The 72089-nt window shown below is 38.4% G+C and overlaps 2 protein-coding genes and 1 non-coding gene across 3 annotated transcripts; 2 read left to right on the top strand and 1 right to left on the bottom strand.

Moving 5' to 3' along the window:
- Nucleotides 1-23961: 23961 nt before the first annotated feature.
- On the bottom strand, nt 23962-36642 carry NHLRC3 (NHL repeat containing 3). Its single transcript, XM_044249635.1, has 7 exons — nt 36299-36642; nt 35700-35852; nt 35246-35393; nt 32899-33099; nt 30584-30675; nt 27033-27145; nt 23962-26320 (listed from the first exon to the last, which is right to left on the bottom strand). Exons 1-7 carry the CDS (start codon nt 36380-36382, stop codon nt 26068-26070), a joined length of 1044 nt encoding a protein of 347 aa, XP_044105570.1. The 5' UTR covers nt 36383-36642; the 3' UTR covers nt 23962-26067.
- A 280-nt stretch (nt 36643-36922) lies between these two features.
- Nucleotides 36923-63645, top strand: PROSER1 (proline and serine rich 1). The gene is made up of 13 exons (XM_044249634.1): nt 36923-37785; nt 40480-40545; nt 42669-42737; nt 44730-44824; nt 46200-46293; nt 48227-48337; nt 49837-49920; nt 51276-51354; nt 51951-52046; nt 56069-56113; nt 60250-62032; nt 62488-62638; nt 63435-63645. Exons 1-13 carry the CDS (start codon nt 37741-37743, stop codon nt 63555-63557), a joined length of 2841 nt encoding a protein of 946 aa, XP_044105569.1. The 5' UTR covers nt 36923-37740; the 3' UTR covers nt 63558-63645.
- Nucleotides 63646-66054: 2409 nt separating this feature from the next.
- On the top strand, nt 66055-66175 carry LOC122908129. Its single transcript, XR_006384908.1, has one exon. It is a non-coding gene; the product is annotated as a small nucleolar RNA SNORA1 (small nucleolar RNA).
- Nucleotides 66176-72089: the final 5914 nt, after the last annotated feature.

The following is a 72089-nucleotide window of genomic DNA, read 5'->3' as shown; positions in this document are numbered from 1 at the left end:
AAAAGCAGTGGAGCTCAGTGTTCCACAGATGCCAACTGTGTTGTAGGAGATCGTATGCCTTGAACAGAAAAGGAGAAGCTGAGCAACATGATTAATGAGTCGTAGGTGCAGAAAACATATGTCCGGGATTTTCTGTGCTTGTCTCAATTTTATGTACTTTTATTCTTTCCAATATATGATTCAAAGTTTGACTAAACAGAACATAATTGATTTTTACACAGTTTGTAGTCGATCTCTTCACATAAAAAAAAAATCACAATCAAGAAAAGTTTTTTTTTTTGGAATAGGAATCTCTAGTTTGGACTCAGAAAAATAGAGGCACCATAAGATGGCCTTCAGAATATGGATGTATGGAGTTGTCAATGTATGCAGGTGGGTGGAAGCAACAATCATTTTCAGCAACATGTTATCCCAGTTAACCTGAAAAAACAGGCTTTCTTTACAAAACACCATGAAATGCTAGATGAAATATAACAGGCATTCTTTTAAGTGTATTCAATGAGATTGTAAGACAGCTCAATTCCTGCAGGACCAAATGAAAAGGAAATTGCAAACCTGTGAGGTAAGCCTATAAATTGACTCAGGAAGACCTCTATTTCGAGGAAGGTGGGCGTTTCAGTGACCTAAGGGGCTTCAGCCTCATGCCCATTGAAGATAAGGTCATGGGTAGCCTGGTACAAAATTTCAAGTCAAAATAGGATATTTGCCATTTCAGAGTGTCTATCCCCAAATATGTAATAATTACAAAGGGAAAATACTAAATTTACAGTGGAACTTCCTGGTAACCATGATCATGGCTAACATCGGGAGTGGTACTTCTATATTGACATCATGTACCCACTAGTAGGCTGCATTTGGGAAGTCACACCACTTCTGTGGTATCCTTCCCAGTGATTCAGGACTTCAGCATAATAATGAAAAAATGGCAAACAAACCCAAGTTGAGGAACATTCTACAAAATAACAGAACACCACTCTTGGAAAGTATCAAGGTCATGAGAGACAAGAAAGAACAGGGGCACTGTTGTAGATTGAAGAGATGAGGGAGTCAGGTCTATGTAGTGTGAGGTCCTGAATTAAACCCTGGAATAGAAAAAAGATGCTAATTGGAAACCTGGCGAAAGACAAGAAATGTTCTACTTTCTACTTTTACTAACTTTAGTCAATAGTATTGTAACAAGGTTAATTTCTTCATTTTGATCAATATCCTGTGGTTTGGGAAGATGCTAATATAGGGGTGACAGGTATATGGGAACTCTATACTGTTTTTGCAATTCTTTAAAGCTAAAATTATATCCAAAATGTTAACTGCTAAAACAGGTACCAGTGACCTCATTGTGGTGATAAAGGGGATCAAGAAAGAAGGTGAAACAAGAAAGGCAAAAGGACTAGTAGGTCATGACTAGAAGAATTTTAAATTCAACTCTTATGGGCTGGCAGGGACTCTCTCTCTTTCTTTCTTTCTTTCTTTCTTTTTTTTTTTTTTTTTTTTTGACTAGTATAAACTGTGTAAGAGGTGTGTGGATAGAGCTGAAGTCACCCGTTAAATGGAAATGCAAACCTCAAAAGGAAACTGTCAGACAAACAGGCACCGTCAACATTCGAAGTAGCTTGAAATTTCCAGGAAGCAGCTCCTTCCTCCTTCAATAAAACTTTGCCCTGGGCACTGTAGTTTTAATGGAACCATAAAAGTAACAAGGCATTAAACAAATCTCAGGCTTAAGAGGCTGGAAAAGTGAGAGAGGGCGAAGATATTCAAGTTAATCAAATCCACCAAATGATACATCCAATGAATGTAAATCAATTACTCCCAAGTCTTATGCTCTTCAATGACCCTGAAGTTTTGTTGTGGCATTCGAAAAAGGATATAAGAAAATATCAAGAAAAAACTGATAAAGCTTCCAGGAAAACTCACCAATTCATTTGTGTCAATTAAGAGCTCAAGGAGATTAAAAAAAGTCTACTACAGATAATACAAATAGCAAGTTTTATCTAATGACAACAGTTAGAGAATGCTCATTTCTTTTTAAGGATAAATGGAGCTTTTACAAGGTCAACTATACACTTAGCTACAATTCAAGTCTCAATGTTCCGATCGTCTATATCACACATACTGCTTTCTCTGTCAATTATGCAATTAAGTTTGAAATCAGTAGCACAAAGATGAATAAAATTCCCCATAATGGTAAACTTAAAAGCAGACTTCAAAGAAGAATCATTGTGGAAATAAGAAAGTACTTGGAACGGAATTATAATGAAGATCCTACACATGAGAACTTAAATGGCCCAACAAAAGTGGCATTTAAAGGGAAAACTGTAGCATTATGCAAGAGAAGAAGGATTTAAAATAATGAGCCAAGCATACACTTGAGAAGTTAGAAGAACAGAATAAGCCCAAAGAGAACAGAAAGAATAAGGAACAAAAGAGAAAATCAAGGTACTGCAGACAAAAAATCAACAAAGGCAAACACGGGTTCTTTGGAACGAAAAATGGATAAATCCAGTGACATGGATTTTTTTCAAAAAAAGAAGGAAAGTGCAGATAAACGAGATAGGGAATGAGAAAAATGAGTAGGGTATAGCAGATATGAAAGAATGCATGTTTAGGGTCAAGAGGGTATTAAGGAGGGCCAATTTTAGTCCCTGTGGGTTTCAGCTTTTGGTTCACTGCAATATTTTGGTCTTCAAAGTTGAATATTCCATTTCTCGGGCAAAAGCTCATCTTCTGGTCAATACAGGTTTTTGCTTGTGGAATCTGTCTGTCTCTTCCATCAACAGGGTTGTAGAAAAAGACAGACTAAAGTATTCAATCACAGCAGCTGGGTGGTGAGAAAACTCTCCCCCAGCATGCCACCCTCTTGAATCGTCAGCCTGGTGGTGTTCCTTTTCCCAGCAGCACTCCCAGTCCTTGGTGTCTGGCTAGCTAGTACTCTTATAGCCAGTAAGGAGTTGCTTTTCCCTAAGTCTATCTCTGTACTAATCTCGAGGGTATAAAGTGACAGACAATTCTGGCAGTTTGGGAGATCTGAGAAAAGCAGATTTTTCTTTCACTCCGTGTTTCTCATGAGAATCCAGGAGCTGGCTATAAAACCGACATAATATAGTTTCTGTAGAAATTCCTGTCCTATGAAAGGGGCCTTGCATCATTTAACAGGGGAGGTTTACAGAGCTAAGGGGCACCGTTAGCAGATATCACAGTTACAATCTCAAACTAGATCTGTTGGGGCCAAATACCCTCTTTGGGGTACTTTTTTACTTCCTGTGATTCATGGTTTCTGTTTTTATGCACTGTTTATGTTTTCCATGCTTTGTGTGACTGCCTTTACGCCCTCCAAAATGATTCCAGCAGAGGTGTTTCTGAATAATTTTACACAAAGGAAGGGTGTTATTTAATAGTTTATGAAACCCTAAATGTGTAGTACCCTCATCAGGCTCTGCAGGCACATAAAATAAAACTTCCACGCAGCAAGAGCACATTTTTTTTTTCCATAGTAATCTGTCACTTCACTAAAAAAATGAGAGAAAGATGAAGAATTGGACCAAATATTAATCTTTCCAGTCCCACTTGATTAATAAACTGGCAGTACAAGGATAGACTCCACCCCCTTTTCTGAAGTACCTAATTTAATACTCACAGGGATCACAAGAAGAGCTACAATATCTTGGGAACTGAGCATCGCCAATTCTGTAATACAACAAAATCCTAAGGATTCACTTTAATATAACTGAGTTAATAACTTCAATTCTACCCTGTGTTTGAAATCAAGTCAATGCAGCTTTGTGTGGTGTGAATGAGAGATTTATACTAATCATCACTATACCTTTTTTTTTTTAAAGATTTCCTGTTTATTTATTTGAGAGAGAGAGAAAGGGCAGGGAGAGGGAGAAGCAGACTCTTCGCAGACCTGGGAACCTGTTGCTGTGCTCAACTCCAGGACCCTAAGATCATGACCAGAGCCAAAAGCAGATGCTTAACCAACTGAGCCACCCAGGGGCCCCTATACTTTTTATTTAGAACATTTTTCTGCCACAAAATCTCTGTGCCTATAAATGTATATTTCCTCAAAATCTTAAGGTAGTGCAAGGGGATGGGCTCATTGTAGAGAACGAGGTAGGAAGTTATGGGTAGAGAAGCAGGGGAGAAATTAATGTTTTCCCCTTCCTTTATGGTATGCTCTCTCTTTCCCAGTTTGGTAGAAGGAGCTTAAAGGATAAGAACTAGGACAAATCCCACTGCCCATTCTGTGGTCCCCATCCCTTCCTGTGTCAAATATCCCTTCTTTCCAATTTTTAAATTCTAGTCTCCGCTAGCAAATATTTACAGTTCTCTCCAATCTTAAAACCAGACACACAAATGCATTAAATCCTGGATCCTTCCTAGTTAGCTACCACTCTATTTCTCCCCTTCTCTTCTCAGGTAAGGTTCTTGAAAAATTGTACTACTCATCTCTCCTTCTTCATCTCCATTTGATTTCTCAGCCCACAGTAAATTGGCTCCGATTTTTCCTACTTGCTTAACTGAAATTGCTGTTAGCAGTTACTGGGAACCTCCTCTTGGCTCAACCATGTGGTCATGTCATTGTTTGACCTGTCTCTAACAAGTTTTAAGTACTGACCACATATTTTTCTTAAAATTATTCTTCTGCTGCTATAACTTCTGATGCATTAGTCTCCTCTGGATTTCCTCCCATTCTTCTGGTTGCTCTTTCTCAGTGTCCTTAACCAACTCTTCTCTCTTACTCTCCTCTTAAAACTTGTTGGCTTGTGACTTTCTCAATCTTCTATTGGTCTTTCCACTCTGTGTGATCTCACCTGTTGGCTTAGTTTCCTCTAAGCAAAGATCTTTGCCTAAGCAAAGATGTCTCCCAAATCCCCATCTCAGCCCAGACCTTTTTGCCGAGCTCCAGGCTGGGATATCCAACTGCCTGTAAGAAATCTAATGTTAAATATACCACAAGCATCTCAACTTCGAACCATGTCCCAAATTAAGTTCTTTGCTTTTTCCTCAGAATCAGTTGAGATTCTTTAGCTTCCTTTTCCAAAAATCTCAAGCTAGAAATCTGGAGTCATTCTTAACTCTTTAGTGTCCCTTGTTCTCCTCATCTAGTTCTAGGGAATCCCAGTACCATGGACTCTAAGGTCATATGATTCCTCATTTCCATTTCCTCCTTTATACCAGATTGCTGGAGGAGGTCATTGAAATGATGTGTCCACCTGCTGGACCCTTGAGCTGAACCTGGGCAATTGGAGGCTCCTCACTTCCTCTCCTGTCTCTGAAACGTACATTCTGCCCACCATTTTCATACAGGAAATTGCCACAGGGATGCAGTCTTGAGAGAGTACAGTGTTATTGAGACTACCTGGACTATACACAGGACTGAACCCCATTAATACCTCTATATAAATTCTTTAAGGTTCTTGAGGGCAGTTATGGAGATCTATTCATTTTGTGGCCACCCAAGACAAGCCTCATATGTCATTTCCCTTGCTTATTAAAACTGTTACATACCAATCTAGAATGGTTTCTTTCTTTGGTCTCTCCTTGGCTTCCATGTACAGGGGCCAGATTCAGATTATACCTGGAACTTCTAAGGTTGTGAACCAATACCGATTGCCATAGATCCTCTTCATACCTGTCCTCTATTACTTCAAGGACTTGGAGAATCCTTGCCATTGGTCATCTGTGCCCTTTATCTTCCTTCCCAAATATCCTCCCCAAGGTAACCACTGTGACTTTCCCAAACAGTAAATTTTACCTTGATGTTATACTTCTGTTGGATACCTATCAATGTCTTCCCACATCAACAGTCCCTAAACATGCATTCAGGGATCAGTGCTGGGCTGTATTCATTAACTAATTTGAGGGAGAGCACAGAGGAGAAAGAGAAACATGTTTGTTTGTCTTTTTAAATTTTATTTATTTATTTATTTGAGAAAGAGAGGGAGAGAGAGAGAATGTGAGCAGGGGGAGGTGCAGAGGGAGAGAATCTCAAGCAAACTCCTCACTGAGCACAGGGCCTGATGTGGGTCTTGTCCTTTAGGACCCTGAGATCATGACCTAAGCCAAATCAAGAGCCAAACGCTCAAACAACTGAGCCACCCAGGTGGCCCGAGAAAATGTATTTTTTAAAAGCTGTCCCCAGAATATTCTAATGCACAAACAAGTTTAAAATTCTCAGAGGAAGAAGCTGACCCAGAATCACATGGGCAAAAGGAGATTAACCATTTTGGATGAGCCACTCACACTAACGGGATCGTGAGCCGAGCGGTACCCTAGATACTCAGGACTGTTGAGGTAGAATCAAATCAAAACTCACCTGGTATAGAGTGTGCCCTATAACCTGGCCCCTGTCTTAATTCTGTGTGCAATCACCCACCCTCCCCAAGAATCCTTTGTTCCAACAACATCAAGCTATTTGTAGCTTCCTGAGGCTTTCAAGCTATTTTGTATCTCTATGTATTTGCAGATGCTTTCCCTGGTTCTGGAACATATTTATTCTCTTCTTTTACCCAGAAAACTCCTACTCATCCTTTAGACTGTTTTTAAGCTTCATTGTTAAATCTTTCTACACTCAGAAAATCAGAGCAAATCACTTCCCATTGATGTCCATATTCTTCCTTGGACATATTTCCATCATTGCATTTACATTGCATTTAACTTTTTGCTTATATGCCCATGCTACTTATTAGCCTGTGATATCCTTAAAGATAGAGATAATATCTTAGACATGTTTAAGGCATTGGACCTGAAACAATACCTAATCTACATATATTTGTTGAATGAATGAATTCCTTCAAAGGAGGTCTTTCTAAAGTATCAATTGCCCAAATATTAGAAAATGAGGCTAAACAGCAATAATTAGCCTTTGATCTAAATTAGTTCCAGTAACTGAAGAGCTTGATGATATCAATCACCAGGATCTTTTAGTTCCTAATCTTTTCCATCTGATGCTCTGATCCATGGGTCATTTTCTAAGGGGTATAGCAGACCCTGAAGAGCTTAGTGTTAGAGTACTTATTTATCCAGGGTTGAAACAGACAAAAAATTTATTTGTGATTCCCATCAAGGATCAACTCTTCTCTCTTGAGAACCCTAATCCAAGCCAGGGATTGTACCTGCCATTGAGCATACAAAGATTAAATACAGTGGAGTTATGCCCAAAATCTAATGGGGCACAAAAATGTATTTGATTAATTTCTGCCTAAAAGACTACACTCAGTGTATGATTTCACAGAACATTAGTTTATAGAAACTAAAAGGTGATTTTTATTTTTTTATTCATTTTTAATATATATATATTTATTTATTTATTTGACACAGAGAGAGATCACAAGTAGGCAGAGAAGCAGGCAGGAAGCAGGCTCCTTGTTGAGCAGAGAGCCCAATGTGGGGCTCAATCCCAGGACCCTGAGACCATGACCTAAGCTGAAGGCAGAGGCTTTATCCCACTGAGCCACCCAGGCGCCCAGAAACTAAAAGGTGATTTTTAAAGATAAATGGTTATTGTTCACAACAGAACTTGTACAAACAAGATGAAAATAATGCATTTGTAATAGCTGCCTGGACGGGATGGGACGGGATGGGAGCCCAAGCTGTGTTAGATACCCAAAGTGGCTACAGCAGACTGTAATGGTGAAGTATCCAGTGGAGACATACCTACATGTAGTTGTTTATTAATAGTCTTAATTATTTTTTAGATCAAGGAGAGCCCTATGCCTTAATTATATTTGGCAACGGGTAAAACTATTGACTGACCCTGCATTCCAGTTATGTAAGTAGAAATCACAATGTAGGCTCTTCATCCCTGGGTCATGCCAACTTTAAGGAAGGCAGGATTTCATATAATCTTGTTTTCTTGGAAAAAAGAAAACCTATTATTTTATACAAAAGGAAACTGAAACCCCAGAGAGATTTCAATAAATGATTCAAAGGAACATACTGGCAGTTGATTTCATTTTAGACTCCAAGCCCACTCTCTTTCCACTGCACCCAAAATTGGATTACCATAAATAATGGGCTGGATTTACAACACAAGTGTAAACTGTCACTGAATTCACTTAACTGATCGTTTCTGTTCCAAATATTCTGTGGCCCAGAAAACGGTGCACCAAATATGAAAAGGGTACATTCCATCAACACTCTTATGTCTGAAGCCTCTTATTAGACGTAATACATGAGTAACTCAGGAGAAACTGTAATTTTTTCAAGAGTACCAGGGGACGAAAGTTAGGGTTTAAAATTTCAGGCAGCTTCAAGAGGAATCAAGTCAGTGAAATTTCTCATTCTGATTTCTGTCTTCATGTAGTAGAGCTCATGACCTAAAAGATGAAAAACATGTCAAGAATTCTGCTTATTAGGCACATACTGGCCAGTAGTGGGAATAGCCAGGCTATAGAGGCAGTTAGATGTGAAACCTGGCTTGGTCACTTTCTATCCTTATAACCTCAGCATTTGGCTTTGCTCTATAAGTGCTAGCTGCCTTGAAAGGTAGTTGTCAGGAGTAGAGGAAAGAAAGTAAGAAAAGGAAATTGGTATGGGATGTTCTTAGTGAGTCTTAGTGTCCTTTTTCGTGTGTGACCCCAGCATTATTTCTCAGGCTCCAATTGGTTCCCCCAGCCGTTCCCTTCCTCCCAAAATTGGGAGTAGGATGAGGTAAATGAGGCACTCAGCTCAAGCATAAAATTTAAGGGGTTTCCAAAAGTGCAGTAATGAAGATAAAGAAATACATAAATGCAGTATTTCTAACACTCATCTTGCATGACTGGGCCTCAATTGCTTCCCCTGATACCATCCTTGTCAGATCCTGTCTTTACTTAAAAGTTTGATATTTTCTTCTTCATGGGTTTCTTTCTCTGCTTTTTTTTTAATTTTCAAAAGTATTTTATTAAAATATTATTTATTTTGATTACTGAGTATTTTGGTGAACCTTCAATTGTATATCCAATCCAAATGGCTCTCTTGCCTCCTCCAAATCCTAAACCCAGTTCTTCTTTCTCTCCAGCCTCAGGTCCCAGTGCCTTCCCATTCTCAAATGCCAACATTCTAGCCTTAGGACTCCTTAATTCTAGACTGGTGGTACAGTGGGAGGCAGGCTTTTCCATGCTCCCCTTCTCTTGACTCCCAAAGGCAAGGAAAGAGATTTTTGGTATCATGTTAATAACAATTCCATTTACTTGAGAATTGTTTAAGATGATGTGTCTTGGGGCACCCGGGTGGCTCATTTGGTTAAGCATCTATCTTCGGCTCAGGTCATGATCTTGGGGGTCCTGGGATCAAGCCCCCAGCAGGCTCCCTGCTCAACAGGGACTCTGTTTCTCCCTCTCCTTCTGCTCCACCCCCAGCTTGTTCCCCCTCTCTCTCTCTCTCTCAAACTCTTGCTCTCTCTCAAATAAATAATATCTTAAAAAAACAAAAAAGATGGTATGTGTTGGGGGTCTTCCAAATAAGAGGCATGTAGTTCTTTCAACTGACTTGAATTCGAGGAAGTTACAAAGTTTGTTTCAAGTTCTTCAAGTGCGGTATTTCAATGAATCCTGTGAAGCAGGAACCATTGTCATGATCACATTTAGAGGAGGAGATGGGTCCAGAGAGCTTGAGTGACTTGCCTGAGATCACACTGCAAGAGGAGGGTGGAAAGAGGGCCACCTTGCTTTGCTTTTGCAAATTCCTTCATTTTAACGTGAAGGACTCTGAGACCATGTTGCTGATTCCTACGCAGAGGTAATTTGACTATTTTGTGGATGCACATTGTTAAAAAGAAAATGTTTACTTCAGTGTATCCCCAAATATGGAGATATCCATTTTCAAAAGATTCTTCTCATTTTGGAGAAGTGCCTTTGGGGAATTTCCTTTTCTTTCCTTTATTATTATTTTTTTTTTAGATTTATTTATTTAAGAGAGAGAGTGCACACACCTGTGCATGAGCAGGAGGAGGAGAAGAGGGAGAATTGGGAGAGAATCTCCTGCAGACTCCCTGCCGAGTGTAGAGCCCATCATAGGGCTCAATCCCATGATCCTGAGACCATGATCTGAGCTGAAACCAAGAGTCAGTCACTTAGCCAACGAAACCACCCAGGCACACACCCCCCCCCACTTTGGGCATTTCCTGCTCTATATCTGTGTTCCTGGAATATATCTGTGTGACTAGAAATTTATTCAATATGCACAGATATTATGCAATTCAAAGGTATAGAGGAGTGACTTGGAAGAAGGCAGATGACATAGCCAGTAGGACATTACATCTGGGAATTCCTCACTTCACCACTGCATCCCCATAAGTCACTGTATCAGATGGCAGCATTCCAGGTTCTGGAGGTCCACTGATAGATAAGAGAATATAGGTGAGCAGCTCATGCTATTGCCAATTTTCAATTTTCTCCTGATGAGAAAGGTTAAGATTTTTTTACCCTTGTATATTCACATGGGGAAAAAATGTTAACCTGTTTAAGGTTTTGTTTCTGACTTGACAACAGAGGGCTCCTTTAGCCTAACAAGTGGCTCCTTAGGTTTTGGAGGAAGAGACCTTCCTCCTTCCTGTGCTTGCACCAGCCACTGTGAGAGACTCTCCATTGATATGCCATTGCTGTTCTTGACTCAGCTCTGATACTAGAAATCCTGCCCTACAGCTCACCTATTCTCCACATTGAAGGATCTTGGAATACAGGTGTGATTGTATTAATTGAGCATATATTGTGTGCATTATGGGGGAGGCATTACAGAAGATATCAAAATTCTATTCTTCATTATTTTGCAAGCTTGATGGAGGTCAAGACATATAGAAGCAACTGAAAATAAGACATATTTAAGTACAAAACTGATAAATAAACAATAAATACTTTAAGAATTGAAAGGGAGAGGCCAGTCCAAGAGGGGAGTCTTCAAGAAAGATTTCAAAAGCTATTAAAAAATTACGGTCATGATCTTGATAGCTGATGTCATGTCAAATGTTCCTTTTGACAACTCTTTTGTTTCAAACGTGCCTTTTCTATGCTCTTAGCCAGGAAAAGTAGTGGTTATTATTATTATTATTATTATTATTAATTATAAGCTGTTGTTTCTACATAGATACTTAGAGGTCTTACTTACCCTTTGTGTAATAATCTTTGTGTGCATTTTTCAAATTAATTTACGATTGACTTTAAATTTAATCTCTAGCCATTTCTTGAGGAGTCAGATGCTTTATTGATGAGCTGAAATCTCTTTTCCTCTTTTTCTTGGTAGAAATCATCCATCATCAGCCCTATTAAGGCCCTAGGAGGCTAAAGACATTTTAGTCCATTTTTTTGTCTACAGTGAACTTGTCTTCTGCTTTTAGGAGTTATAACTTAGAGCACGCCCTACATTACAGACTATAAAGCCCACAACACACTGAGAGACTGGGCTTAGAGTAATTCTTGAAAAAAATATGTCCTGGAGAGCCATACATTAAGGAGAATGTGAAATACTTTACTGTCAAAGCTACAAGTTGGTAAGTTTGATGTCCACTAAAATTATTCTCTATAGAAAGGAGAGGGACTTTTTATAAGTCAGTCTGGTAGGAGTGTTTTTATATTTTCAAAAGCCTCAGCTTATACAATTTGGAAAGCTCATGCTGCATTACGTATCAACTAATCATAGAAAGTAATTTTTCTTAGTCCAAATCATTCTTACCTTTCACCTTTCTTATCTTTCATACATGCTCAACCTCTTCTTCACTAACTTACTCCTCCTACTCCTTAAACTATGTAGCCCCATCTACGTTGCTTTTCCTAACACTGTGTGCTTATTGGCCATATGTGCTCTGCAATTCCTAATCCTCAGTAATGCCTACTCACTGCTCTCTGGAGGCTACAAATCATGCCTAAAGAAACTAAAGGAAATGAGAATACCTGACATTCAATATTCTTGCTCTCTGGTTTCAGCTGGCAATGAATTCGCTCATTTTGTGTTTCCTGGCATCTGCTATTCAACAGCTGTTCACATTCTTTTTAACCTCCTCTTACACTTAATCACTTTCCCTCACTCACCAAATGTACTGGGGCGTCAAGGTTATCGAATAGGTATTCTCTCACATACCATTCTTCCATCTGAAAGTCTCTTTCCTGTTGCTTTCATTCTCCACTTTCCCATCTTCTGTTTTGCATTTCTTTGCATTCTCCAATCTTCTGTTTTGTTTTTTTTAATCAAATCTATCGAGGTTTAATTTACATTCATACAACACACCCATTTAAGCGTACAGTTTGAAGAATTTTTGACAGATATATAATACCTATGAAACTACCGCCAAAATGCAGATATAGTTTTTCCATTATAAGAAAACAGTTGCCTCATACCACTCATAGTTAATCACCAACACCCATCATGGCTTCAGACAAACACTGACCTGTTTCCTGTCACTATAGGTTACTTTTGCCTTTTCTAGAATTTCAGATAAATGAAACCATACAGTATGTATTCTTTTATTTCTTGCTTTTTGTGCTCAACATGATCTTTTTCAAATTCATCCACATCCATGATTGTGTAATTTTTATAAATAAAGTTTTGTTTAAATACATCAACACCCATTTATTTACACATTGTTCATGAGTGTGTGAAAAGACCGCATGGACCATGAAGCCTAAAATATTTATTGTCTGGCTTTTCATAGGAAAAGTTTGCCAACTCTTGATCTACGTGGTAAAATTTCATGGTAGGGAGTTTTTTGAATTTCTTTATTATTCTTTTAATGTCTAAAGGATCTGTAGTAATAAAACTACTTTCATTCCTGATATTGGTAATTTGGGTTTTTTCTTGATCAGTATAGCTAGAAGTTCATAAATTTCGTTGATCATTTCTAGTGTCTACTTTTATTTTATTGTTTTCTGCTCAGTTGATTTCTATTTGTTTTCTTCACTAATCTTTGGTTTAATTTGCTTTTCTATTTCTTTTCAAGGTGGAATCATAGACCAGTAATTTTAGATTTTCTTCTTTCCTCACATACATATTTAAAATTTCAAGTGTATTTCTAAGCACTGCTTTAAATACATTTCATATATTCTGACCTGTATTTTTACTTAGTATTTTTTTATTCTTTGTGATTTTTCTGTGAGGTTACTTATAAAAATAACATTTAATTTTCAAATATTTGATGATTTTTCAGATTATTTTTTTATTTCTAATTAAATTCTAATAAGGAGAAAATATGTTATGATTCTAAACTGATTAAATATATTAAGACTTGGTTTATTGCCTAGCATGTGGTTTATCTTAGTGTCTGTCCCCTGTGCATTTAAAAAGAATGTGTATCCTGCAATTGTTGTACATAGTATTCTATAAATATCCATTTGGTAAACTTGATAGTATTATTCAGATCATCTATATCGTTCGTTTTTTGTGTGTGTTTTTTGTGTGTGTGTTTGGGTTTTTTGTGTCTAGTTTTTCTATCAGTCGCTGATAGATAGGTTTTAAAATTTTTAACTTTGAAAAAAAAATTTTCAACTTTGATGGTGGAGTTCTCTATTTCTGTTTTATTGTTAATTTTCCCTTTAATCTATTTCCAAAATGATACTATTAATCATATATACATTTTGACTTTTAGCTCATCCTGACAAAAACAGATCCTTTTGTCATTATAAGCTTTCTTATCTGTGTTGATATTTCTTATTCTGAAGACTACTTTGGCAGTAATATAGCTACTTCAGCTTTCATATAATACTGTTTATAATGGAATCATCGTTTCACTTTTAATTATCTTGTCTTCATATATAAAGCTTATCTCTTGTATATTTTTATTTAGTCTGACAATCAATGAATATTAACTGGAGTATTTAAGCCATTTACACTTAATGTAGTATCTAATTATGACAGGGTTTAAATCTACTATCATGCTGCTTTCTAATTTGTCCCATTTGTTTTGTTCCATTTCCTTCTTTTTCAGGCTTCTTTTAGAATTGACTATTTGTATAGCCTTTTACTGGCTATTACATATGCATTTGTTTCATTTTTGGTTACACTAGAAGTTACAATACTACTCTCTACATTGTCAGACTCTACTTTCAAATGACATTGCATCATTTCTCATATTCTTACAATAGTATGTTTTCATTTCCTCATCTCATCCTTTATATTTTTATCATCTTTTTACTTCTACATGTCATATAAATTCATCAATGCACATTATTAGCTTTGCTTTAAACAGTTTTCTTTAAAATAATTTTTTTAAGAAAAAAATGTCCTTTATATTTAGCCACAAATTCTCCAATTCAGGCTCTTTTTCTTCCTTTGTTGATACAAGTTTTCAAATGGTATCATTTTCTTTCAGACTAAAGATCTTCATTTAATATTTCTTATAGTATAGATTTGATGGCAATGAATATTCCAGCTTTTGTTTGCTTGAAATATCTTTATTTTTCTTCAATTTTCAAAGAAACACTTGTTGGATACAGAATTCTAGATTGACCTTTTTTTTCAGCAATGTAAAGATATTCCATTGTTTTATGATTTGTAGCCATTCTTACATTTGTTCCCACTATATAATACATATCCCCTCTCCTCTAGTTTCTAAAAACATGTTCCTCATTTTCTTCTGAGGCTTTAAAATTCAAATTTCTACTAACAATATGTTTACAATATACTCATTCTCTAAGATGATATAGACTTTCACTCAGTTTCTTCCAAGCCTTCAGCAGTTAACTTCGTCATACTTCTACCAGCAGTCTAAAACAATTTAATCTTTTTTTTAAATCATATTCTCCAAAAATTTTTCAGCCTCTACCTATTATCCATTTCTATGTTATACTTCTATATTTTTAAAGTATACTTTACAGCATGACCTCCTTCCAGATAGCAAATCTGTATTAGTATCCTGTAACTGCTGTAAAAAATTATCACCAACTTAGTGGCTTTAAACAACAGAAATCACATTTTTCACAATATTAAAGGATAAAATCAGTATCACTAGGCTAAAATCAAGATCCAGGCAGGGCCATGTCCCCTCTGGAAGTAGTAGAGAAAAATCTGCTCCCTGCCTCTTCCAGCTTCCGGTGGCTGCTGGCAATCCTTGACTTGTGGCTGCATCACCAAGTTCTGCCTTCATGGTCACACTGACTTCACTTCTATATGTCAAATCTCCCTTTACCTCCCTCTTACAAGGAAACATATAATTATATGAGGGTCTACCCAGATAATCTAGGATAACCACATCTCAAAATCCTAGTGTAGTTACATCTGCAATGTCTTTGTGTTTTGCATGTAAGATAACATTTGCAAATTCTAGAGATCAGGACCTGGATATACTGGGGATAATGTGGGGTTGGGGGCATTTTTCAAACCACCTGTTTTTTCACAGGAAATGTCATCCCAGCTTCACTGAATGTCAGTTGGATATATAAAATTTAGCAGTTGTGATGAAATAACTTTAAAAAGTAGATTTATGGGGAGAAACAATAGAAGAGCAGGTTAGAGATATCTGTGTAAAATGTAATATAGAATACAGAATATTTCTGAAGTTTCTTTGAAAAGTCACAGTGTTAAAATATAGTATTTCAATACCTAGGAAAAGACAAAAACTTCTTGTATGTAACTGGATGATGAAGAAGAGGGAGATAGCATAACAGTCATACCTTTGCAGAGAAAAATAACTAATAAAGATGGCAATAATAGTTTATGATTATAAGGTAATGAGAGCCATTCATTTAGTCAACACTTGACATATATTTGACCACCTACTATGTGCCAGGCACATAGAACACAGCAAAGTCATCCCAGCCTTGTATTAAAGCTTATATTCCAGTGAGGGAAACAGTGAAAAATTAAATGAGCAGTATCAGAGAATTACAAAAGCTATAAAGAAAATAAACAGTGTAAGAGAATAGAGAATGACAGGAGTAGATGCTTATTTAGAACAAACAATCAGGATACACCTCTTTAAAGATGTGGTATTTGAGTAGAACCTCAAAGAATATAAAGATTGAGCCAAATAAAGATCTGGAGTAGCTCCATAAATAAATAATGGTATTAGTTCATCTGAGAGTGGGAGAAAGAGAACAAGTATCCATTTTTGATCTGTTAAGTCTGAAATAGCTGCTACATGTCCAAGTAGAAAAGTCAAGGAAGCAGCTGGGAATGCAAGTCTCTAGCACAGAAGAGTACTTTGAACCAGAGGTGTTAATTTGGGCATGACAAAGGTACATACCACTACCTAGGGAAATGTGGCCACAAAAATAACCACATTTTTTTTTAAAATATATTTATTTATTTATTTATTTGACAGAGAGAGATCACAAATAGGCAGAGAGGCAGGCAGAGAGAGAGAGGAGGAAGCAGGGCCCCCGCTGAGCAGGGAGCCCGATGCGGGACTCGATCCCAGGACCCCGAGATCATGACCTGAGCCGAAGGCAGCGGCCCAACCCACTGAGCCACCCAGGCGCCCAAAAATAACCACATTTTTATCTGCTGAAGTCTCTGGAACTAACTACCAATTTACAGGAACTACAGAAGACAGAGTAACATGTTTAATGAATCTACAAGGAGGAAATCAACAAAATCCAAACTCTGGGAAACTGGAACTGATGACTGCTTTCTTCAAAAAATACCTTGTAAGGAAAGAGAAAGCAAGACCCAGAGCTGGAGCCAGAGAGCAAGAAAAAGAGGAAGAGAAAGAAACTCCAGATTAAATTTAAGAAACAAATAAAAAACCAGAATTTATTTCAACCCTGGAAATTTAAAAAATATGTGAGATACTAAAGTAAAATCAGAACAAGGACAATATTTAATGGTATTAAGGGACCACTAATGATAAAGGTGGTAGCGTTATGTTCAAAAAATTATCATTACAAGAAACATGCTGAGTTAGTCAAAGAAATAATATGATGTTGGAGATAATACAAAATAATCAAAGGTGACAGGGTAAATATACAAGGATATCAATAAGATGACATTGTCTACAAGTTGATAAATGTTGAAATATTTCACTAAAGTTAAAAAAAATGGTAACAGAATTATTTAGAATTTTATTATCTAAGCTTTAAAGTACAAATAAAGATGGAAACTAATGCAGTCATTAGTAAAGATGTAATAATTCAACTTAACCAGTAATGAAGCTATGATTGCATTTTATTACCTTTCAACTTGTTTTTTAGGATGTCTGAAACAATTACGGGTGAATACTTCTGTGAGACACATAAAAAATCTACATGAGAAGTTTCCATTGAAACATTAGCTGCAGCATGTGAAAATGGTTTCAAGTAAAAAAAAAAAAATGATAGAAAAACAGGTATGTTGCCAGAGATGAACTGATAAAATAAATAAATACACACATACATAAATACTTAATAGCTTTGTAACAAACATTTTCCTTCATTCTTCACAGACTAACTTTGCTATCATTTGGAAAATATTTAACAGAAGATTCAACAATTTAATATTTTGATGTGCATGAAAATGTTTAATCTCTGAGTTAGGTGGAATTATTAGAAACACTGCCAAAAGGTCACACTACAAAGAAATCAAATTATATAAGTGAACAATGAAATGGAGTAAAAACAAATTGTTGGTCATTCTTATGAAAACCTAGTCACCTGCTATGTTGTCTAATACAGCAGCCAATAGCTACCTGTAACAATTTAAATTTAATTAATTAAAAATAAAGCTGAAGGGGGCGCCTGGGTGACTGAGTCATTAAGTGCCTGCATTTAACTCAGGTCATGATCCCAGAATCCTGGGATTGAGCCCTGCATTGGGCTCCCTGCTTGGCAGGAGGCCTGCTTCTCCCTCTCCTACTCTCCCTGTTTGCGTTCCCTCTCTGTGTGTCTTTCTGTCAAATAGGTAAATAAATAATCTCAAAAAAAAAAACAAAACCCTGAAAATACAACCTAGATTTCAAGTGCTCAATGGCCCAGGTGCTCGGGGCTACCATGTTGGACAGCAGAAATTCAGAACATTACCACCATCATTTCTATCAAACCCTGACAAAGACTGTGCATTCATTCAGTGGTGTATACACAAAATGTTAAGTATTCTTAACATTTAATTGAGCTACTGGCTTAAAGACCCTATCCCTTTCTCACACCTTCCTTGATTACATTTTGAAAAGTTTCTTCGTATTACTTTTTTGGTTGAAAATATATTGTTTCATTTCACCTATAAAGATCCATGCAATGAAGAAGGGATCTATTTTATCAAATGAAAATTAAATATGCACATTTCCTTCTTTGCAATGGCTTCCAGAAAACTCAGAAGTTAAGTTAATACTTAATTGCCATAACTATTAATCCAGGTTTTGAATAAATGTATTTTCACACCCCTCTATACAATTTTTGACATTACTCTATTTTAATGTATTTTAAAAATTTCATTGTAAAGAGACTCAAATTCCTTTTGGAGATGGGTAGAACATATTCAATAAATTCTACATAATGGCACTCTACTGCCCTCTTTCTTTTAAGAATAAAAGTTCCAAGCAAGAAATTATTAGCAAGTCAAGTTTTTCCAACAATAACCATAAGGAAAAAACCTTTAATTAATCAACACATTGTACACATCGATGCTAAAAGCCATTATAAAATTAAGTAGTAATTATTAATAATAAAATTCTGAGATTAAAAAAACTACTTAGGGCGCCTGGGTGGCTCAGTGGGTTGGGCCGCTGCCTTCGGCTCGGGTCATGATCTCAGGGTCCTGGGATCGAGTCCCGCATCGGGCTCTCTGCTCAGCAGGGAGACTGCTTCCTCCTCTCTCTCTCTCTCTGCCTGCCTCTCTGCCTACTTGTGATCTCTCTCTGTCAAATAAATAAATAAAATCTTTAAAAAAAAACCTACTTAAATATGAAAATTACCAAAATTCAGTAGCAAACATCTTATTAATTGGTAAATTACCACTATTTCCATTAAAATCAGAAGTAAGATAAAGATACTTGATATATTATCATTTAACATTGTTTTGAACAATGTAGCTAATGGATTAAAATTTTAAAAAAGCAAACAAGCAGTAAATAATTGAAAGATGTATAGTTACCTTTATTTTTACAATGGTATACCTAGAAAATATGAAATCTATAACAGCTAATAAAAGTTTTTTAAAAAATTAGTAAGAGTTTGGGCACCTGGGTGGCTCAGTGTGTTAAAGCCTCTGCCTGTGGCTTAAGTCATGATCTCAGAGGCCTGAGATCAAGCGGGCAGGCATCAGGCTCTCTGCTCAGCAGGGAGCCTGCTCCCCACCCCCACCTCTCTCCCTGCCTCTCTGTGATCTCTCTCTCTCTGTCAAATAAATAAATAAAATCTTTTAAAAAAATAAATAAAAGTAAAATAAAATTAGTAAAGAGTTTATTAAGGTGAATAGAAATGACATACATAAAAGGACTGATAACCTTTTCTCTATGCCACCAATAACTAATTTGAAGTGGGGAAAAAGGGGAACCTGGGTGGCTCAGTTGGTTAAGCATACAACTCTTGATTTCGGCTCACACCATGATCCCAGGGTCATGATGATGAAGTTCTAGAACCTAGGTGAGGTTCGGTGGGCTGAGGTCCGGAGCTGATGACCAAGAAAGAATTCTTGAGACATCTTTGGTGCAAAATGGTGGTTTATTAAAGCACAGGGACAGGACCCGTGGGCAGGAAGAGCTGCTGCCCCGGGTTGTGAGGGTAGGCGTGTTATATACCTTGCTGTTGGGGGGAGGTGGTGAAGGGATGGGAGATTTCGACAGAGCTCTCACGTGCTAAGGTGGGCCTACAAGGTGCCAGGGGGAGTCCTTGCCCTTATGGCTTGATCAATGTCATTTTTAGGTCAGGCATTAACATCAAGATAGTTGGGAGATTCTTAGTGGGGTATTATGACCCTGCTATCATTCACATTCCCTTCTACCTCAGTCTCCTCCAGTTTATAGTGGGGAGGGGGACATTAGGGCTTCAGGAACTGAGAGTTATTTGCCTCTGGAAATTTGTGCTATTGATAAGGTAACCTCCCTGTTTAGATCTCTAGGACATCTGTAGAGCAAGGGAGATTCCTGTTCTGCAGGATTGCAATCCCTGCAAGTTAACTATTTATCGTTTTATGGCGGTCAGGGGTGCCTGAGGAATGCTACATGCTATATGGAGGGGAGCGGGTGAAGAGGGGGTGCAAGGTGCCAGCTAGATTCTACTCTGTCCCTCAGCCAGCCTCCCGCTCCCTCATCAATGAGACCCCCAAGTTATGCTCTGAGCTAAATGTACAATGTCTCTCCCTCTCCCCAACCCCCACCCCATTCCATGCTCTCTCTTTCACAAAAAGGGGGCAGGGGAATCCTACCCTAATAGCTACAATGAATAAAGGCAAAGGATACATTTGACATAAGAACCTAAATGCGTCTCAAAAGAAAGGTACTGAATCTAAATTGAAATAAATAAATAAATAAATGAAATCTTATCAGAGGACAGAAAATAAGACATAAAAGCAGAGTAACTTATTTTCCTAGTTATAGAATCTTAAAACTATTAAAAAAAAATCCATCCCAAACTAATGCAGGTTAATTTAATATTGAATTTCTTAAGAATGCTTTTTATCTGTAAGAAGACACCTAACTAAAACATTCAACTATCTCACATAAAATATCTGGAGAAAGTCATTACCAAGCCAGTACAGTGGTTCCCCAATCTTAAAAATCCAGCCTCCTTCTCTGCCTGCCTTCTCTAAGAATGTTAGGTTTGTTGCTTTATAGTACCACAATGGCTGCTGCAACTCCAGGCATCACACTCAAGTCAAGTCAGGCAAGAAAGGAGAAGGCAATGGTGCTAAGTATACCTACTTTTTTTTTTTTTTAATTAAAAAAAAAAAAAAAAAAGCAAGTGCTTCTCCAGAAATCTCTCAGTAGACTTCCATTTATGGTTCTTGCATTGGCCAGAACCACATCATGGGACTACCCCTAAAGCTAGCTAAGCTGAGAAAGCAAGCACCTCACTCTTCCAGTCTTCAAGGTGGTGTAAGGTAAGTAGGTTGGGAATGGGTGTTGATTTAGCCAACCAAGTGTTAATATTTACCACAAATTCTAGTCAGAATCTCACTTTTTTCTTTCAAGCCATTATTTTCTGAAGTAGAATGTATACTACAGAAGAGGAGTCTGCCTTGCTCACCACTATATTCCTGGTATCTAATTTATCTGTTGGATGACTAAATAGCTTTAGTGCCAACTGAAAATTTGGTTTTTAAAAGTAGCCATTTCTAAATGATAGATGACTTAGTGTATCACAACTATATCTTTAGTTTCCGATAGTGGGACTAAACACAGAATCATACAATAGGGAAGGTCAATCTGGTCTCACCATCTTCCCAGAGTTAAGAATTTGAGCCCAGGGGCGCCTGGGTGGCTCAGTGGATTAAAGCCTCTGCCTTTGGCTTGGGTCATGATCTCAGGGTCCTGGGATCGAGTCCTACATCAGGCTCTCTGCTCAGCAGGGAGCCTGCTTTCCTTCCTCTCTCTCTGCCTACTTGTGATCTCTCTGTTAAATAAATAAATAAAATATTTTAAAAAAAAGAATTTGAGCCCAAAGGTGTCACCATTGCCCATCTCTGGCTTACATACCACAAAAAAGGCTTGCTGAGTATCTACTATGTCAGGACCTAGGTGTAATGTTCTACATGCATGATTTCATTTCTATTCACAATAATCCCATGAGGAACCTAATATAATTTCCATTTCACAAAAGAGAAAAATGAGGCAGTCTCAAAACAACACAGCAAATAAGTGGCAGGGCCTGGATCAGAACCCTGACCAACCTAACTCTAGATTTCAAGTTCTGACTCACTGAACTTTACCACTTTCAATATGAACACAGTCTGTTCCACTGTTACACAGCTCTTTGCTAGAATGTTCTTTCACTAAGCTGGACCAACTGGCCATACTGTTATTTCTACTTTGTCTTCATTCTGGAGGAAAGCTCAGTAAGTCTGTTCATGCTACTACTATATGACCACCCTTTGAAGGTCTCAGAATTCGTTTCAAACACCATGTTATTTTGGTCAATTGGATTGAGTCAATTGGATTAGAGTCTATTTGTAGGATTCTCTCTTAAATGTAGTGTCCAAAAGGAAACTCAACACCACAAATCTGTTTACCAAGGTCATAGACTACTGTAGGGGCTAAAAACAAGCTGCTCCAAGATGGGCCACTTTGGCCTAAATTACATACAAGCAGAATTAAATCATAACAATACCGTGGGGCGACTGGGTGGCTCAGTTGGTTAAGCAGCTGCCTTTGGCTCAGCTACTAATCCCAGGGGCCTTGGATGGAGCCCTCCATCAGGCTCCCTCCTCAGCAGAGAGCCTGCTTCTCCCTCTCCCTCTGCCTGGCATCTGCCTACTTGTGCTCTCTCTCCATCTAATACAGAACTAAAACCTTTAAAATAAATCAATGAATGAATGAATGTATCTTAACAATATCCTTTCATTGTTTACAATGGAAGAAATGAAAGTTTCAAAAAGTGCTATTTTCCACTGCTCAAATTCCACCCAGTTCTTACATACAAAGGGAGTATCTATATGTCATTAAATGTCTAAAGGATTAATTTACCCTATGAACTTATGGATTCTATGGGTGAAGTGTCTGATGGAGAAATTACTGGGCCTCTCTGTAAATAATCAATTTTTCTTATTTATAAAAAAGAGTCAGCAACCACAAGGAAAAACTGTTTAAAACAAACCAAAAAAATCTAGTAAGGACAAAAGGAATAATTTTCTGTTAATGTGAATGCACTTTCTATTGTACTAAACTCATATTCAAGTTATAGCTTAAGATGAGTTATTCACTTCTGGCTGTTAGGCTTTTATTGAAAAAAAAATTTTTTTTTTTTTAAACATGGAAATGTCCAATTAAACAGCAAGTTTCCAATAACCCTTGGAAAATATGTCACCTATAAGCTAACTTCCTCAAGATATACAAGCTAAAGAAAAAAGAAAAATTAAAAGTATGGTTAACCTCAATTCTTTTTGAAAAATCAAAGTATAAAGAAGGCCATAGCTGGTTTCAAGAAATGCTCATAAGCAGGACTCTACTGCCCTCTTTTGTATCAAGAATATAACACAATGCAAGTGCCCAATAGGGCACCTCCCAGGATGAAGTGTTCTGTGGGGCTTGTTTTTCCAGATGGATGGTCAACTACCAGGGCAGAAACCATTTCCCTAAGTGCCTTCACACGATTGTTGTTTCATATGTTTTTGCTGACTAAATGAGTTTGAGTTGTTCTGACTTTTCTAAAAAGTTTTTTTGTGTGATTATTGCTGAAATTTTAGACTCAAGAGTAAAATAAAGTCATACATACATTCAAGATTTTTTTTTTTAAATAATTTTAATGGATTTGGTGAGTCATAGGAGCAAAAAAATCTGACAGTTTCTAGTTGTCCTGTGGGGTCTCCCAATCTATCCTGCTTTCAAATCCAGTGTTTAAAAGCCAACAAAACCGGAACAGAAGTTGGGACTTGAGTGCCTTTATTTAGCCCGACAGCCACATTGCTTAAAGCAGTCTTTGAATCTGTTAAGCGACCTAAGCACAAATTATATGGGTTTTCTAAGCTGACATCAGACTGCACATAGGTTTTCTCTGAAGACACAAACATTCCACCGTAGAGACCCGATGTCACAGTGGAGGCTGGGAAGATACCTCCAGCCTTCCTTTGGTTTTCCAATTTAGAAGCTACCCCACCCCCACCCACCCCAGCCCACCACACACACCCCTCAATAGATTTTGAAAGTGGAGGCACAAAGCGGTTCCACTTCCAGTGCAAAAATATGTGGAGTTAGCTAGCAACACTATCATTTGCACCCACCCCCCACGTCAGCCAGGCTGTTTTTGCTAAGACTTCCGAGGGACCTCTAACAAAATGCGCATCAGCCTACACTTTACATGCGAAAGAAGGAGGATATTCTCTCAGCGCCAGACTGTGACTCAGGGTTGCTGAAACTCTTCAGCCGGGTAAGAAGTTATAAACTGCTTTTATAACAATAAAATTCAACATTAAATAGAGAGCCAGAGAATATTGTCTTTTCTTTCCAAAAATTTAATTTGTTATCTTTTAAATGATAAGGGAAGACATTTTCTCATTTAGTCAATTAATCCAAAGGAAAAAAGTGAAATACTATGATTACAGGAATACTGATAGACAGTTCTAGCAAGACATATGGCAACAAAATTTTCAGCAAGTTTTATAGGACACCAGTATAAAACATGGTTAAATATAACATTTTTAAAAGGATAAGATCAGCTTACCTAACCTGCATTCCTAAGAGACATTTGGACTTCTTGTCCTCGCTTAAAGACAAAACAAAACAAAACCCTCAAATCACTTTATTTTATACAAATAAATTTACTATATTGGTTAAGCTGCATAAAGTTCAGGAGAATAAATTCTGGATAAAACCAATAAACACAAAATTCAGGCAGACTTGATAGTTGGTATCAGGTAAATGGCACATTTAGAAGGAACTTTGTTAAGAATTTCGAAGCTATATTTTGGAGTATATAAATAATCTGTATTTCAGAGTACTCAAAGTACTCTGAAGTACTCAAAGCTATATATTTCAGAGGGCACATTTGTCTCTGTTGTACATCTGATCCTAACAGCATTATTGGAGGAGGAATTTTTACTAAAGAGAAAAACTAAGATGACTCATTTAAGATCATACAGCTTGATCAGTGGCACAAACATACTTATCAAAGGCCTTGGAACATGGAAAAGTTTCCTGTTGGCTGATTTACCTTCCTAATTGCATCAAGATATGATCCAAGCATCTAAACAGTCTGAATTTCCTGTAGTCTGCAAAACAGACAGCAGCCATAATGAGTGATGGAAAGGCAGCTCAGGATTTCTCACATGCTTTATGGCTCGCAGTGCAAGAACAGGATAAAAAGGGAGATGGATATAAGACACGGGGAGGAATGACCCAAAAGAATATCATATGGCTAGGTTCAACCAAAACCGAGAACAAATGAGAAAAAAACTGAAAAGATGGTCTTCGCTGGGAAGCAAATATTAAAACCAAAGGGGCAGAAAGGTAAGATATTATTCACCTTAATAGTGCGAAGTATTCAGTGCACATCCCCATATAAATAATTCCAAAACTTCTTTGAGGTAGACAGATGTCAGGAAAGAACTGAGTACATGTTTAACAAAAAGAAGAAAGAAAAGAAGAAAAAAAAAGAGAAAGAAAAAGAGAAATAGAAAGAAGCACTGAAGACAGACCCTATTTTTAATGCTACTTTTAATTAAAAAAAAAAAAAATTGCAGTAAATACTTGTAAAGATCCCTTTCAGTAAAGTGCTTAAACGCCTGTTGTTTTATTCCGACATTAAGAGGTTGAGATTAAGTATCTCACAGCTAAAGGACCCAAGCCAAGATGGGCTTTTAAAAGAAAGCCTATCAAAGCTTCCAGCAAGTCTGTAACTTTTTACAGCTCCTCCATTTGGCCCACGTTGTTTTCCCCTCTTCAGTTTTTGAAGTTGGAGCTCAAATGGACTTTCCTGGCAAAATCTCCATGATTTCCTCAGTCAGAAGTAATGTTCCTACTCCCAAAAGTCCTGCTACACTTAATAAGCCTTGCTGTCACTGTTACAGCAGTTTGCACACTTGTCTCCCCACCGGACTACAAGCTCCAGAAAAGGCACACAAAGCTAACCCTGCAGCTTTATCTCTGAATCTGTAGGAGCTAGCATCCTGTGGGTCCTCGTTAATCAAGAACCCATCTGACTCGATCTCTCAAAACGTACATTTTGTATAAGGTGAACAAATTTGAGGTCTGCAGTTCTTCACATGAAATTCAATGTATCCTACAAAACCCATTTTTATTCCTTTCCCTCTTCCCCTCAGGGAAAATTAGTCTCCCAGGGCAAATACCCAGGTTACAACCTTAGTCCTTCTTTTCTACCTCATTTTTTTAGTGTTACGTTTCCTTCGTTAAAACATCCTTATGCACTTACAAGTAAAACCAAGTCACAAAAAGAGCAACAAAACGTGTCTTCATGATATAAAAACAGATTTTTCTCGCCAGGTCACAGAAAAATAAAGAAACACATTCTTATGCTTGAACATTATTTGTAAGGATTTAACAGTGAATTTGAGAATGTGAACTCTCCACGAAAGGAAACATTATGAACCGAATGAAGGAAAGTAGCTATTCATAGGGACGTATTTTTGTACTTGCTTTGCTCCAATTTCTGCTACATAGATCGCTCCTGTCTTTCCACTGACATCTAAGAGATGCGGTAGAACCTGATCTGCTAGTTGGATTGTGCTGATCACAGAACAGTTGCCAATGCTTCCCACTGGAGGCGCCGCTGCCAGTAAGAGCCTGCTAAGGTTCAGCTGGGCTACAATCGCGTACTTTCCATCAGGAGTAAATCTAAGGAAAAAGACATTTTACAGAATAAATGTATGCAGAATCAATTAAAATGTTGACTTTCTCAACATTTTTATCCCCTGTGGCGCTAGACAACACTAGACTCCTCTACTTGCTGAAAGATGCTTTCAAGAACTTACAGATTTGTGATAGTAAACACAGCCAAAGAGCAGTTTCAACAAACAAAAACAATACACGAGAACCACACAAAATGAAATCAACGGACAGTCTGTGCTGGGCTGACACTACAGACTCAAGATTTCTATGTTCATTCTACGTTTAAAAAATCATCACACGTATCTCAAGGGTGAAGGCTGTAGGAGGTCCAGCATATGTTATCTCTGAGACCTGGGTCCTACAGTGCATGGGGAGCTGAACCTCTTTCACTCTGCTTGGGATTTAAAATACCATTACATGTTCTCTGCATACTTGGTTCTACCCCCTTTTCACCTGTTGAAAATTAATAGTATTTTGACCTTTCAGCTAGCTCTTCAAAGAAATGAACATATACCAAATAAAACAAGCTTTTTTTTCCTTTCAACATTTTATTTAAATTGTAGTTAGTTAACATAAAGTGTAGTATTAGTTTCTGGGGGAGAATTTAGCGATCCATCACTTGCATATAACACCCAGTGCTCTTCACAAGTGTCCTCCTTAATGCCCATCCCCCACCCACCTAATAAAAGGAGCGTTTTTAAAGGAAAAAAAAACTTACCTGACTGAAGAAGGTCCCTCTTCTGTGAAACAATTATCCCATGCTCCTAACCATTCCCCGGTGTCTTTATCAAATACTTGAATTCTTTTATTTCCTCGGTCAGCAACCCACACCTGAGAACCCAAAAAAAGCATTTCTTGGAAAAGATCCATATCATAAATGAGAAAGAAAACAGAAGGGGAGAGGTATGGGAAGGATATTTATTTCCATTAGTTTCACATACATCATCTCATTTAGTTCTCAGAGGACCTAAAAGAGAAGGTACTGAAAGCCCTGTCTTTAGACAGGAACTTGTAGTTCGAAGTGAGTTTATAGTAAGTAGGAGAGCCACTTTCAGCCACCAGTCTTTACCCAAAGCCCACACTTAACGCTCTGTTTGCTCTACTAAACATCTGAATAACTAAAAAAACTGGAGTCTTCTCCTGTGATGCAGAGGATTAGCACAGTATTGAGAAGCAAGAGAATTCACTCATTCCTCCAACAGGAATTCTCTGTCCCACTGAGTTCTGCCATCCCATTCATTAGAAGACAAAGACAAAGCAACGCAGCCAAGTTCCTGGGGGGGGGGGTGTGCGGGGTGGGGAGGGTGGTAGGTATTCATTCCTACTGCAGTACCACTGAATGTCTACCTGCTATCTACCAAGCAATGTCCGAAGTGCCAAACCACCCACCGAATGAGGGTGCTTAGAAGATTTTAGTAGCATCCAAGAATGCCAGGAAGCCAACAACAGGTTTAATTTCGTTTTGCTGTAGGCTGGAACAAGTTATTAAGCAAACTGTTGTTATGAGACAGGAAAGTAGATACACCCTAAATGACATTTCATGCACCATATTTGACATATGCAACCTACGGCACACATACAGCGAAACGATTTTCTGACATGAGGCTAGGATTGTAGAGGGGTATGTAAGAATGGACTGGAAGTGTGGGCCAGCCCTGCTGAACTCCATGTCCTCCTTTGAGGATTTTTGGATTTCTAGGGTTCATGGATTCAGGGACTATTTCTTCAGGGTAACCCTGACTATCTGTCAATGCCTGTGAGTTTTAGTAGCCACTAAATTCATCTACAACAAGAAACAAATAAAGACTCACTGTATCACTTCAGAAAGAGTGTTGATCCCTAAGTAAGGTAATTTTCAAGATCATTCCCTGATTCATGATTCTTTAATAAGGATGGATTTTCTTAAAGATTTTGGGATTATGCCTTAGATGAGTAACCAAAGAAGAAATATAGTTTCGACCCTAGGATTGAATATTTTAGATGGTTAGCATTATCTTTCCTACTGAACAGATTTTGATTATGAGAAATCTTGTTTAAGAAACAATAGCAGGAACACCTGGGTGGCTCATGTGGTTAAGCCCCCAAGTTGAGATTTTGGCTCAGGTCATGATCCACAGGGCTGTGAGATCAAACCCTGTACTGGGCTCCACACTCAGCAGGGAGTCTACTTGAGATTTTCTTTCTCCCTCTCCCTCTGTCCCTACCCCAACTGGCACATGCACACACTTTTTGTCGCTCAAATAAATAAATAAATAAATCTTTAAAAAACAAAAGAAAACAAAAAACAGCAGCAAGTTCAGCTCTGGAGCTAATTAACATTTCATATAGGACTGGGGTGATGTTGATCATGTAAAATGCTCTGAATGGCAATGACTGTTGTTAAAACAAAGTGTACAGAAATGAACACCGTCATTATCCATCATTCAGTAATGCCAGAGTAGCCCCATCAAATGTTCTCCAAGCTTTCTCAAAGGGCACTTACCACCGTGGAGAATTTACCTGGGTCTAGGTCCTGTCTGCTCAGAAACTTGATCATATTCTTACTTTAAGAAGGAAGTATTTAACCAGGCACAGGAGGGTAATGTGTTTAAACCAGAATTCCAACTTTCCACCTCCCCATTCAGAGACAAAATTCACAGGTTCAGCTATCTTCCTATCTACAATGGGAAATACCTGAAGATTTTATGACCAAAACAATCTCACTTTGTCTACATGTAAGCCAATCACAATCAAAAGGTTGTGTGCTCGGGGCCCCTGGGTGGCTCAGTGGGTTAAAGCCTCTGCATTCGGCTCAGGTCATGATCCCAGGGGTCCTGGGATCAAGCCCCACATCGGGCTCTCTACTCAGCAAGGAGTCTGCTTCCCCCTCTCTCTCTGCCTACTTGTGATCTCTGTTTGTCAAATAAATAAAATCTTTTAAAAAAAAAGGTTGTGTGCTCAACACAGAATCAGAAGTAGAAGTAGAAATGGATTAAATTTCTAATGGTATGAAGCCAAAATAGTCTGATGCATCCATCCTACAACAAGACATTTAGTCACGTAACAGTTACTCATAAGAATACTACTATGTGCCAAGCACCGAGATATAAAGCAAAAGAGATTCATTATATGCCCTCCTATAGCCTACATTCTGTTAAGGGAGACAATGATTGATTATATTATAGTGTGATTATTACTGTAATGGGGAAGTATAGGCTACTATAGGAAAACAGAAGGAGAAACCAATATAAAACATTTTGGGTAGGGGTTTGGTCATAGGAAAGTAACCCCAAAGAAGTGGTATATATGCTTAAAGGTGTATAAAAGCAAAGGAGGTAGTAGTGGATAGAAGGGGGAAAAGTAAATGGGTTGAAATGTGTCAGTTAAAGCTTTCTGTTCCCCAGAGTGGAGCTAGTCAAAGTTACCTGGGTAGCTCTCATTTTCAAGCCTCCAAGATTAATCTCTCCCATCTCCCTGTTGATCAACATATTCTAGCATTACTTTAATTCTAAAATTAAAAATATATTCAAACACTCCTAGTCTTCTTTTCTTTTATTTATTTAACAGAGAGAGAGATCACAAGAAGCAGGCAGAGAGGCAGACAGAGGGAGAGGGGAAAGTGGGCTCCCTGCTGAGCAGAGAGCCCGATGCAGGGCTCCATCCCAGGACCCTGAGATCATGACCTGAGCCGAAGGCAGAGGCTTAACCCACTGAGCCACCCAGGTGCCCATCCTAGGAGTTTTCTTAGTAGAAAGGCAACTCTTTCCTTTTTCAGGTAACTTATGTTCTACTCCATTATTTGTTCCTTCTACCTTAAAGTGACTCAGGAAATCTATTTTGTTCATTTCCAAATAATCTGGGAACTCTCTTTATTATAGGACTAGACATTTTTTTCTTTTTAAAGATTTTATTTACTTATTTGACAGAGAGAAATCACAAGTAGATGGAGAGGCAGGCAGAGAGAGAGAGAGAGAAGCAGGCCCCGCTGAGCAGAGAGCCTGATGCGGGACTCGATCCCAGGACCCTGAGATCATGACCCGAGCTGAAGGCAGCGGCTTAACCCACTGAGCCACCCAGGCGCCCCGGGACTAGACATTTTTAAGAGTATGTGGGTATACCCAGCCCCAGAAGAAATGCCCAGACCCACCCAGGTATAGAAAACCACAAACATTCATAGTTAGATGACCAGACACACATGTGCACCAAGATCCATAAACAGAGAGGTATGTACACACACATACACACACACACACACACACACTCACATACACAATGACAGTGTATTTTTACCCGACCAGATGAATCAAGAGTAACACTGTGAGGTATGTTGAACTTAGCAGGCCCTGTCCCACGTTCTCCATGTAGCCAAAGCATCATAAAATCTGACAATGACAAAATACAGTTGGTCAGAGCAACGTATACAATACCTTGTACATTTGCGTGTTATAGCTTATATCCTAAGTTGCAAATAATTATTCAATCATACCCCCAACTGATTATGTTTTGGCTTTCTGTGTACAGAGCAGTTTGCCTAATTCTTATGCTTTATGCCCCCTGCCAAAATTCCATTTCAAGCACTTAATCGACTTCTTTACTATCTCCACTTGAGTGTTTCATCACTCAAAACCACTGTGTGTGATTCACGTCATTGTCTCCCTTCCCAACTATTCTGTTACTTGGTATTATAATTCCTGTGAGCTTAAAAATCCACATTACATTTTTATAGTTTGTCTCCCTTATTACCCCTGTTGTAGGCTGAATTGTATGTCTACCCCAAAAGATATACCCAACTCACAGGTACTCTTGTACCTGTGAATGTGACTTGATTGGTCACTGACTTTTGCAGACGTATTAAGTTATGGATCTTGTGATGAGACAGACCCTAAATTTAGATGGACCCTCAGTCCAATGTCTAGTGTTCTTGTAAGAGAAGGGAGAGGGAGTTTTGAGACACAGAGACACACAGAAGGCTGCCATTTGAAGATGGGGCAGATACTAGATATGCTGCCACAAGCCAAGCAATGTCTAGAACCATGGGAAGCTGGAAGAGGCAAAGAGGGATTCTCCCCTAGTGCCATTAGAGGGAGTAGGGCCAGCCCTATAGAAATCAGACTTCTGGGGGTGCCTGGTGGCTCAGTGGGTTAAGCCTCTGCCTTCAGCTCAGGTCATGATCTCAGGGTCCTGGGATTGAGACCCACATTGGGCTCTCTGCTCAGCGGGGAGCCTGCTTTCTCCCACCCCTCTCTGCCTGCTGCTCTGCCTGCTTGTGATCTCTCTGTGTCAAATAAATAAAATCTAAAAAAAAAAAAAAAAAAAGATTTCAGACTTCTGAATTCCAAAAATATGAGAGAATAAATTTATATTTAAGCTATCCAGTTTGTGGCAATTTTTTATAGCAGCCATAAGAAACCAATATACCTGTGTTCAATCTGTCTCCTGAGTTTGGTTGTTTCTTTAATCATTTTTCTGATTCTTGCTTTATCTGCATTTCACCTTCCTTTAACTATCAGCAACCAAACTTAGTTACTGGGTAATAAGTTGACTACATAACCTCCATGTACGAATCTATGCTCTTTCCAAATGACAAAGCTTACTGCAAATATATCCTGATACAGTACGGAGTCTTATAAAAACCCTGCTTCTATAATATCACTTTCCTTAAAAAAACCTCAAGACATTTTAAAAGCAAAATTATGGCTTTAAAATTCTTAGGTAAACCTCCAAGAACATTCCAAATCTTATTTTTTACTCTTCCAAAATTACATCCTAATCTCCCCTCCTAGATGACTTGTTAATTACCTGTAGACCTTGTGTGATAGAGCCTTGTAAATGCTCCTCCCCCACCTCTTCTCTTCCCACCAAAACCAGTTTAGTTCAAGAACCACTTGCTTTATGAACACTTTTTCCTCCTTCTCCTAATCTTATTTTACTTTAACAATCAATACCATAGATTAGCATTTAGAGGTTTCAACTGAAATAGACCTGCACCTATAATACTACTGAGGACACAGAGCAATAAATACAATGAAACTTTAGCTGATCCATCAGACTGAAGGGTATCTCAGCTCTGGGATGCCAGGTTCCTAAAACTTCTCTTTCTTAACTGGATAGACTAAAAGCTTACTTCTTCAGCCCACTATAAATTCCCAAACTGCCTCCAGTTTAATTCAAAGGAAACACCTAGCTTTTGAAAAATAAGCAAGCTTATTATCAGAATCATTTATTATTAGCCATCCCACACATCCCACTCAAGCCCATTACACACAGCTTCATATACAATATAATACACAATAGTTGTAGGGGCATCTGGGTGGCTTAGTCAGTTAAACGTCCAGCTACATTTTGGCTCAGGTCATTATCTCAAGGGTCAGGAGATGGAGACCTGTGTCAGGCTCCTTGCTGGGCATGGAGCCTACTGAAGATTCTCTCTCTCCCTCTCCCCCTGCCCTCCCCAATTCCCTGATTATACTCTCTCTCTCTTAAAAAAATACACACACACACACACACACACACACATATGTTACAATATTTTACCAAGTACTGAACAAATTAAACACATCCAACTTATTAAATAACATTCTTATGATACCATGGAAGCCATGTACCTTGGGACAATTTGATCAATCTGTTATTCAATCCTCCATCTCCATCCACAATGTAAATATCTCCTGTGTCGTCTACATATAATTCTGCAGGATTATCAAATTGCAGGGGATTCAAACTGGTGCCTTTTTTGCCTGGGGTACCCAAGACTTGAACAAGATCACCAAAGGAATTGTATTTTTTAATAGTATGACCATAAGATCCTTTAAAGAAAAACATGCACATGTCACAAATATAACCACTGTCCAAATACTCACATTTTTCAAGTAAGCACAGAGCAAGAATTTAGTGAATTAGACAATAACAAAAAGTTAATAGGCTCATATAATTAAATGCTGTATTTCACAAGCAATAAAGCGTATTCATTAGTTACAACCAAATCTGTCATGATTAAAATTCAGGTACTCCAAAATAAGTACATTCTAAATTCAAATAAAACCAAAAAACCTGACTCCTTATACAGAAAGCTCATGATGTTAAATTATTCTTTTGTATTCTTTTGCAAATTTTCCTTTGTAATCATAACTACAACAGTATGACCTTGAATAAAATCCCTTATAAAAACAAACCAAAAAGGAACTAGAAAAGGAACTTATGTTTGGAAATCATTATTTCAGTCAATCATGTGCAGATCTTAAATTTTAGCAGGTCAACAAAAAAGTTCACTACAACTCATGTTTTTTAAAACTATACTTTCTCATAGTAGAAACAAATTCAAAACTCAACCCATTAACTTTTTTTCCTAAGAGATGAAATCTTTCCAAATCACTAATGTATTTTCTCACTTATACCAAGACTTGAGTTAAAATTATCTCACAAGCAAAAATATAAAGCACAATATTAATAATTAAGAAAAAACCATAATGTGGTTAACAGAAATCAACCTGAAGTCATACCAAGACCAAACTAACAAATAGGCATGCAAAAGATACGCTGGATACACTGAACTCACTGGAAATAAAGTGAATCAACCCGAATTACAGCTCCATCTTAAAAAAGATTTATTGTTATACCTGATTTGAATGCTTGAGATAATTTGTAGCAATAAGAGAACAAAATATTGTTAACGAAAGCAACCTTCAAAGTTTCTAAAGAGTTGGCAAAAGACAGAGAAGACCAGTATGTAACATTGTTCTGTTTTGTTTTTAAGGTTCATTTACAGCCATATTTCTAGTAAAGGGAATGTATTTCTTCAAAAACTGGGAAATTCAGATCTGTTCATGAGAAACCCTTTAATGGAAAGAATGAAGAAGTCATGTGTGTTCTATTTCCGGGAATCAAAGAGGTAATTTACAAAAAAACGATCACATGAACGTAACAAATTAAAAAGTAAAGGCCTTTAACAGTGAGTCCTGGGGAAAAAAGAAGTAAAAATAGTCACATTTCATTATAGCATTACAAGGATCTCGGAGGTAATCTCAATTTTTTGTTTAACTGGAATTTTATCACCCAAAACACATCTGGAAAGTAATGAACCGGGTGAGGCTCAGAAATCTCTTGGGTTCTGAGAAGAACTGGTAATGGCACTTCTAACAAAAACTGAGAGTTCATTAACTCCAAAATGTTATCTGAATTAGCCAGAAATGAAGAAACAGAATGTCCTTAAAGCCCTGAATGTAAGTGGGCCAAAGAATACTAGAACGACTGTCTTTATGATCCCAATCATTCCTGAGATCCTGTGATAATAATGCCAGGTTATCTCTGGTACTATCTTAAGCTACAAGAATATGCAAACAGCTATCTCTGAAAATATCCAGAACTATAAACCCAGCTGTCCCTACTTTGATTTGCAACACATTCTATTAAAAGTATTCGGTGGAAGAAGATTACAGACATGCTGCAGTAGGTAGGATTTCAGAAACATTAACATCAGCAGTTTCTGCAAATCTTGCATTTTGGGCAACAAAGTAGTTCTGGTTTCTTAGCAGAATTTCTTTTGAAAGAAAAAGGGTAAAGGAAAGTAAGACAAGGACTCCATTCATTAACGTTCAGAGATTGCTATTTGGGGACTTCAGAGAAGAGATTGAGAATTTTAACCTGGGAAGAGCAACTGATGCTTTAACAAATTATAAAAATGATCCCTGAAAGTATGGTGTCACAACTGATGCTTTAAAGAGGCGAAGTCCCTTGACAAGTAAAAGTAAAAACCGTAATAATTATAACCTCCCTGTTAAATATCTTGACTCTACAGAAGTGTAACATAGAGGTTTTTAGAAACAAGTGATTTGATAAATCATTAAAGAGATTACAATTAGATGTAGCAACTCTTGATTTTAAAGCGTACAAGCAAGAACATGGGCAAAAATATGATTTCTAGCAAGAGAATTTAATAGATATTACTACACATACCACTTCCTACATCCGTGATCCAGACAGACTGTTCATGTAGTGTACTGGCTGCAAATATACCATGAGGTGTGTCAACTGTGTAATTCCAGGATCGTAGGAAATATCCATCCTCTGTGAACACTAATACCTTTGGGATGTTATCCCCTCTCTGAAGGCATATAAAAATAACTGCTTAGATAGGATCAGTTTTTAGAAAGTAATCTTTATTTTGGTAGAGAGAAACAAAAATTGAAGGTTAATCAAGAAATTTAATGCTTAAAAAAAGAGCTTCAAAACCTAACAATATTAGTATCTACTACATTCAAAATCTAAGTATTTACTTAAAACCAACTCAAAAAAACAAACTTTACAATTAACATAATATAAAAATATATTGTTACTTAGTACATCAAAACAAGAAAAAACTGCTTCGTTTGTGTTCATATTTTTTTCTTCTATTTCCAATTTTACTAACCTGAGCTATGTAAACCAATCCGCTGAGGGAGTCAATTGCAACACAAAATGTTGCTCCAGTAAAATACTCTGAATGCTTAGGCCAACCCACATCCAGCCGGTAAGGAAATTCCTTGGTTCTCCAGGAAATCTTAAAAGCAAATTTCCTTAACACCTTTAAAAAAAAAAATCAGAACATTAAGATTCAGTTTACCCCCTACGTTAAGAAAGGAAAGGAAAAAAAAAAAAGTCTTATTTTTAAGCATGCCTTGACAGCTGGCACAGAGCTGTTGAGACTGCTGGACAGAAATGATTCGGAAGAAATGGGTTTCTAAGTCTAAAGACCAAAGCGATCACAATACAAATCCGCAAGTTACTGGAAGATGTAGTGAGATCTAGGGAAAGAAAGAAAACGGGAAAATGGCGAGATCGCATACACAAACTTTTTTTAAGATTAAGAGACAAAACAAGACATCGGCAGTTCCGCCTCCGGGACGGCTTTTGGAAAAGACAAGCTAGTGCGGGAGCCAGGGCCCGCCACCTCCATCCCACGACAGCGGCGTCGCCTCTCAATAGTGCTATCCACACACCCGACAGATATTTCTTCACTGCTCAACTCACCGGGGAGATACACAAACGCGAATGCAAAACCAGAAATCCAAGAAAGAAGCCCGCGCCGGCCAGGCAGACCCAGAATCTCGCCATGACGGAACTGTAGGGTCCGCAGGCGGCTGGGGGCTACCAGACTGCCTCAGATCCACACGGCTCTTCGCTGTACGCGGCGTCTGCCCACCTCCGAGCCGAAGGGCCTATGTCCAACTCCGCCTCCCTGGATGTGCGGGGCTGGAGAACCAGACCCGGGTGAAAGAAAGTCAGAACTCGCGTAGCGGTTTCCGGGAGCGTTCCCCGGTCTACGCCCCCGGGTCACGTGGCTCGCGCTGACCCACTGACCACCCCTTTTCTCCCCTTGGGGCGGTCCACGCGGCGGACTTCTCCGGTCCGCCAAAAATAAGGGCATCTGTAGATATGCCTTAGCCACTCGGAGTTCGTTTTTTTAAAAAAATTCAGATTGAGAAAACAGAGTCAAGCATAATCAAACCCAAGACATAGAGATGTGATGCTGAAAAAGTGACTTTTAAGCTCTGAGAAAGATTTCGGCTGCATCAGATACAGAGCCATCTAGGCATTCGCCATGAACACCTACGTTCCCACACCAGGACCCCCCCTCCGTTGGCTTTCGGGAAAGAGAGGCCTAAGCTGTCGGCGCAGAGTTGAGTTTACTGGGGCGCGACGGGTTTCGTTAAAGGCCCCCAGGAGCCGGTGGGAGCTGTAGGGGTAACCAGGCAAGACTCTAGACGCTGTGGGCGCCGCGGCACTCAGGAGTCCCCCTACCGGAGAGCGTGCCCCCCTTCGCCCGGCTCCTGGTTTTCTCCGGCTGCCGGCCCGCTCCCGGAAGCCGTGCAGCTGGTAACAAAGAGCCCGCCAGGCCGCCGCTGCCCGTGCTGCGGGATCCAGGAGCCGGCGCAACTGCTGGGGTTGAGCGCAAGTCGGGCCATGAGTCCAGGTTCGCGGCGGTGAGGGGCGGCGGCCGGCGGCCGAGGCGCTGGTGCGGGCCGAGAGGCGGGTGCCTCCTTCCTCGCCGCCCGCGGGAGCCGGGGTGCAGGTGCCTCTCATCTCCCACACAGGAGAGCGGCTTCACGACCTTTCCCTGGCGGCGCCTGGCCTTCAACTGCAGGAGATCGAAGCTCATGCCCGGCTGCCAAACCCTGGATTTCTCTGCAGGACTCCGAGAGCACCGGGTTCTTACCCGAGGTGTCCTGAAGCTTTGTGTGAAGAAGCTGAGGAAACCCGACGGTTTTTGCTTTTAATAAAAAGTTTTTATAAGTGTGCATTTTTAGAGAATTTTGCAGAGTTTGAAGTACTCGCTACCTCTTCGCACCCTTTTTCTTGCTCCTGGAGTCTTTCCTCCTCAGCTGTAAACATTTCTACTATTGGAGCAGACCAGGGATGAACATTTTGTAATTGAAAGTGTAACTTAAAACCACGTCGAGACTGTAGTCAAGATGGACAAAAAGTCCTTTGAAACGGTGTTGGATGAAATTAGAAAGGTAATTTCACTTAATTTCTTAAACCAGTCTATGAGCTACGAATTCTCGTAGTTCATCCTTTTTGAGGGACGGCGTGCAGTTTTTGCGAGATATGGCTTAGGACTGCGAAATAGATGGAATTTTAACGTACAGTATGGGAGCTTGTAGCTTGATACATTTCACTATGCAAATAGAAATTAAATTATGTTAATGGTAAATTGACTCTCAAGTCAAGTGCGGTATTGTGGAAATTATATCAGAGTTCTCATTCCCAAGCCGGCCAATCATTACAAGCTATGTGCTTGTGGAGTGGTTTATTATTTCTGACCTGATCACCTCATCTTTCAGTGACCTAAAGACTGAAAACTGGAGTTAATACGTATAAAATTTCTCTAATGGTACTTATTATGGCAAGTTTTTTAGATCTGAAGATAGGCAGACTGTACGTTGCCTGGACGGACAAAATTGATGTCCAAAAGGCCTTGGGTTTAAAGTTCTCTTTAGGAGTGGGCTTCACTAAGTTGAATTTCAAAACTTTTTCTTCCTGCTTTCCAAATTTTTGCTTTGTTTCGGGACCGTTGTATGTAACCTACCTTCCAGAATGAACCAGATAGAAAGAAAAAAAAAAAATGGAATGTAGCCTTTAGCCTAAAAATGCCTAAAGCACAAAAGTAAGAAGTTTACCTAATTAAAAGTGGAAGGACTTTCTGTACCATTCTTATGCTAATACAGGGTGCTTTGCTTAGAATTTCAGAGTGAATATCCTTCTGTCTCCGTACCTTTAAGATTCTTGACTGACAGGGAAGGATTTGTTACTTTATGCTTCAGATTATGAAATTATTAATAAAATTGCCTGTGGGGGCCCCTCCATGGCTCAGTCGTTTCAGCTTCAGCGTCTGTCTTCATCTCCATGTTCCTGGGATTGGGTCCCACATCCGGCTCCCTGCTCTACGGGAAGCCTGCTTCTCCCTATAAGCTTCCCCCCTGCTTGTAATCTCTCTCACTCTTTCTTTCAAATAAAATCTTTTTAAAAACCAACTTCAAAATAATTGCATTTGTACTTGCTGTTTTTCTTCATTGTCTATAAAGCAAAATGTTTTTCTTATCCTTCATAAGACTTTTTTTCAAATTCATGTTAAATTTACACATTTGACGATGTTGAATGTTCTTTTTGAACAAAACGGCTTTTGCACGTCCAGTTTGTGTAATTAAGATTTGTACTAAAATGTCAGCTTGCCAAATATGTGTTTAAAATTTGTAACAATTTGTTCATGAGCTGATACTTAACTATTGTTTATGAGGAAGTAGACCAGTAGATTTCTACTTTTGGAAGCTATAGGATGCAATTTGCATGTGTTCTCCCTTCTTCTTGTGAGAAGATCACGTAGTCAATACTAGTGAGGGATGTAGGATATTTTCCAGAGAGGAAAATCATATATGAGAGAGCAATTTACATTCTTATTTAAGTCCTTATTTCTGGTGTGCAGGCAAAATGCCTTTTGCTGTCTATGCCAAATAATTAGATTCATCACCATTGTCTTAGTGTATTAAAATGGGATTAAAATGTAGACATATGTAAATGAGAATTAGTATTGGTTTTTTTAAAAAATTGCTCTCAGACTTTGTAAATATAAGTTGGTTTACACCAAGTAATCATTTCCTGACGTTACATCTCAACAGTACATTCTCTAGAGTATGTTATCAGAAATGGTATTCTCTCCCCCTCACCTCCCTTTTCAGTGAAAATTAAACTATTAAACTACTGGGCAACCTGGATGTTTCTTTCAGTTAACTGGTCATGATAGTTTCTCCTAGCAAATTGAGGTATATGCCAAGTACAAATATTGTTTTGTAGTAAAAGCAAAGGGATCAGTTGGGTTTTTAATGATTAGTAGTTACCAGATTATGATTGTTTCCATCTCTAAGCTCTGCAGACAGTTGCAAGGAAAGCATACATGATTTCAGCTGGTTCTAGATAGTGCTGGGTCAAGGCCTCTGTACTTACTTCTCTCTGAAATTCCCATTGATAGGGGCCTTGTAAGGAAAGGAACCATCATTTACTGAGCAATACGGAACACAATTTACTGAGCAATAGCAATACTATTGATATGTCTCTTCTTGACTATTTTAATCTGAAGGTGGGTAGTGAATGGTGTTCCCCTTTTATGGGTAAAAAGATTCTCAGGGTACTTAAAATGCCTTTCAGAGACCACACTGCATGCACACAGATTAAATTGAAGGCCCTCTTTGGCTCCTTGGGTTCTTATATCCCCATGGAAATATTTGTCATTCACATTTCTCTATTAGCACATAACAGCTGCTCAGTAACTGTTGAATGAATAATGCCTGATGTAATAGTCTTCTTAAAAATGACAATTTGGTTGAAATTGGGATGTAAATTACATTTACAGGAATTCTGTTTGTTATTTGTAGTAATGTCAGATCTTGTCTATTACAGTTCTGTTCCTTTTCATTGTAGGAGTGAGTAGGGAGGCCCGGAGTTTTTCCTGCTGTCTCAGTGTATCCCTTAACAGCATGGAACCGGGAAAGGTAGAATGTCATGTCACCATAGTGACTTTAGCTGCCTCTTTGTGCTGGGGCTGAAGAAGGTCTGCCATGTTTGAGTTGCTTAGGTAGTTTTGATAATATGCATATTACTCTTTTGCTTACATATATTAATGCTGTTTTTCTGTGTGTGTGTTTTTTTTTTTTTAGGCTGTTCTGACAGAGTACAAATTAAAAGCAATTGAATATGTGCATGGATATTTCTCTAGTGAACAGGTATTTCTTGTATTTGTTTAAGCAAAAGTGTTTTTTGTTTTTTTCTTTACTCTAATAATTCTGTTTAAAGTCTATTTACCTGCTGGTCAGGTTCAAATTGCTTTTACTTTGTTGCTGTATTTATTTAGAAACATTAGAAGCTTTCAAAATGATAGACAGCTTTGCAGAATTTATAGTTTATTTTATAAACATAGCTATTTGCACTGATTTTAAAATGTGGTGTCCAAGAAAAGCATATTTATCATTCTGGGCACAATATCATAAATTTATAAACTAATGGTAAGCATACCCAAATTTGTACAGAATTTATAAATCAGTAATAACAAAATTCACTACACATTAAAAAGAAAACTAGAACAAATGGTGAATTATAGTTCTTAAAAGAAGTCACTACATAAAAATTTTAGCCATAAGAAAAGAAAATACAGGGTCTAATAAGTAGTTTCTGTCACTGCCAGCAGAGTAATGTTTTGAAGTTTAGTTGAAAACTCACCCAGCTTCAGGGGGAGTTTGATAATTTAAGAAAAATATGTATGCATGTACATATGTACATGCATACATAGAGAAACCAGATTGCTGAGGAATACGTAGAAAATATTTGATACAAAAATAGGGCAGAAAGAGAAATGTGCATTAGGAAAAGAGTCCTGGGAGAGGGTTGGAATGTGGAGAGGATAGACAGTGGATCAGTCTGTTTTGGAGTTAGTAAATACTCCAACTTTTCATCTGTTTCTCAAGACTTTCAAAACTTGAACTTTGAATAACTTTAAGCCTGTTGAATTTCTGGTTGCTAAATCCTTAAAAGCTGTTCTATGATTTGCATGTCTTGCTGTCTATGTAATGGGTGTTTTTCAGCTGTCCCATTAATTTTTTAAAAATCACCTTATGCTGTATTTAAATGTTTGGAAAAGTTTATAATGTCTCATAGGTAACTTTTCTTTCCTTCTCTTGACTGTGTTTGTATGTGTGAAATTTTGTAGAAAACTTCCCTTAGTGGTTATTCCACTTTGCTAAAGTCACTGGAAACTTTCCAAAAACTAAAAGCTACTTGCTAGGTATGACCTGCTAAGCCTACTTACAGTATTAAAGATTTTTCTTCTTTATCAGGCATATGATAGTTGGCAACTTTTTTTGGTTGATTAAGTGGCAGGTAGCATTTACTGCAAGGAAAACCATTATTCCCATGAAAGCGAAGAAAGTACGCATAATACCCATTTGTGATTTAGGCATCACATTATAAGGAGTAAAAAGTATTTTTACTCTTCTTCATATGCTACTCCAGCCTCTAGCATTAATTTTGCAGAATTATTTTTGTAGAATAATTGAAACCTTAACACATTTTCAGGAAGTTATGGTAAAAGAATTCATTAACCCAGATTTCATTACCCTCTCTTCTTTGAATCATTCCTTTTTTTACTTTTGGAGTTCCCTTGGAATCAGTGAACAGGGTGGTGATGACTACGCAGGGACTTCACTGCTGTGACCTTGATGCCCTCCTCACCTCCTACTGGCTATCTCACATTATCTCCCTCTTTCATGTGAAGTTCAGTGGTGGTGATGGGGGAGCCTGGCTAACTCTGCTCTCAAAGTGACCTACTTACTGTTTAGAAGCTGCTAGAGTAAGTCATGGTAATTCTTACATTTTTAGGGAGGAGATCTGTAGTGTAAATACAAGTACTGAGCCCCTCAGACTCCAGGGAAAGAGCAGGACATGGTGGACCTACACTAACCACACCCCTAAACACCCTTTTGTGACTGATCATGAATGTCACCCCGCTATATTTTTAAAGTTTTCCATTTGTAATATAGCTTTATATTTCTAACCTGACATTTTGTCTCCGTCTAATACTTTTTCGATCTTCCTTTTCTTTAGGTACTTTTTCCTGTCCTTTATACTTTCCGTTTATTTCTCTACCAGTGCTGCCCCAGACTCTGTGATGATGGAAGTGTTCTCTTTCTGCACTGTCCATTGTGGTAGCTACCTACTTCTTACAGCTGTTGAGCACTTAAACTGTGGTTTGTGCCAGTAAGGAACTGAGTAGTATTTCAAAGTACTGAAACAAATCTTGTAGAAATATTTGCAAACGCATTTCATTAGAGCTAAAGCAATTCTTTGCTTTCAGGTGGTTGATTTACTGAGATACTTCTCCTGGGCTGAGCCTCAGTTAAAGGCAATGAAAGCATTACAGCATGTAAGTAACTTATTTTTCTTTAGAATGTAGAGTTTAAGTATTTTGAGTTCTCCCCTTGTTTTCTCTAATTGACCTCAAGTTGTAATTTGTTTGCATTAGAAAAACTGACCCTAAATTTTATTATACTTCATTATATTTTTATAGTAATCAAATAATCACTAAAAAATTAAGAGTTCCCAAACTGAATTTAAATTGTATGTATTAAATTGTACACCATAGGATCCTAATTGGCATATTGGAAGAGGAAATATTTATAGGCAAGCAAAGCATAGAATTTGAGTTCTTAAATGTTTTTATGCACTTCCTTTTCTATTTTTTGGTATCTTTATCCTCTTGTATTTAGTGTTAGGACAATAGTCAAATGAGTTTATATTCTTTAGACCAGCACTATCCAAATGGACTTTTAGCAATGATAGAAATGTTTTATATCTCTGCTATCCAGTATGGTAACCACATGACTTTTGAGCATTTAAATGTGTCTAGTCTGCCTGTGGAATTGTATTTTTAATTTTATTTAATTTTAATTTAAACAGTGCCTAGTGGCTACTGTACAGACAGCACAGCTCTAGAGCCTAAATTAACAGAGGCATTAAAGTCAAACAGTATCTGGCTAGGTAGGAAGATTTTCCTTGGATTATAAGTGATGGCTAGTTTTAAGGGAATCTACAGATCCTTAGCTTCCTAAACTAATTAATTTGCTGAAAAAAAGTGGCCGGATCTGTTAGTACTTCTCCTCTTCAGCAATTAGTTTTTATCGACTCTCCAAAAAAAAAAAAAGGTTATCTTACCCATCCACCCATCACCTGACGGTAAAAATCTTTTCCCAAAGACCAAAGAGACCATGTAATCCCCTAAGAGGGAAGCAAAGCAGAGAGCTTCTATAAGACTGATGGAGACCTCTCCTTACTTTATCTAGACAACAAACTCACGACAAAGCTCTGAGGCCTGCTTGCTTTTTTTCCACCTGCTTTAGAATTAAAATTCAGAGGTGAGAAGGCTAGCATGCGCACAACTTACAAGTAGCCTTTGCTGACAAACTAAGTCTGATTTGGTTGTTTTCACACTAAAGACTAACCTCTACAATTAGGTTATACAATAGACATTTTCATAAATGAGATAAATGAATAGTTCCAAAGTTTTTACAAATATATAATAAATAATATAAATCAATTTTTGGTAAATATTTAAACTTGTGGTATAGTTTTTAGATGTCATTTTAAAAACTTGCAAAGGAGTATATAGTTTTACCAGTTTTTTTGGTGCTACCTGAATGAAATTGTCTGAACAGCATTGCCCTAAGTTTTAGGAATCAACTGAGTGTTGATTCTAAATGATCTTCTTGCATTGACTTTGCTTTTGAATTTCCTCCACTGTTAACATAAATCTGTAAATTGACGGAACCTTATCTTCAAAAGCACAAGTACCCTAGTCAAATTATGTAACATTGCACACCATCTTCTAGTGTCACAGTTAATATTAATATAGGACTCTTAAGAAAATTCTGCAGTAAAGAATCCTGTTTAACCCATCTTTTCCCTACCTGAGTTGACTGTAGTACCCTTTTTTAGTAACACTATTCAGCACCATGGACCTCACTTTAGGAAGCCCTGACTACAGAATGCTTAGCCCTTTAACTAAGGAATGTAATTTTTCCTAACTTCTCAAGCATTATATCTCCCAAATTATAAATATCCCCTTTTTTAGAACCTTTCTGAGGAAATTACTACCTGTAAATTTTTTTTTCTATAAATAAATATGTCAAGAGATGTGGATGGAAAAAGCACATAGGGGGACTTAGATCTTCAACTGAAATAGTTAAATTGAAAAAGTCTAATTCACATAGTTGTTAGTTGTTAGGGCTTACTTTTGAATAGGTAGTTTCACCTCAAATACTTAAATATTAAGAACATTTAACTATATTTTCCTCAAAATGGCAATGTCTGGCATGAAAATTTCTCATGTTGAAAATTAAATTATTTTTTATATTAACAGAAAATGGTGGCTGTTCACCCAGCAGAAGTGGTCAATATACTCAATTGTTTCACCTTCAGTAAAGACAAGCTAGTTGCTCTTGAACTGTTAGCTTCGTGAGTATTTCTTTTTCTTTTTACTTTATTGGAGAGGATTTGGAAGACTTTTGAAATGTCTTTTAACTCATTAGTGTGTATTAATGTCTCAGAATTATATTAGTAAATGGGACTCAAATGAAATCTGTGAAATGGTAGACTGAATTTTTATATCTAAGTATCTAGGGGCGCCTGGGCAACTTAGTTGGTTGGGCGTCCAGCTCTTGATTTCAGCTCAGGTCATGACATTAGGGTTGAGATCGAGCCCCGCCTCGAGCGCCACTCCGAGTGTAGAGCTTGCTTAAAGATTTTCTCTCTCCCTCTTCCCCTCCCCTTCTCCCTCCCTTCACTTGCACATGTTCTCTCTAAGGGAACAATAAATAATTAAATATCTAGCGTGTTTATTACACATGGTTACAACGTAAAAATAATGGGGGAATACTAAGATTATGATTTGGTTTGTCTTTATTTCAGGACTTCCATTGCCTTCCGACTCTGAGTAGTTTGAAAGGCTCATTAAGAAGGCCATAGGTTGGGACACCTGGGTGGCTCAGTTGGTTAAGCAGCTGCCTTCAGCTCAGGTCATGATCCCAGTGTCCTGGGATCGAGTCCCACATCGGGTTCCTTGCTCTGCAGGGAGCCTGCTTCTCCCTCTGACTCTGTCTGCCTCTCTGTCTGCCTGTGCTCGCTCTCGCTCTCTCTGACAAATAAATAAATAAAATCTTAAAAAAAAAAAAAACAAAAAAAGAAGGCCATAGGTTTTATAGTTAGGTTCTGTTACATGTACTTATTCTTTCCGGACCTTATTTTCCTCAGTTGTAAAGTCAGGGATCTCACCTACTTAATAGCATATGTGAACTTTAAATCCTGGAAGATCTGTGCAAACACTAAGCATAGCATTTAATAATGATCATAATGAATGTGAGCTCCACCGTGCTCTTCTGCATGATGGAAGACTCTGTAGATTGCTGTCCATTTAGAGCACTTGCATTTTTAAGTCCCTTGTGTGTTGATAGATGTCCACAAAAATACAAAATTAAAGCAGAAGGTAAAACTTCAGTTTTAGATCAACCATTATTTTTATGCATTTGGTACATGGATTTTTTTCTATTGCTATAGATTTCCACTCATTGAGAGGGTATGTTTTCAAAAATCCCATGATTTTTGTTCATAGAATTACTTCATTGCTTTTAGTTAACCAGATAAACCTCAGTTCATTTATATTTATCATTTTTATAAAAATGTGGTTTACATTCACCAATTAAAAATAAATCACTTTCCTCCATATGTCCTGGGGGGAAAGGTTACTCAGATATAGTTGTTTGGTAAAGGTTGTTGGCGTTGATATGTATGTCCAGGTTCTTAAATGAAAACCTCAGTTGCATTTCCTTGGTAGAAACATCGTTGATGCACAGAACTCTCGTCCCATCGAAGATTTATTCAGGATAAATATGTCTGAGAAGAAACGATGCAAGAGAGTACTGGAACAGGTAATTTTCTCAAGATTGCTATATAAATAGAACACTGGGTTTTTCTGAATTTTGATGGAGGAAAAAAGTACCAGTCTCATTCCTGTATGAATTGTGATGCATAACCTGGCGGCCCTTTAGAATGGGTCAAGATGGCATCCCTTCGGTTAGTGTAGGACAGGAGCTGGGTGAAGGAGGTTCAAGGGGATGAGGAAAGGGCTTGAGAGTGAGACGCCAGTTGGCTCCTAAGCTTTAGCTTCAGCAGTTGTTTATTCTTGGTCCCTTGGTAGCTTTGCCACGGCTCCAAGCTTTTGTCTTTAACCTATGTATTTAGGAACATGACGTTTTGAATTTGTTTTGTCATCAGTCTTACGTTATTCACATTTGTAAGAGAGGGGTAATAAAGCAAAGTTCCAGTTTATTAATTTAAGATCTCTAAGAATGGGAGGAGTAGCATGTACCTAAACCTGCTTGACTTCAGTTGTCATTTCAGGTAGTTATTTCATAGGATTGTGATGGCTGGAAACTGAATTAATGATTTAGAAACCTGGTTGAGGAAGATGTGCACTAGTCTCCTGGGGCCTTGTAGCCCAAGCAGTTTTAATCCTTGCACCCTCTGCTAAACTCAGGGGTAGCAGAGAACTTGGCCTACTCATGAGCTTTTTTGTAGCAGAAGCAAGATCTGAGCCTCATTTCTTTAATAAATTCTCCATTAGTTTTTCTTGACTAAATTTTTTAAGGCACCATGCATTTACTGCTGTCGTTTTCTTCCTTATAAAGCGTTCTGATCATGTCAGAAATAATATGGTCCTGAGTATTTTCCTTCTCAGAAATAATGTAGTCCTGAATATTCTGTGGAATAGACTCTCTGGTCAGTATAACTTAGTACAACTTTTCTGGAAGCTGAACTTGAAGAGCCTTAAAATGTTCATGCCTTTTGACCCAAAAAATTCTATTTCTAGGATTTATTCTAAGGAAAGAAAAAAGTAATTTGTATGTAAGCGTATTTACTTTGGTATTATTTATAGTAACCAGAGATTGAGATAATTTTTAGAGTTGGGGGTTTAGTAGGTGACTGGATTGTATAGTTAATTATGGGTGTTTTGAATGAGTTTATGAAACCAGTATCTCTCTATAACAAATGTGAATGAATTTATAAAACCAGTATATCCCTACAATAAAATATGTGGCATCCTACATACTTGTAAAACGGTATATACCTTCATATCCTTATAGCATAATATATATTAAAATATATGTCACAGTGTATTGTTTTTCATCATTTAATATTTATTAAATATGAACTCAGTATTTGTTAGTGTATCATTGTAAAAGCTGAGAATACAATAATAAATAAGGTAGAACATCCCTTAACATGTTTCATGAATATGTAATGCTATGTTGAATATAGTTTATGTAAATAACTCTTGCTTTTTCAACAGTACGGTTCTTTGGATACCCAGTGTCCCATGGTATTTGTTTGTGTTTTTCTCCACTAAGTTCTAAACTTCTTCAGAGCAGAGTCCATGTCTCTTTCATCTGCTGCTCTCCTTTTCTTGCTGTAATGTGAGTTTGGTGTTTGTACGGTGGGACGTTGTTTCTTGATTTGGAGAAACAGGACATACTAAATAGTAAATGAACTTGTTTGCACAGAATTTGCAACATCTGCTGTGGAGATATCCTTGTATAGGAGTCTGTTAGTTGTGGCTAATAGAAAACTAATTAAAAACATTGTTACCTCTATAATAATGCCATTTAAATAAAGTGATTTTACTTGTGAATTTTGGTCATGTTCACTACTGTAATTGCTGATGAATGCACAAACAGATTAATGTGATACTGTTCTTAATTCGTATTTTTAACAGGGCCTCCAGATATCCCGAATACTTAACCTATGAGTAAATTTGGTTATTTATTTATTTATTTATCACCACTATCTTGTTTTTTGTTACAGGCTTTTAAGGGGGGCTGCAAAGCTCCTCATGCTATGATATCTTCTTGTGGAACCATCCCAGGAAATCCATATCCCAAAGGAAAACCTAGCCGCATAAATGGAATTTTCCCAGTAAGCATATGTTTGTGGGTATGAGAAACTTGTTGTAGCTATCAAATTTAGCATAATTATGATATTTAAAGAAAATGCTAGTTGATGGTCCTTTCACGAAGGAAAGGAATTTTATTCGGTCAGCAGCTTAATTCATGGATTCACCACTGATCAAAAGTTCATGTATTACTCCATTAAAGTATTTATGTGAAATGTACAGAAGAATAAGACAAACATAAAAAGGATGATTTTGTTTTGCTTTTCCAAGTATTTTAGAAGCACTGCTTTGCATTTAGTAAAGGAGCATTACTCAAATTCTCAATGTTCCTCAGACAGTTTTACAGTTGAGTATGTTTGAGAAATTGTTTGCAATGTTTCCTTCTTGGACAGTCACACTGCATGATAAAGGCTCTGAGAAGTCCAATAAGAAGGAAACCTGTCTTTATACCATCCAGTGTTCTTCAGATGTCTTTGTAAAATAATCTTTGCAAAGAGTGCTATATTTTGATTGCAGTGTAACAAGTAACCCTAAAACTCTGTGGTTTATAACTAAAGATTATTTTATACAGTTTCTGTGAATCTGGAACTTGGGAGTGGCTTACATTGGTTTTGGCTCAGGGTTTCTCACAAGACTGCAGTCTTCTGGGAGTTTGAGTAGAACTTGAGACTGTGCTCTGAAGGGGCTCAGGTACATGTCAGGCAAGTTGGTGTCAGTGGTTGGAAGGGGGTCTTCATTTCTCACCGTTAGGCTCTGCCCGTAGTGCTGCTTGAATACCTCATGACATGGCAGCTGACTTCCCCAGGAGCAAATGGTCCAGGGGAAGGCAAGTGCAAACTGTGTTGTCTCTTGTGACTTAGTCTTGGAAGTCAAATGCCACCATTTCTGGAATATCCTCTTTATTATGTAGGCCAGTCCTGTTCACTCTGGAAGGGGACTTCACAAGGGCATGTAGGAGGTGAGGACGTCTGGGGGCCATCTTGGAAATTGGGTTCCCTGCTTGTATGTGCTATTTAGGTACACGCTTTTAGGAGGACACATTGTGGCAGTCTGTCAGCTTATTCTGATCTGTTAACAATAGCAGTCTTGAATGAGGTTTCGTCACTTAATGCTTATAGAGACCATCACTTTGTCATCTATTTTTAACTGTAATACAGGTACTCTTTTTGATTCTTTGACCATTATACATACTGGCACATTGGAAGTGGTCACTCCTATTCTGCAGGGGAAAAATTAAAACCTACATTATCCTGCTCTTCTGTTGTCCCCTTGTGAGTGGTATACTTGTTTCTGAGTGTCTCTGTACATGTCGTGAAGCTTCTCTGGCAGAGGACGTTTGAGGACCTTAGCAGGGTCTTATAGCCAAGGCAGGAATCCAGGTCCTTAAACTCCTACCAAATTAAGTCCTTCTCTTCAGTGTAATACAATGAGGGTTTTGTTTTGTTTCTCCTTTGTTTTTGTTTGTTTTTTTTTTTTAAGTCTCAATTATCTTTCTTTGTATTTTTTTTATTTATTTAAATAGGGAACCCCCTTGAAAAAAGATGGTGAAGAATGTACTAATGAAGGCAAAGGAATAGCTGCACGGATTCTTGGACCGTCCAAACCGGTATGTTTAGAGAATAAATGATGACACGGGCCTTAACTCATACATTGTAGTTTTCTGTCTGTTCACAGCACACAGCATCAGTTCTGTTTTTGTGTTGTGAAATTCACAGTGTACTAGAAACACAGGGAAAGTGAGTGGTCTAGGGAACTATAGCATAATTAATGAACAATGTTCAGGGCCCTTCTGAAGTTTCTTGTTTTATTTTAAAGTGAAACCAGTCCAATTGTTTTGTTTTGTTTTGTTTTCCCCATCCCTATTCAGCTGCTCCCTTGAAGGAAATGGAGTGTGCAGTTTGCTTTGAGGTTGTGGTTTGGCCAAATTAGTATTAATAGTAGTGAATCAAGAGCCCGGAGGTTGAGAGTATTTTTAAGGGAGTGATCGTGATTGCTTAGGGTATCAACTGAACCTAAAGACAGCCCTGTAGATTGAAGGGATTGCTCCAGCTGAAGTGGGAGAGGCCTTTTTACAGCGGTCTTGCATCCTGCCTGTTTGCCTGACAGGAGCTCCAGTGACAGCTGTTCATAGCATAACAGCCACAGATCCTAGCCCTTGCACAAGGCTAGTGCATCTTCCAGGCCACCATGTATGAGACCTACGGAGAACCTAGGTCCTTTACTGCCACTGGATCCCCTATGCAGGAGTGCCAGCTCCCCAGAGCAGGGTGTCTCTCTCTCTCTCGGTGTTAGAAGTATAGCAAGCTTAGCTCTGGATACCTCTGGTTCTCTAGAGACCAATTCCTGGGATGCTTTTGTTACATAGTTCTATCAACTACAAAATAAAAGATCCATGGATTTCAAAGGCAAAAAGACTAAAATACTGAATTCATAATCCCAGTTTACTTTATACTCAAGTTGTCAAAGTGCAGAATGCTGAAGAACATAGGACTTTGTTCTTCCCAGGAGAAAAGAGGGTAAGAATGGTAAGAGGAATCTCTGATGAATTTCGGAGGATGTTGGAAATTCTTGGGTAGCCAAGGTTCCTAAACCTAGTGGATTTCTTGTGTTACAGAGGAAGAGATAAACATTCTTGGATTAAGTTTGGCTCGGTCAGAGGAATTTGCTGTTTAGGATAAGGTCTGACCCTTCATTGGAGATGATTTAATCCTGAAAAAAAAATTAATAAACCCATCCACAGCAGTCTTTGGCAGGCTCTGCCTTTGAAATTTATAAGAACTACATTTGGTAAAGCAAAGAAATTTCCCTCACTTGTGCTGTGGTATTAGGCCAGTAGCATTTCATATGCTGGAGCTTTATTAGTCTCTTACAACTAAATGTTTTAAAGACAAGTTGTATTTTGTTTGCAAGAAGCCTTCTGATTTAGTTTTCTTCTAACCGCTCTACTTGCCCCTCATCTAGCCTCCTTCAACGTACAATCCACATAAGCCTGTTCCCTATCCAATACCTCCATGCCGGCCGCACGCAACCATTGCACCAAGTAAGCAGTTCAATTTGTGCTTTACTTTGTTTCTTTTTGCCTTTTATTAAGTGAAGGTTAATGTTGGTATATCTACTTGGGAAAATTGGAACATTTGTGAAATATGCTATGCTGAATTTAATTCTGTCCATGGCGGGCTACACAGATTCTTGGTCTACAGCAGTGCAGCAGACAGAGTTCAGGACATTTGCCTTTTGATAAGTTCATTATAGATTCTTTTTAATCATTATTATGGGTTTTCACTTTGGTAAATCATCATGAATCCCTTTTCAGTGGTTGTGTTCGGAGGTATCCTCAGTACATCTGACTTTAAATAAAAAGGTCAACTGTATGTGCTTGACAGAAAAGTCAGGTAATTGAAGTATGGCAGGATCTTCCTGCCCGGCCATTCAGCGAGCTTATGTCTGGAATGCGCAGCAGTGGGAAGTCAGAATCTCCAGCTGTCTCCTTTGATCTCAGCTTTGTCCTTACCCCAAACCCAAACTCTGTGTGAAATGCAACTCACATTATAAGAGCAGTTTTAAAAATTAGATATGCTTTGACCTCTTGGCCACAGAACGATACTAAATTTGTTTTTTACTATTATTTCATTTTAGGTGCTTATAACAATGCAGGTCTCGTCCCGTTAGCCAACGTCATAGCTCCGGGTGTACCCCCTCCACCTCCATATACTCCTAATCCAGTAGGAACAGGTAAAATCATGTTGTTACGGGGTGCTAAAATTACACACTTAAACACAGACTACACGTGGAGGGCCCAGTTGTTTGACATGGTGTGTGCTGGCGGGGCAAGGAGCTCACAAGCGTGATAATGGATTTGAGTGGGATATACAGGCTCCACTGGAACGACCTTGGCACACCTGTGTGAACACTTGCAGGCTGTAAACAAAAGAACCATTTCTCATGAGCTAGAAACTCTGGCAGGCTATGGAAAAGTATGGTTGACTCGATGAGTATTACCGTTAGGGGGCATTACTCCTGTGGGGAGGAAAGGCCTGTAAGAAAGTGCTCCGAGGGGCTTACCCTTTCCCCTGCACTTTTCAGTTCAGCATTTTCCTTTGAGTCTGTTGGGAACATGGGATTAGCTTACATTTTCATTTGTGTGTCTTACAAAAATTTAATTTTTATTTCAGTTAGGTATTGTTTGTTTGACCCTTCTGAGTTTGAGTCTTCCCTAGGAAACCCTTCCCCACCCATCCTGGCAGGACGAAAATGTCATCTGTATCCTCTAATTACTTTTATAGGGTTTCTTTTCTAATGTGTAACTTTTATCTATTTCTAGATATGTGCAGGGTAAGGATAGAACTTAATTTTTTTTTCTGCCCTTCCCACAGACTCGGAGTTACTTGATAGCATTTATTCACAAATTCTTTTTTACTAGCCAGAGTGGTTCTGTTGTTTGCAGCTGGGTACTCCGATGAGCATTGCTAAACAGTTTGCCCCAAAATTATCGTTTTATTTCTTCACCCTTGTTTATGGTATCTTTAGCCCTTAGAGTTTTACATTTTTCATAGAGAAAGAGAAACTATGAAAGAAAAGCTGGGAACTATTTTGTCTTGTTTCAGGTCTTAGCCCTTAACCCTAGGGAGTCCTGGTGACTTGGGTCTTAAAAGACCTTACTGAGTCTGGAATTTATTTTCATACAGGGTGAAATAGAGGTTCATCCTAATTTTTTTCCAGATGGTAGCCTGTCATGCCAGCACCACTTATTAACTCATCTACTTTGCCCACTGATCTGAAAGGCCGCATTTAAGTTTTCGTATATACACATGGTTATAATTCTGGGTTCTTCATTCTGTGCAGTCTACTTATTTCATGTTATGATGATATATTGATTTGACTAGCAGATTTATTCTATGTTCTGATACCTAGTAAGGTTAGCTTTTTCCTCTTACTATTTTTATTTTTCTTACTGTATCTGGAGATTTTTTTTTTTTTCTATCTGAACTTCAAGATTATTTTATGTAGTTGAAACAGTTGAATTTATGTGTGCATGTATATAACATACAAAATATATCATATACATGTTACATAATTATATATTACATTATTACTCTAATATTATATATAATTATAACAACATATAATAATTTTATGTAGTTATGTATATTAAGTTGGGGAGATGTGATGTTCTTATGATACTAAGTCTTACTCTTCAGTCATACGTCTGCTTTATATTATGTCAGGCATTAGTGTTTTTCCTCCAGGGCTTGTTTTATCTCTTTTAAGAAGATTTTATAGTTTTCTTTATGTAGGTTCTTTGCCTTCGGATTGTCTCTAGAGACTTTAGAGGTATTTTTCATCAAAATTATAAATGGAACATTTCATTTCTAGGTGCTCGTTCCTAGTTAGTTATTCTACTTTCTTTTTCTTGAAAGTCTCAAGTTTTTGAAGTATAAAAAAAGTCAGCTGAGTTATACTTTATTTCTTTTTTGCCTGGCCTTATTGGGTATTAATACTGTCCTAACCTTTTTGTAAGTATTTTGCTTTTATCTTTACTTTCAGTTTTTATTTTAGAGTTTTATATATTTGGTAGGTTAGTTGGGTTTGTAGATGATATATAGCTGGATTTTGAGTTTTAAATGGGATGGGGAGGACTGGGGGAGAGACTTAATAGGAATTTTCAGTCATCATAAAAATTGCATATTTGTTCTTAGTGCTTCCATTTTATCTTTGTATTCATTACTATTCTCTTATCCCAGTTTTTCATTTCCCTTACTTTTAATTGTATTAGTCAAATTGCTGTTTTATTTTTAACAACTCTACTCTCCTTGCCCCATCCCAACTTAGAAATGTTATCTTTAATATTGCTAAGGATTGCCTTCATATTCTTTTTTTTTTAAAACCATCATATTCTTAATGGTTGTTGTTACACAAAAACTAAAAAGTACTGCTCTGTACTCCAGTGACTTCCATTCTCACTCTTCTTTTTGTCGATTTGTGTGTTTTGTCGGAATACCATTCATGTTTTATTCTGTGCCTTTCAACTTCCAGCTTCTTACACTTTCCTCTGTTCTTTGATACCCTGTTCTGATATGCTCATTCTCCTTTTCTTTGAGAAGAAAATTTCTATAAGTAGTTTTTTAGACGAGCACATATGCAGAGTTATAGATGAGAAACCCAATTCTACTTCATTTTCTTTTATTAGAACCTTGGTCTCTTCCTATAAGCTTACAAAGAAAATACCTCTCTAGAATTCAGAAATGTCTTTAATCCTGGAGTTTGGCTATTTTACCAGGATGTCCAGGTGTGGATATTAGCATTAATCTTTCACGAAACTCTGTAAGCTCTTTGGATATGAAAACTTAAGTCTTTAAAGCTCAGGAAAATTTTTTTATTATTCCCTCAGGTATTGCTTTTTATGTGGTCTTTTTTCTACTTCTTGTACTCCTATTTTGCTCTATATTTGCCTTCTAAGTCTCTTACCTATGCATTTTTGCCATTTTCATTGTGATTTTGTTGTTTCTTATTTCTAGCTAAGTAACTTAGCTTTCTTAGTGTTACCACTAATCTTTACCATTCTTTGCATTTATTAATTTGGAGTCAGGTTTTTATATCTAAAGTCTTCATTTTCTTTGCTTGTATTTTCTTGTGTGTTATGTGTTTATATGTTCTTAATTTGCAGTACAGGTTTTGAAACTTTTTTTTTTCATTGAATCTTTGTTGATAGACAACATATGTTCTTGTTGTTTATTTGCACCAAGTTCCTTAGACAAGCTATGATCTCTCACTATGTCAGGGCTTCTAGGTTCTTTCTGTACCTTATACCTACCCTTGTTGGTTTCTTGGGCAGTTACTGTCAAGCCATAAGAGGTAATTTTTTTCCCATTGTATCTTTGCCTAATGTTCTAGTTAGGTGCCTTCTGTGGAGGGTAGGGAGGAGTGTGCTTTTGGTGTCAGTGTCACAAACTTCAAATCAGACTCTCCTGGGGTGGTTCTCAGCAGCTCCTAGCATAGGGTCTTTTCCAGAAACAACTGCGACAGGAAGGCTGGGCCCCTTTCTTTTTGCTTGGTTCATTGCGTGGACTGTGAAGTGGGTCCCGTAGGTGGTAGTGGGTTCTCCACTCAGCATCTGCCTCCCACCTTCAAGTCTTCCTGCCGTTGAAGTGACTGTCAGGTTAGCCAGTAATGGTGGTCCTCTACATTCCAGCTGTAGACTACACTTCATCCTAGGCGGCACACTCAGGCTGTCTTTCCAGAAACTGTTTCTAAATATATCTGTAAAATAACAATGCTCATTTAAAACCTACTAAGTTGTGGCTTAGTTGACTGAGCTTCACCTCTGGGTTTTGGCTCAGGTCATAATCTCATGGCTCATGAGATTGAACCCCATGTAGGGCTAGTGTCTGTCTTCTTTTTCCTCCTTTTCCTCTGCCTCTTCCCCCTTATTGCATGCTTTCTCTCTAAAATAAACCTTTTAAAAGTAAAATAACAAATAAATAATAATAAATAAAATAATAAATAAATGAATAAAATTAAACCTGATAAGTTAAAGAAAAGGCAGGGTGGGGATCAGTTGCTCATAATGCTGTAATCTTTGTATAGTTACTACTTTTATTTCCTTCCTCTTTCCATAAGCATACACTGTTTTTCCTGACATAGCATGCATACGTATCCGGAGTTTTTCTTTTTTTTGATGCCACTCTTTTGACTATTATGGTGGTGATTAATTTGAATAAAACTTGAAATCAAACTTTTTATTTATTTTCATATAGAAAATGAAGACCTTTCCAATCAGTCAAAACCTACACAGAATCAAAGTAAGTATCAGCTTTGCCCCAGATATAGCTGAAGTGCCCTGGTTGTCTGCTCTGTTATTCACTGAGAACAGTCTGAATTGAATGTATTTGGAATCTATGCTTTGAAGAAACGTTTCTAAAGAATTTAATCAATACTTGCTAGAAGTGGCTTCATAATGGTACATTATATACACACAGCATGAAATGCACATATTAACTGGATTTAAAATTAATGATACACCTTTGTGTCTTGTATGAAAAACTTGCAATATAATCTGAGTGGTCTGTGGCATTACAGCCACTTTCACTTTACATTATGTGATATTATCAGCCTCATCTCTGTTTTAATATAAACATATTAAATCCTTTTTCCTAAATGCTATTTCAAATACTAGATTTAGATTTAATTATTTTCATAAGTGTTGGGGGTAGCATAGCTTAATGTAGGGGAAAAAAAATACAAGGGGTACCAAAGCAAAAGTGAAATTGAAAAAGGAAGATGAGAGGCACCTCGGTAAAAGCATCTGACTCTTGATTTCAGCTCAAGGCTTGATCTTAGGATCTTGTGTTCAAGCCCCACGCTGGGCTCCATTCTGGGCGTGGAGCCTACTTTATTTTCTTTTGTTTATTTTATTTATTTACTTTTGGCATAAAAGAATTGAAAGTATTTATTAGGACAGAGAAACAAAATTTGCCATAGTTACTAATTGGAATTATACAGTAAATTAATACATATTTTAGGGATGCCTGGGTGGCTCAGTTGGTTAAGCAGCTGCCTTCGGCTCGGGTCATGATCCCAGCGTCCTGGGATCGAGTCCCATGTCGGGCTCCTTGCTCGGCAGGGAGCCTGCTTCTCCCTCTGCCTCTGCCTGCCTCTCTGTCTGCCTGTGCTTGCTCTCTCTCCCTCTCTCTGACAAATAAATAAAATCTTAAAAAAAAAAAAACATATTTTAATAGCATAATAACAGTGATTTTTCATTAAGGTCTTCACATTCAGTAGCACATTTAACAAACTTTGGAAAGACAGTGTCACAAAATTGTTTTTAAGCACTACACATTAACCTGAAACTAACATAACACTACATCAGCTATATTCAAAACAGACCAAAGAAAACACCGACATGTGAGATTATCATTAATATTGTACATAAGGACAAAGACAGCAAAATTCTTTAACCACATCATCATACTAGTGTCATACATGTTATCTATCACATTTTATTTTGGAAGTCAGCTCACTTCAATATCAGATTCTGTTTTACTGCACAGTGTCTAGTAAAACTAAATAAAAGGAAAAATCCTTAGGAAAGATGTGCTTTTCCTTTTTCAAGAAAAACGAAGTTGGGTCGAAGCAGGTGACAGTGCTCTCTTCAAATCTACTCTAACAGAGGAACCTGTCAAAACACTCCTTTAAAAAAAACCTACTTTAGAAACAAAAAAGAAAGAAAAAAGGAAGATGAGAGGTGGCGTCCGTAATGCCTGCAGATGGCAGCAGTACTGCAACATTTTATTTTTCTTCTAGTTGAGGCTCTCTGTGGTCCAGCTTTTGGGTAGGAGACAAACCTAAGCTCAGTTCTTGTGTAGCAAAGTAGCACATCATTAGAGTGCTCGGTTAGGAGTCTCAGTGGGAATTCTATTCCCTGAGCAGGGTGCCTGAGCAGTGCTTTTTTGCTGGTGGTTTCTCAAGGAGGCAGTATAATGGGCTGGAAAGAAAGCTGAGATGGCAGGACATCATTTTGTGACCATGTAATTTAACTTCCATGAAAAGGAGGTTGAGGAAGCTTGAGCCTTTATGCTCAGCTTCGTTAATCTGTTTCTGAAGGGAGTAACAGGTTAAGTGCCCTGAGAACCATCGTTAGGAATAGCAGACTTTGTTTTCCTATGCTGTGTTATGTTAGCATGATTAAGATTTTATTTTCCTTCTGAACCATGTCAAGAAACAAAAAGATTAACTAGTACACTGGTTAAGGATATGGGTCCATCAGAACAGGGTTCAAATTTTGGTTCTATTACTTAATAATTGCATGACCTTTTTAAAAATCATTATTGTGATAAGATCTTAATGAGATCCACCCTCTTAAATTTTTAAGTACACAATATAGAATTGTTAACTATAGATACAGTGTCATACAGCAGATCTCTGGAACTTACTTACCTTTCGTAACTGAAACTTGATTCCCTTTGAACATCACCGAGTAGTTGCATGATCTTATAACAACTTGCTTTAACCACACCGAGGCACACTGCCCATCTGTAAAACGGGGCTGTTTGTACCTATCTCAGGGTTGTGTGGGGACGGATGAAATGATAGGCATAAAGTACTCAGCGCAGCAACTGACAGATGTTTTACAGTTAACAACCAAATTACATGACAGGAAAGTCATAGTTATCATGGTATGTTTTGGGGTTTCTTCGATTTATTGTTGTTTTGTTGCATTTTAACTGCAGGCACTGGGTATGGTTAACAGTGTATGGCTTTTGCTTTATTATATAAGATCTTCAACAGAGACTGCTTATAAAGAATGCTTTGGGACAGTTTGGTCTGACCTTGTGATTTGTCATTCTACTACATGGTCTTCAGTGTGTAGTTACATAAGATAGTGACTTCTCAACTATTTCCCAACCACTGTTGACCTAAATAAATTTTTAGTACATTATTTACAAACACAAAACTAGGTATATAGTCCTTGTGTTTCTATTTTTTGTTAAACAAATGCAAACAAAAGTACAAATCCACTTTCATATGTCCTCTAAATTTAAAATACATAGTCTTATTTTCTTGAAACCAAATTATTGCTAATAACATGAATATTATCAGACTTTAGGCCCTTTGGGTTTGAAGTTCATGTATTTCTATATTACTGTTTGTCAATTCTCCCATCTTTTTTTTCTAAACTACCATAAAATTTGTTCAGTCCAGTGTGGCACCTTTTGGGCATCTCTTAGTCCAAATAGATTATGTATATTGCTGTTTTCTTCCATTTTATTCCTGTGGTCCTTTCCCCACCATGATTAACATTGTGCATTACTTCATTGATTGTGTCAGCTTTCTTATGCAAAAGTCTTTATTATGCATAAGTTTAGAAACTTAAGTCTTAGCTCATGAAAATAATTTTCAGTTGACTGTCACTGGGAAGGGAATATTCTTTGTTTACAAGTGAAACGCACTGTGATATGAGTATGGCAGCAGGTGACCGTTGTCATTATGACTTTAGCTACCTCAGTCATGCTTTCCATTTGACATCAACAAGATCATCAAAGGCTAACACTGTCCTTAAATTGATTCAGAGAGGAAACACAAATCATCCCCCCAAATACTTACAATATTTGGTAATTACAGTAATTATTCATAGGGCTTATGAGAATAAAAATATTATAGCAAACTCTAGTGGAATTCTTGAGAGTAGGTTTTTGCATGGATTTGGTAACAATAGTTAAGGTCATGGTGATAATATATCAAGTGTGGCAAACACTAAATACACAGGTGCCATGCACAGTGCTAGGTGCTGAGGCTCTAAAGAGGATTAGATACAGCTTTTGCCCCTAAGGGAGCTCCTCCGACAAGGCAAATAGCCTTAAAGGTTGAGATCGTGTAGACGAGGTAGTATGGGGAAAATGCTTGGGGGAGAAAGCTATATAAATTATAAACTGGAATATCAAGTTCAACTTACAGGAGTGGCCAGTGCAGAAGTTGGCATGAATCCTGGATGCCTGCTATGACCTAAAGGGAAAGTGATGTCCTGGAAACTCTTCAGAGGGGCAAATTACTTGTTTTATTACTCTAGAGAAGTGGTTTGAGAGAGTGAAATCTAAAGTCAGTACACCAGCAATAATCACAATTAAATTTTTAATTTTTAAAAATTGGCAAAATACGAAAGGAAAGTTTATTTGCGAACTTTTCAAGACTTCCTCACTGTGCATAGGAGTGCTCTTCTGGCAGAGTCTAGAAGATAGCTGGCTTTACCTGAGACTACGTAGGGAAAATCCAGATCATGGAATCTAACAAGGTGGCCACTGCAGTAGCCTACCATACCTGTTGCTGATTTTCTTCATGTTTGTCAAATGTTACAAAAATGTTGACGTATTTCTTTTGGGTTAAAATGTAACATTTCAGCATGGTGATATTCTTGCCTCTTTCTGCTCCCCACCCCCTATAGCGTTTTCTACCCCAGCAAGTCAGCTCTTCTCTCCTCATGGTTCCAATCCTTCAACGCCTGCTGTGACTCCCGTCCCTACGGCGTCCCCAGTGAAGGCAGTAAACCATCCATCAGCATCAGTAACTGCGACCGTGTCCGGACTGAACATGGCGAATACCGTCCTTCCCGTGTTCCCAGGGCAGGTCTCCTCGGCCATTCATACGCCTCAGCCATCAACGCCAAATCCAACGGTTATCAGAACCCCTTCTCTGCCTGCGGCACCAGTTACCTCTGTCCACAGTACAACATCAGCTCCTGTCCCGTCGGTTTTTTCTGGCCTGGTGCCCCTGCCAGGTCCTTCCGCTCCTCCTGTCCCAGCCCCTCAGGCTACGTCCACACCTCGGGCCACTCCTGCTTCCAATGAAACATTTGCTTCGACTTCTGCCCCTTTCACTGGCCTCCCTTTTCCTGCCACCTCTACTGCTGCTTCTACCAACAATGCCAGTTCTGCTTCACTGTCGTCAGTGTTTGCAGGTCTGCCCTTGCCCTTAACGCCGACATCCCAAGGGGTGTCCAACCCTGCTCCCTCTGTCATTGCCGGGGGCTCTGCTCCCAGTGTGGCCTGTCCGCTCGGTGTAAATAATCCCCTTCTGTCTGCTTTGAAAGGCTTTCTGACGTCGAATGATACCAACTTAATCAACTCCTCCGCTCTGTCCTCTGCTGTTACAAGCGGACTGGCTTCCCTGCCTTCTCTCACTAACCAGAACTCCGATTCACCGGCTTCAGGCTCCAAGTGCTATGCCCCCTCGGCCGTTCCCGCCCCGCCGAGGTCCACGCCCGGGCTGGCCATGTTCCCCAGCCTGCCCTCGACCGCGGCCAACTCCGCTCCCACCGCGACGACTTTGCCCGCACCCTCTCCGCTGGTGACGCCCACGTCGTGCTCGGCTTCGGCGCCGGCCAGCTGTGGCTCCTCCGCTGCGCTCTTGCAGGGCCCCCACGCGAGTAACTCAGAGCTGCACGCGGCGTCTGCCCCAGCTGTCACAACCCTGCCCGTCATGATCAAAACGGAGCCCACCAGCCCCACCCCCTCGGCCTTCAAAGGCCCCGCCCACTCTGGGAACCCCGCCCCCGGCACCCTAGGTCTGTCAGGGACGCTGGGCCGCGCCTACACGTCAGCATCGGTGCCCATCAGTTTGTCCACCTGCCTTAATCCTGCGCTGTCGGGCCTCTCCGGTTTGACGACTCCCTTGAACGTGTCCAACCCCATCTCCATCGCCCTGCCGCCGCACGCTTCCTCCGCTCCCATCACGCCGGTGTTCACTGCGCTCCCTCCGTTTACTTCTCTGACCAATAATTTCCCTTTAACGGGCAACCCGCCTCTCAACCCGTCCGTGTCAGTGTCTCTCCCAGGCCCCTTGATAGCCACCTCGTCCGCCGCTGTCACGTCCGCACCCGGCCCTCCGCCGAGTTCCAGCGCAGCCGTTCTCTCAGGGCTCTCCGCCTCGGCGCCGGTGTCGGCGGCGCCTTTCCCCCTCAACCTGTCCGCCGGCGTCCCCTCCCTCTTCTCCGTCACGCAGGGACCCCTGCCGTCTTCCAACCCCTCCTACCCCGGCTTTTCGGTCTCCAACACCCCCAGCGTCGCCCCCGCCCTGCCCTCGTTCCCGGGGCTGCAGGCTCCGTCCACGGTGGCGGCCGTCACCCCGCTGCCCGTCGCGGCCACCACCCCGTCGCCCGCTCCCGTGCTCCCGGGATTCGCTTCAGCTTTCAGCTCCAATTTCAACTCTGCTCTCGTTGCACAAGCCGGGTATGTGGATGCTGTGGGCTGTGGTCGTCTTGATCTACCCTGTAGTTCGTAGTCTTCTTTTTAAGTCGTTCGAATGAGCCTAATCTGATTGTCGGGCGGTGCTAATTTGTAGTTTTTCTGGACCGAAACTTAAACACTCAAAAAACACATACAGCTCTTTAGCCATGTTAAGTATATATAATGTTAATATCTGCCCAGATTATGTCCGTATTCGGTAATTTATCTTTGTATAGAACAGCAGAAAGTATTACAGGCAGAACATAGACTCACTAAATGCAGACCAGTATACTTCGGAACTGAAAGTAAATTTTGCTTCAGTGAGTGGCTGACTTTTATGGTTCCTTCCAGCCAGGGAGTTTAAAGTTTGTTTTACATCTCAAGATAATTTTTGACAAATACAGAAGCAATAGGTTTTGTCTTACCTGCGTTTTGACCTGTTCTGTCTGTTGTTTTAGCTTATCATCTGGCCTTCAAGCTGCAGGCAGTTCTGTGTTTCCTGGCCTTCTGTCCCTCCCAGGTATCCCAGGGTTCTCCCAGAACCCTTCACAGTCCTCCTTGCAAGAATTACAGCATAATGCCGCTGCACAGTCAGCCTTGTTACAGCAGGTAAGTGAGAACGGTGGGGCCGAAATTAAATGGTAGCATGTGTGCATAGCTTCTTTCCTGATAACCCTGTCATGCCAATGATGATATCCCAACATTGGCGAAAATTCTTAGAAGAATGTCTGGAGATGTTATGATTGATCTTCCCAAATCTGCAAATTATTGTTGTCTTCAGAAGGGTAACAGAGGTAATGGAATATATTCGTCTATATGAATTGTTTTTCCTACTTATAGACTTTCAGATCTTAGTTTGAAGATTTTTACAAATGAAATCTTTATACGTGACGTTTATATTTGAGCTTTTTTAAAAATAATTTAAGCTAAAATAATGGACATTAAAGCATGTTTTCTCTAGAAAACCTATTAACCTTTTTTAAAGAATAATTAAGTATTTTAATGGCATTTCTCTTGATCTCCACCATCTGAAGAATTTTGAATGTTTCTTAAAAACTTCAAGAGGGGCGCCTGGGTGGCTCAGTGGGTTAAAGCCTCTGCCTTTGGCTCAGGTCATGATCCCTTGGTCCTGGGATCGAGCCCCAAATCGGGCTCTCTGCTCCGAAGGGAGCCTGCTTCCTCCTTTCTCTCTGCCTCCCTATCTGCCTACTTGTGATGTCTGTAAAATAATAAATAAAATCTTTAAAAAAAAAATTTTTTTTTTTCAGGAGACTAAGAGGGGTTATCTTGCCCCAATGTTCTTTCTTTCCTACTCTAAATATCTGTAATGTGATATAGGCAAAAGCAGGTACCAACTCGATTAAATTTGGCACTCCGCTAACCTGCATGTTCTTCTTTTTATCAGGTGCACTCAGCTTCGGCTCTGGAAAGCTATTCAGCTCAGCCAGATGGGTTTCCTAGTTATCCTTCAACACCAGGAACACCGTTTTCTTTGCAACCAGGCTTGTCCCAAAGTGGGTGGCAGTGAATAAATTTTAATTTGTATTCTCCTTTGGAGCAACATCAGAAATGCCTAAGGACTGCAGTGAACAATCTGACTAATGTCAAGTTGGCGAAAAGTCAGAGAATGAGAATAAGGATAATCCTGGGGAAATTAGGATAAGAGTTTAAAACATGACGATTGCATTTTTTTAGTGGTTTTAAGTATGAACACTCCCCTATGTAAATAACTGATAATGAATTGTACGGAGGATAGTATTAAAAAGGTGTTTGGGGACTTTTTCGCCTCCCACCCTATTAAATTTTGAGTCGTGTATGTGATCTGTGTAGGAAGAATACTAAAGAGGAGGTTGAACTCTTTATAGCCGAATACAGCCTTAAATCTGCTTGTATAGCATCCACTGACAGAAGTAATAGTCGTGCCTCAGACTTCTGGGTTGCATTTGGCCCTAGGGGCATGACTGCCCTTGGTATGCAGGAGTGGTTCCTGTTAGCATCTTTGGAACTCAATAGTCCATATGTATCCACAGAAGGGAGCTTGAGACCCACGGTTATTTCTAATTTCTCACATTTATGCTCATACATATACTGCTGAATTTAACTTAATATATTTCAGGTAAGTGAAAATGGTGCTTAATATATAATCTTTAGAATGACTTTCAGGTGTTTTCGACTAAAAATACACCCAGAACTACTTTCTTACAGAAATGCAAGTAAGGCTTGTGATAATTTGCCTTCAAAACTCCTTTCTTAATCTCAGCAGTATCCAAATGAGTGAGGAACATTTGACTGACCCTTGGGCCACCTCTATTACTCATTGTACTCTGGAAGCTCTTGGTGAATGTTTACAATCATGGGATGTAGTATTTCTATTTGTACTTAAAGTCCAACGCTTCTCTGAAAGAATGACGTGACAACAAATAGAGAAGACTCACTCCGTTAGTAACCATGCAGTGTGTACTCTATTTAAGGATCTGTGGTAATATATAACATGATTGAATGTCATTAATTAAGTCTAAGAACTGCCACATTCGGGGGAACGGGGAGTAGGGAGAATGACTTTCAATCCTGTGATTAAAAGTGTAAACTATAGAATCTACTGTAGTACATTTCAGCATCTAGAAGTTTTACTTTTATAAAGATGGTGTCTGGAAGATGTTGCTAATGTATTTTCCTTCAACACGGGGAACAAACTTTTTAAGTATATTAATAAATATTCCTGTATGGTTAGTTTTTAACAGTTTTTTAAAATAAACTTTATGGATATGACAAATATCTTGTGTTTTATTAAGTGCTTCCATAGGCTTTTTAATTTTTTCACATATGCTGATACATAGAACGTTTTTGTCCAAATTCAGTCAAAACTCAGTTGCTCATTCCTTTACATAATATTTTATGTGAAAGTTATAGCCAACACTTGAAACAGATGATTGATGCCTTTAACTGCAAACACAGAATGTAACTGCATAGTTAATCAGATGCCAGTTGCTGAAAGTTGTCATTTATTCTAAGTCTACACTTATAAAACCTTTTCAAGATTATATTGTGTATATATATGTTGACCATTCACTCAAGAAAAATTAGTAAGTAATCTGTCTGTAGTGATGCTGCTACAAGGTTTAGTTTTACTGTCCTGTGAGTCACTGTCATCATAGCAAAGGAACTATGTCCTGTTCATCTTTTAGATGTATTTCTGGCATCTTGTGTGTATCAGGCACTTAAAGGTTTCTAAAAAAATGAAGAGAACATTTTTGGAGCACTTGCAATAATTACTGCAGACTGGTTTTATGTATCTCATAACCCTATGAGATAAGTACTAGCAACTTAATTAGCCAGATAAATAACTCAAAAAGCAAGTCCCACAATAAAGTAAGTGGTAAATTTGAACTAAGCATTTAATACCAATACCAAATTACTTGTACTACCAAGTGCTTTGAAAATACTCAAGAGAGAACATGAGTACCTTTCTGCCTGAGGGAGTCCAGAAAGCCTCAGTGACATTAAAGTCTTAGGATGAATAAGAAATAACATTCTTTATAGAGGCACAAAGTATGACAGACCAGCACAGCAAAATAATCCTATAACTGGGTGGGGTTTGAATGAAGGGTGTAGTTTGGGGGATTCTCAAAAGCAAGGGACATACTGCAAAAGACCTTGTAACAGCCATGCCGAGGACTTGGGCATTTGTTTTGAGTCAGCAATTTGAAATAGAAAGCACTTTGCAAAAGCCACGCAGGCTATAGCATGGAAGTTGAATTAGAGGTAGTACACTGGGTGGTTTTTGCAGAAATCAAAAATGAAGATCATGAGGATCTACATTATGGAAAAGGATTAGAATGTACCTTTGCATTCTCTTTACATAAAGCCCCATAGTCACACGGGATTTGCAAACACTTAATCATATAATTGATGATCCTTAATTTTAAGCCACTTTAATTTTACTACTTGATTTGCTAGGAGAGTTTAGTCTGCATTTATAAAATATACTTAGTGTCACAATTTTAGAAAGGACTACATTTACTCCAAGCCTCATTCTAGATGAAACTGAGCACGGTTTGTGTTATCCACAGACGGTTAATGTGGCTATATTGAGAAATAGGTTATGCTTCCATCATTGCCGGGGTGACCATGAGACCTGTAACATTTCTTGTGAAAAGTGGATGGAACGAGACTTTCCAGAATTAGGAACAATTAAGGAATAATATATTTTTAAATCACTTGACAAAATAGTAATCGATGAACTTTCTATAATTTTAATTTCTAGGGCCCTTAAATCAATTGCTTGAAGAAATTGGACTCCAAAGATTACAGGTGGGAACTTTTTTGAAGTATGTCCATATGCAAGTGATTTAAAAAGTCCAACTGGGGGGCACCTGGGTGGCTCAGTCGGTTAAGCTTCAGACTCTTGATTTCGGCTCAGATTGTGATCTTAGGGTCATGAGATGGAGCCACGTGTCGGGCTCCACACTAGTTTTGGATCCTGCTTAAGAATTCAAAAAAAAAAAAAAGGAAGAAGCAGCATTGGGAACTGACAATGACAACTGTGGATTGAGCAAAAGTTCTTTTTAAAAAGCCTGGAACGTTATGACAGACTGGGGGAACTAAGGTGATTGGTAGTAGGAGAAATCACATGTGAAATTCCTTAAATATAAATTTATTGACTTCAAAAAAAGGCTTTATTCCAAATTAAATTTAGTGAACCTTTGTTGGTTCTAAAGGTGACACAACACTAGTAAATAATTTGGGTCAGTTAAGTGATAAAAGATTGGGCAACATTGGCAGGTCAGTTGGAAAGGGAGATGAAAAAGTATCCAGGTCCTTGTATTCAGGAGGGGCATTTTGATTCTGACTAAATTTTTAAATTCCTAATTTAATTAATTTCTGGTAGAAGTCTTCAAGTTCAAAGTCATTGATGTTCAGGGCTCCTGGGTGACTCAGTCAGTTAAGCATCCAACTCTTTATTTCCACTCAAGTCATGATCTTGGCTCAGGTCATGATCTCAGGTGGGAAATTTTTTTTTTTTTTTTTAAAGATTTTATTTATTTGTTTGACAGAGAGAAATCACAAGTAGATGGAGAGGCAGGCAGAGAGAGAGAGAGGGAAGCAGGCTCCCTGCTGAGCAGAGAGCCCGATGCGGGACTCGATCCCAGGACCCTGAGATCATGACCTGAGCCGAAGGCAGCGGCTTAACCCACTGAGCCACCCAGGCGCCCGGGAACTTTTTTTTTTAAAGATTTTATTTATTTATTTGACAGACAGAGATCACAAGTAGGCAGAGAGTCAGGTAGAGAGAGAGAGGGAAGCAGGCTCCCTGCTGAGCAGAGAGCCCGATGCAGGACTCGATCCCAGGACCCTGAGATCATGACCCGAGCCGAAGGCAGCGGCCCAACCCACTGAGCCACCCAGGCGCCCCCAGAAATTTCTATTAATAAAGAAAAGTTGCTTTCTTTAAAAAACATGTCTGAGTATTATTCTAATGTCTGTTATTCTAATCTGATCAACTTTCTCATTGAGCTGCATGTCATACTTGCCTGTATGTTGGTATCACGACACTTGTAAATGGAAAGGAAGCAGTAGGCTCAGAAGGCTTTTCAGGTTCATTCTACTCTTCCAAGAGAATAGACCAATTTATTCTTATAGACCTATTTAACCTTGATACCAAAACCCAGACAAGCATAGTAGGAGAAAAAAAATCCAAGTCAACCTTACCCAAGAAAATAGAGAAACATAAATTATCAGCAAGACAAAATTATTCTTAGGAAATGGTACACCATAACCAAGCTGGGTTTCTGTCAGGGGTAAAGGATAGATTTATTAATAGTAAAGCAAGGATAAAATTAAATCTAAAACTGCAATCATCACATGGAGAAAAACCCATTTTTTTAGTCTATAAAAAATAGTTGATAAAAATCACCATAATGGTTAAAAAACACATTTATCAAACTATGAAAAGAATGAAGCTTTAGTAGGTAAAGGAAATCTATAAAAGTATAGCACACATTATTCTTAATTATGGAATTTTAGAAATAGCCCTTTAAAAGTGGGCTGGTCAGTGGGGCACCTGGGTGGCTCAGTGGGTTAAAGCCTCTGCCTTTGGCCCAGGTCGTGATCCCAGTGTTCTGGGATTAAGCCCTGCATAGGGCTCTCTGCTCAGCAGGGAGCCTGCTTCTTCCTCTCTCTCAGCCTGCCTCTCTTGTGATCTCTGTCTGTCAAATGAATAAATAAAATCTTTAAAAAAAAAAAAGTGAAATGTAGTTCAGCATTGTACTGCAGACTTGCTAATATGACAAGGTATAAAAAAGTAAATGGCAAAAAGGTACAAAGGAAGATATAAAGCTTAGTGAGATTTACAAATATATTCAAAAGTCAGTTGCATTTTCAAATATGAGCAACAGGAAAAAACTTCATTCAACAAAAGGAATACCAGACAATGGAATACTATCCGGAACTAAAAAAAAGGAGCAACGAAGCTATAAAAAGACATGGTGGAACACTAAATGCATATTACTAAGTGAAAGAAGCCAATCTGGACAAGTTTACATAGGATTCTAACTAAATGACATTCTGGAAAAGGTAGAACCTTGGACACAGAAGATCGGTGTTTGCTGGCTTTGCGGGGGGAGGGTCAGAGAAGGATGAATAGGTGGGGAACAGGGTTTTCAGAGCAGGGGTGTGGAGTATTTCTGTGCTACTATAGGGATGGATGACATCATCATAAACATTATCATGACATTATGTATTTGTGCAAGCCCATGGAATACATTAATGCAAGAGTGAATCCTAATGCAAACCACGGACTCTGGGTGATAATGATGTGTCGATGTAGGTTCATCCACCGCAAAATCCAGAGGATTTTGATAATGGGGGAGACTATGCATGTGTGGGAGCAAGAGGTATATGGGAAGTCTTTATCTTCCTCTCAATTTGGCTGTGAACATATAAGTGCTCTAAAAAAATTTAAGTCTTTAAAAAGAAAACAGTGACGTAGTACTTCAGAATAAATCCATCAAAAGACGAGTAACAACATCATGGAGAATTTTTTTTAACTTTATGACAATCATTAAAGAAAACTTATTTAAATGGAGGATACACAACTATCATGGACTACCATGGTTACAAAGAATAGATACTCTTCTAAAGAAATGAAGAACCTGCTCTACCAAATACCAAGACTACTGAAGGCACAGAAACAAAGACAATGTAGTATTCACTGGAGATAACCAAACTGATAGTGGAGTATAATAAGGAAACCATGAGCACTCACTCCAATGGGACCAATTTATAACAGCTAGCATGGCAGATCAGTTAAGGTATTGGACAGTTTGTTACAAAGTGCTCTGATAACTGGTTATTTATATGAAAGAAAATGAAAATAGACCCCTGCACTACACAATGCACAAAAAGCCACTCTAGGTGGATTAAACACTTAAAAGAGAAAAGAACTCTAAAAACTTTCAAAGAAAATACAGAATATCCTGTCTTAAGGATATCCTGTCTTCCATAGAAAAGGATAGCTTTTTACGCAAGACATACCAGACACTAAGTATATTGAAGCTTCCCATATTTGATATCAAAGGCATCATTATAAAGGTGAAAAGATAAGCTACAATGGGGAGAATTATATTTGCCCTTCATGTAACTGTCAAGCACATATTTATACACATTATATATATATTTATTATGTACATTAAATATATATATATTTAATATGTATACATTATATACATATTAAAAATTGATGCAAGTGTATATATAAAGACTATATACGATCAGTATAAAAAATAAAAATCACAAAACACTTAGTGCAATACAGGGAGAAAACGTGAATTGTAAACAGCCCTGTAAAAATTGCTCAGCTTTATTAAAATTCAGGAAAATCTGGGGTGCCTGGGTGACTCAGTGGGTTAAAGCCTCTGCCTTCAGCTCGGGTCATGATCCCAGGGTCCTGGATGGAGCCCGGCATCAGACTCTCTGCTCAGCAGGGAGCCTGCTTCCCTTTCTCTCTCTCTCTGCCTACCTCTCTGCCTACTTGTATTCTCTGTCAAATAAATAAGAAATCTAAAAAAAATTTTTTTCAGGAAAATCTAAATTCAGATTATAATGAAATACTATTTTACACCCACTCAGTTGTCAAATATTAAAAGCTCCAACACTATCAAGCGCTTCAAGGATGTGGAACACAGGCAATACTTGAGAGCAGTACAGGGCTAGTGGAAGATTCCATTGATAACAAACCACTTGAAAACAATCAAAATCCTGTTTACAACAGTCTTGTAAAATTGAACATAAATTCTGACAATTCCATTTCTGAATGTGCACACGTTGATTTTAGGTACTGAAGAACTCTTGCATATATATATGCACCAGGACATATGTACAAAAAGATTCATAGTTGCATGATTTATAATAGCAAAAACTTTTAAATATCCTAGATAAGCCAGTACATGGGGGCCTGTTTGTCATGTGTGAGGTACACTCAAAATGACCAAACAGTTGCCTCGAGCAGCAACGTAGACGAACCTTAAAAAGAATATGGAGCCACAAAGGTAATCACAGGAGAATACATGTGTATTTTTACATGGTCAAAGCAGATAAAGCTAAGTGATACATTGTTTCAAGATCTATACATACATTGTAGGGGTGCCTGGGTGCCTCAGTTGGTTAAGTGTCTGCCTTCAGCTCAGGTCATGATCCCAGAGTCCTGGGATGGAATCCTGTGTGGGGCTGTCAGTTCAGTGGGGAGTCTGCTTCTCCCTCTCCCCCTGCCTCTTCCCCCTTGCTCATGCTCTGTCTCTGTCTCAAATAAATATATAAAATCTTTTAAAATAATTAATTAATTTTTAAAAGATACATACATTTACAATTTAAAAACTGTTTTAAACACCAGAGAATAATCAGCACAATTATGGATTGTGGTTATGGGGAGGTACGATAAGTCTTGTGAAGGATACTCAAATAGCTTTAATGGTGTTGGTTGTATTCTAGTTCTGAGGTTGGATGGTATATACATTGTTCATTTCACTCAATAAATGCATACACATTATATACTTATATGCATTGTATGTATTATTTCACATGCATCATCAAAATTTCCATAATAAAAATGTCTGTTTAATAGAATGTTTTCTAATGGACTGATTATTTCATTAATGGGGGATATACTTAGGTAGAGAGATTTCATCAGCTGATAGTTGAAAATATTTATTATTCTGGAGTGGAGTCTAGGTCAAACTGACAGTTTAGGGAGTTATCACTATAAATATCCATACAGATCTGTGGACTTAAATTGTTATTTAAGGAGGTGGAAATTCAAGAATTGGATAAATAAGAAGGAATAAAATATAATGGATGGTACACATCGGTGAAAAGTTAATGAAATCAGAGAACTTCATCATTTAAAGAGAAGGGAACATTTTCCTAAGGTAGCAGCAAATGTCCTAGGACATATGTGTGCATCTTAGCAAGAAATGAAATGATGGCGGATGACATGTGGTGGGAGAGGTTTCCTGAAACCAGAAGCTTAGAGAAGGAGAAAGGTCTGAGGCTAGAGCAAATTGTTTCAAGAAGGCACTGGTGCCCTAAGGTGAACATTCAGGGCAAATCAAATATACATCTTTGGGGACAACATCCTGTAGGTGAGGAGTGGGAATAGAATTAGGACTTCTAAAATCGCAATTGTCCTAAAACAAACAAACAAAAACAAAAAAGCTGTCCTCATTTCCGGACCTTGCCCTAGTTCAGTCATTGATAGAATGAAAACATAGAAACACAGAAAAACCTTCATTGGGAGCACATTCCCGCAATTGGTGATCTGCTTTATTTCCCCCATGACAGAGAGGAGAAAATTCCACTAACGTGGCTCTCGGTGATTTCTATTTTACACAAAGGAGGAGGAAAGGTTGTGAATGATCCCGTGTTTCATTCATCTCCTGAACCCCCCAGCTGTTCCAGGCATTCTGTCCTCGTTGAAAGCATTCTTGCTTTCTAGGCTGAGATGCTCAGGACATTTTGCAGGAAGAAGAAAAACAGTTGCTTAGTCATCTTCCACAGGGAGGCATTT

This window comes from Neovison vison, chromosome 5 (assembly GCF_020171115.1).
Source record: "Neovison vison isolate M4711 chromosome 5, ASM_NN_V1, whole genome shotgun sequence".
NCBI lineage: Eukaryota > Metazoa > Chordata > Mammalia > Carnivora > Mustelidae > Neogale > Neogale vison.
The sequence above is the reverse complement of the archived record's forward strand: the minus strand, read 5'-3'. Positions and strand labels throughout refer to the sequence as shown.

Coding starts and splice junctions, on each gene's coding strand:
- PROSER1 (XM_044249634.1), top strand. CDS start 37,741: ATGGACAAAAAGTCCTTTGAAACGGTGTTGGATGAAATTAGAAAG. Junction 37,786..40,479: donor TGTTGGATGAAATTAGAAAG/GTAATTTCACTT, acceptor TTTTTTTTTTAG/GCTGTTCTGACAGAGTACAA. Junction 42,738..44,729: donor CAATGAAAGCATTACAGCAT/GTAAGTAACTTA, acceptor TTATATTAACAG/AAAATGGTGGCTGTTCACCC.
- NHLRC3 (XM_044249635.1), bottom strand. CDS start 36,382: ATGGCGAGATTCTGGGTCTGCCTGGCCGGCGCGGGCTTCTTTCTTGGA. Junction 35,394..35,699: donor GATTGGTTTACATAGCTCAG/GTTAGTAAAATT, acceptor ATATGCCTTCAG/AGAGGGGATAACATCCCAAA. Junction 26,321..27,032: donor GAGGGACCTTCTTCAGTCAG/GTAAGTTTTTTT, acceptor CTTTTTCCTTAG/ATTTACTCCTGATGGAAAGT.